We start from the raw sequence: 60948 nt of genomic DNA, 5'->3' as shown, positions 1-60948 counted from the left end.
AAGCCATACAGAGAAAGGCAGATACCATATGTTTTCACTCTTACGTGGATCCTGAGAAATTTAACAGAAACCCATGGGGGAGGGGAAGGAAAAAAAAAGGAGGTTAGAGTGGGAGAGAGCCAAAGTATAAGAGACTCTTAAAAACTGAGAACAAACTGAGGGTTGATGGGGGGTGGGAGGGTGGGTGATGGTTATTGAGGAGGGCATATTTTGGGATAAGCACTAGGTGTTGTATGGAAACCAATTTGACAATAAACTTCATATATTGAAAAAAATAAATTAAAAAAATAAAGGCAAAAAAATAAAATTTTATTTTTACCTGTTTATTACTAGTGGATAGCAAAATAATTGATCTTTCATTTGGAAACTTTATATGTACTAACCTTGCAAAATTTAGTCATTATTTTCAGTGTATCAGCTTGAAGATATTTTTGAATTTTTAATATATACAATTGTGAATCTTACAAACAATAATACTTTTATTTATGCTTTCCTCAGCATGCATATAGTCACAAATCATAATTTCACAGAAATCTACCCATGCAAGCAATAGTCCAAGGCTGAAACAATGTTAGTTGTTTCGTCAGTGGATGAACTCATTGCAGATGTGGTAAACATAGTGAGAGAACTAGAATCAGAAGTGGAGCCTGAAGATGTGAATGAATGGCTGAAATCTCAAGACAAAACTTTAATGGATAAAGAATTGCTTCTTATGCATAAACCAAGAAAGTGATTTCTTCAAGTGGAATCTACTCCTGGTGAAGATGCTGTAAGGTTGTTGAATTGGTAACAGTGGATTTAGAATATGGATTTAGAATATGACATACACATGGTCGATAGAGCAGTAGCAGGGTTTGAGAAGATTGACTCCATTTTGAAAAGAAGTTCTACTGTGGTTAAATGCTATCAAACAGCACCACATGCTACAGGGAAGTTATTCATGAAAGGAAGAGTCAATCAATGCAACACACTTCACTGTTGTCTTATTTTAGGAAATTACCACAGTCGGGGTGCCTGGTGGCTCAGCTGGTTGGGTGTCTGACTCAGCTCAGGTCATGATATCGCCATTCAGAGTTTGAGCCCTGCATCAGGCTCTGTGCCTGTTTTGGATTCTGTGTCTCCTCTCTCTCTCTCTCTCTGTTCCTCCCCCGCTCATGCTCTGTCTCTGTCTCTGTCTCTCTCTTAAAAATAAAGAAACATTAAAAAATTTTTTTAATTAAAAAAAAAAACAGAAAATACTACAGTCACCCTAACCTTTGGCAACCACCACCCTGACCAGTAAGCAGCCATCAAGATGGAGGCAAGACCCTCTAGGCAAAATATTATGACTTTGAAGGCTCAGATGACAGCATTTTCAAGCAATACAGTGTTTTTTTTTAAAGTATACACATTGTATGATTACCTTTAATGCTAAAAAACACTTAACAGACTATAATACAGGGTCAACATAACTTTTATATGTATTAGACAACCAAAAATTCATTTAATTTGGTTTACTGTGAAATTTGCTTCATTGTGGTGCACTGGAACCAAACCTGCAATATCTCTGAAGTATGTCTATATTTGCACACTTTCTCCAAGTTCTTCGTAAGGCATTTTTCACCTCTTTGTTCCTCAAGCTGTAGATCATTGGATTCAGCATGGGTATAACCAACATGTAAAATAAGGCGGCCATATTATCAGTATCAAAGGAATGAGTAGATTTCGGCTGCACATACATAAAGAATAGAGTGCCATAGAATAAGGCAATCACTGCCAGATGGGATCCACAGGTGGAGAAAGCCTTGTGCCTGCCTTCTGCAGAGTTCATCCTGAAGATGGCAACAGAGATTAGAATGTAGGACACAAGGACTGTGAGAAGAGATGACACCAAATTAAAAGCAGAAAAGATCAGAATTATCAATCTAATTTCATCGGTGCCTGAACAGAGCAAAGCTATCAATGGTAGACTGTCACAGTAGAAATGCCTGATGACATTATATTCACTAAATGATGAAAGGAAAATTTTCATGATGGTCAACAAAGACAAAGAGACACTATAGAGACAAGGCATTACCACTAGCACCTGACATAATCTTTGTGACATAACAGCTGTGTAGAGCAGAGGGTTACAGACGGCCACATAGTGGTCATAGGCCATTGCCGACAGAATGAAAATTTCATTAATGATAAAAATATTGAAAAAAGTGAGTTGGGTGGCACACCCATTAAAGGAGATTGTATGTTGATCTACAGCATAATTTACTAGCATTTTGGGTCCCACAGCTGTTGAATAACCAAGATCAGTGAAAGCCAGGTGTCTGAGGAAGAAGTACATGGGTGTTTGTAGCCTAGAGTCTATCTTGGTGAGGATGATCAAACCCAGATTACCCACGACTGAGACCAGATATACAGTGAGGAGTAGTCCAAATAATGGAGCCTGCAGCTCAGGGAGTCCTGTGATTCCCATTAGAATGAATTCTTTCAACAGTGTTAGATTGTGTTTGTCTGTGCAGGCCATTCGGGAAACCTATACTGGGAATAAATACAAAAATAATCATTAACTTTCATGACATGACTGAGAGGACCATTTTAATACTGATTAAAGGCCTAAATCTTTCATTATGGCCTGTGGCCGTAATTGTCTGTTCCAGCACCTGGCAGCTCATTTCTCTCTTTCTCTCCCTTCCTCTCTCTTTCTCTGCCTCTCTCAGCTTAGCTGAGCTCTTTATAGCTTTCTTAGATATGACAGCAAAATAGCAAACAACAAAGTTAAAATCTCCTAAATTGGATTTATCAAAATGTAAAAAACAGACAAGTTGTATGCATTATGGACATTATTACAGAATGAAAAATTAACTCATATAATGAAAAAAATTGTCAATCTTCTATCTGGTAAGTGTCTAGTATATAAAATATACAAAGGACTCTTACAGTCCAATATCTAAATGAAAAATTACCCAAATTAAACAAAAAAAAACAGGCAAAAAAGTTGAAGGACATTTCTTACAGAATATATGCGAATGGACATCGGCATATGAAAAGATATTCAACATCATTAGCCATGAGGGCAATGCAAATCCACACCACAAGGAGATACCACTTCACTTGTCGTAAGGTGGCTTAAAAAAGAAAAGAAAAGAAAAAAAATCACAAAGGTTGACAAGGGTGTAGAGATAAGAATCCTTGTGTATTAATGGGAAGGTAAAACAGTACAGTCACTATGGATGGAGTTTGACGGTGACTCCATACATCAAGCTAAGAATTACCATTCTGATCCAGTAATTCCTTTCCAGATGTGTACCCCCAAAGTACCGACAACCACAAGAGCTCATACAAAAACTTTGCAGGTAAATGTTCATGACAGCATTCGTAAGAGTTACACCAGTTCATGATAGTCAAAACTTGGGGACAACCCAAATGTCCATCAACCAATGCATGGATAGCATCTCTGTTGTCTCCACACAATAAGAAATTAGGAAGCCACACAAGGAAAGAAGTATTGTTATATGCAACAACATGGATGAGCCTTTAAAACGTGCTAAGCAAAAGAAGCCAAGTATAAAAGGGCACATCTGTGCATATTATATTATATAATTCCATTATATGAAATATCCAGAAGAGTTGAATCCATAGAGAGAGAAAGCAGATTACCGGTCAGGAACACTAAATTCATTCTCAGGAGACAATACAGTTAGGGACATATTTCGGGTGGATATTAAAAGCATCATAAATCTCACGGAATAAATGAGAATATCAGAGTGTGTGCTCTCTTTTAAATCCATGCTACTAAATACAAGTCCCCTTATATATGAGAAAAGATATGACGTGTTTCTAATTATCTTTAGAGTTCTATGTAAAACACTAAACTTTATTTTACATGGTTCTATTTACATTACTTTGTACGATTATTGAAGGTAACCTGGTTCTTACCTTTTAGATCTGTTTTTTTTCCCTCCCAACTTTTCTTCAAACATGTAAAAAAAACAATGAGATTAGCGTTGGACCTTCACTATAAAACTACCCTAAGGATAGAGGTGAGAGAATTAAATTATTCCCCAGCCCTGCCCCCTCCTATTGCCAAATACATCTTTTTACACTAAATTAGGTGACAATGAGTATATTCAACATGGAAGGTCAACAAAATATAGATTTAAATATATATACTTACACATCAAAGTAATTTTCAAGGGGGAATAGAGTTTTAGAAAAAAACTATTAAATAAGTGGAAAATACACTGTAATTGTAATCAAAATACATATTACTGCTTTAAAATTTTGCAAGAATTCTTCTTTATTGAAATTTGTATGTGCACATATTTTAATCTTAATTCCAATCTACATGAGATGTGCTTTTCCTTATTTAAGGGATGATCTGATGGCATTTCAGAGACTATTCCAAAGCTTACAGGTAAGGAAGAGGGGCAATCCTGTTATTAATCAGATGTTACGGGGTGATGGAGGCATTACGTACTGATATCAATGCTTTAATAGTTTGCTTTCACCTCACTTCCAACTAAAAGGGATGGTTTGAAAAGGATATTGATAAATTTGGGAAACACATGATGTATTTGAAACAGAGAAATTGCAAGTGTTACAAACACATTGAGGCAATCCTTTTACTTTAGAGGGACTGGAAACCACTATGGAAATGTGTGATTTGAGTTAGAAATTCTGAAAATATCCAATTAACTATGCATAATAGTATCATATTTGACATTTTACGAAGGGTCCAAGTGAAAGAAACTAAACAGGAAAATCTTAAGGTCTTGGGTGTGAATTTCTTAACCAATTCCCTTTTCAGAGATTGCTTTTTTCCCCCCACTATTCAATGATTACAACCTTGCTGCATCTTAGCAAACGTCTAGCTTTCACCAAAAATTATAATAAAGATGTTTACAACCTTGTATTTGCCCAGAAACTTCAGTTAACAAAAGAGAACTGTTAAAGAGATGGTTAAATCATGGAAGCGGGTGGGGGTTTGGGGACAATAATGTAAATGGGAGGTGGGGTCCTGAAGAGTTACTAGACTCAGAGTTAGTCACAGAGACAGGTACAGTGTGCTCACCTGCGAGGTGGAAAATCTTTGGGCTCCCATTTGTTCATGGCACAACCCAGTAAGGATTTATGGATGACTTTACTCCTTTGAGTCTCTCCCTGAGGAGAAAGAATACAAGCTAATTATGCCTCAAGCGTTTGAAAATATCAAACAAAGGCGTGGTATATCTCCTAATTCTACAGGACATCTTTATATTCCCCTGCAAATAAAGTTATGTTAGATACCTTTCCACAATGTCTCCTGGTAAAGTCTTTCTATTGTAACCCAGCGATCTGGAATCAAATCGTTGTATTTGTAGGAAAGATGTTTTCATTGTTCTTGCAACCCTTAATGATCTTCTTCTACTACAATGGCTTTTTATGAGTTTATCTCTGGGGGCAGAATGAAGATGATTGAATGATGCTTACTACATCATTAAAAAAATTTACAAGTAAATGTAAAAATTTACAAGTACTTGTTTTCCCCTTTTTTGTGGTGTTTTAACTTATTTAAACATAATATACTTATTAACAAATGCATGCATCATACATTTTTGCAAATTCAAGACAGCTGTGTAATCAGAATCCAGATCAAACAGCTATGATGATAGTAAAATTGGAACATTACCAGGACCCCAGGAGAATCCTTCAGTCTGCTGTCTGCGATGAACTGTCCCCTTAAACACACACACTCACATGTGCACACACACATGAATAATTCTTTTTCTGCCTGTTAACACTGGATTATTTTTATCTATTTTTGTTACCTTTATTTTTTTTTAATTTTTTAAAACGTTTTATTTATTTTTAAGACAGAGAGAGACAGAGCATGCGTGGGGGAGGGGCAGAGAGAGAGAGAGAGAGAGAGAGAGAGAGAGGAAGACACAGAATCTGAAGCAGGCTCCAGGCTCTGAGCTATCAGCACAGAGCCTGAAGCGGGCTCAAACTCACGGCCTGGGAGATCGTGACCTGAGCCGAAGTCCGACGCTCAATGGACTGAGCCACCCAGGCACCCCTGTCATGTATTTTTTAAGGATAATAATTTATAGTTTATAAAAACATTTTGCCCTGATATAGAGAAGAATTTCTTGAAAATGGTAATTAAAAACGGCTACTCCCACATCTTTGATGTCCACACCAATACCTTTTGTCATCTTCATATTGTATTTCTTGTCTACTCTTTATGGATTTGGAACAGTTACCTTTATATTATGCTTACAAATCCTTTGTCCACGATTTGTCTGATTATGTAGGTCTGATAAAAGTATCCTCTCCCTCAGGCATCTAGGGGTGCCTGGGTGGCTCAGTTGGTTGAGCATATGACTTCAGCTCAGGTCATGATCCCGTCCTCCATGGGTTCAAGCCCCAGGTGGGGCTCTGACAGTTCAGAGCCTGGAGACTGCTTTGGATTTTGTGTCTCCCTCTCTCTCTGCCCCTCCCCCACTCATTCTCTGTCTCTCTCTATTTCTCAAAAGCGAATAAACGTTAAAAAAAATACTCCCTTGGGCATCTGGATGGTTTAGTTGGTTAAGAGTCTGACTCTTGATATTGGCTCAGGTCATGATCTCATGGTTTGTGAGTTTGAGCCTCGTGTTGGGCTCTGTGCTGACAGATAGGGATTTTCTCTTCTCTCTCTCTCTGCCCCTCCACACCCTCTAAAAATTTTTTTTTAAAAAAACATCTTTTCCCACTGTTAGAGTTTCCTTCTCATACTATTGTGATGAGCATAATTTCTTACATCAGTGCAATGAATCATTTTAAATCTTAAATAACCATTGTTTTATGAGGTCTGTTTCAAATGCTTTATATATTTCAATATCTCCAAGATGTTTCACTATTCTTTCCTTTTAGATGTTTGTATTTCACATTGGGATCTTTAATCAAGTAGAATTGAGTCTGTATAGGGACTGGCTACATGCCCAGATCCTTTTTTTCTCTCCAAATAAATATACAAATTGCCTAAGAGTATTTATGGAAAAGATCATTCTTCCTCTTTGAGAAAATAGTGATGCATCCATCATAAGTTAGGTAACAGTGTATTTGTAGATCTGTTTCTGATGTCACTATTGTATTCCATCAATCATTTGGTCCGTTTTCTGGACAATGTTCTCTTTCCTTTTTTTTTTTTTTTTTTTATTGCAGTGTAATTGACACACAATGTATGTTAGTCTCAGATGTAAAACACAGTGAATCAACGTGTTTATCCATTATGCTATGCTAACCACAAGTGTAGCTACCACCTGTCAATACCATTGACTATATTTTCTATGCTGTACCTTTTATTCCTGTAACTTAACTCATTCCATAATTGGAAGCCTGTATCTTCCTCTCCCTCCCCCCACCCCGGCCTTTCTGCCTATCCCCCATCCCCCTCCTCTCTGGCAACCATAAATTTGTTCTCCGTATTGATAGGTCTACATCTAACTTTGCTTGTTTGTTGATTTGATTGTTTGTTTTTAGATTCCATATATTAGTGAATCATATGGTATTTGTATTTCTCGGTCTGGCTTGTTTCGCTTACCATAATACTTTCTGTGTCTACCCATGTTGGCACAAATTGCAAGATCTCATCCTTTTTTTTTTTTACATTTATTTATTTTTGATAGAGAGAGACAGAGCACAAGTGGGGGAGGGGCAGAGAGAAGATGAACCAGAATCCCAAGCAGGCTTTGTGCCATCGAGCACAACGTGATGCTGGAACCCATGAACCATGAGATCATGACCTGAGCCAAAGTCGGATGCTTAACCAACTGAGCCACCCAGGTGCCTCAAGATCTCATCCATTTTAAGGCTGAGTAATATTCCATTGTGTATAAATTCCATATCTTCTTTATTCTATCATCTAACAGTGGCTACTTGGGCTGATTCCATATTTTGGCTACTGTAAATACTACTGAAGTGACTATAGACGTGCATATAACCTTCTGAATTAGTGTTTTTGTATTCTTTTATATTCTTAGGGTAAATACCCAGTAATGACATTCTTGGATCATGTGGCATTTTCATTTCTAAATTTTAGAGGAACCTCTTAAGTTTTTAGAGCCACTATTTCCACAGCGGCTATACCAATTAGGAAAAAAGAAATTTAATTACTATAGCTTTGTAATAGGTCATGAAATCTGGTAGTATAACTCCTGCAACTTTAATCTTTCTTCAAACTATCTTTGTATTTTTGGCATTTTGCCTCTCTTAATTAAGTTTATAATCAGCTTCCATAATTCTAAAATAAAGAAGGAAAAAGAATGAAAGTATGAAGAAAGGAAGATTAAAAAATAGTTTCTATAATAATTTAAAACTATCTAGTTTATTAATGTTTACACATTAAAATAATATTGCTTAATTAAAGAATCTGGTATCTGTTATTGGAATGCCTCTGTATTCTTTCTTCTATAATATTCTAGATATTTGGATTTCCATGTAATCTTTAAAATCTACTTGACTATTAAAAAATGCTGCTGCAGTTTTGATCGTTACTACATTAAATATATAGAATAATTTAGGGAGAACTAACCACCATGCAACATTTATTTCTTCTCAGCAATGGTATGGTATATGCTACATTTATGACTTCTTTAATAATTCAGTAATGTTTTTTATAGTGTGTGGCAGAGATGTGATGCAACTTGCTCATTAAATTTTCCCTAAGTAGTATAGACTTTTCATTTCTAGTGTAATTGATAGTTTAAAACTTTACTTTTACCTTTTTTTGCTATTGTAAAGCAAAAAAAAAAAACAAATCTGATCTTTAAAATGCTGACTTAATGTGCACTAACCTTGCAAAATTCAGTTATTATTTCTAATGTTTCAGCATGAACAGGTTTTGAAATTTTAATGTAAACAATTATGCCGCCTGAAAATAAATACACTTTTATTTCTGCTTTCCCCAAGCATATACAGGTACAAATATCGCTTAATAAAAGCTGAGATGCTTCCCACAACAAGAGGATAGAGTTCAAGTGTCATTAAGGTAGATATAATTGATTATTCATTATTGTGTGTATTTCCCCCAACAGGAACAATAGTTGCCATCTTTTATATGCCATATGCCATTGTGGTGGGGACTAGCATTTATTTAACATTTAGGCAAAGACATTAGAAAGCCTTTTAAATAATAATATCTAAGGGGAGATGTATTACAACAAACCCAAGAAACAATACAAGTTGTCTTCAATTGTAACATAAGTACTTAGGAATGTGAGAACAGTAGTCTGGACTTCAGTCACCTCCACTGAAACCAAAAATGATATCAGAAGGATCATCATTACTGAAACATCTATACATTGAAAATGGGAAAAACAATTCTAGTTTTCCGTGACTTTTATACATTAGTCCTTTCTAAGGCCTATGGCATATAATCAGTAATAGTCTATAAACTAATTTATTATATACGTAGTTCACAGTGAACTCTACATAGGCAGTTTGTGCAGATTTTTCCATATCCGACGCAGGGCACCTTTTACCTCTTTGTTCCTCAAACTGTAGATCATGGGATTCAGCATAGGTATTATCAAAGTATAAAATACAGAGGCAATTTTATCAGTATCAAAGGAATGACTGGATTTGGGTTGCACGTACATGAAGAATAGAGTTGCATATAATACAACGACCACTGTCATATGGGATCCACAGGTGGAGAAAGCCTTGTGCCTGCCCTGTGCAGAGTTCATGCTGAGGATGGCCATCAGGATTAAGATGTAGGAGACAAGCACTATCAGAAGAGAAGACACCAAATTAAATGCTGAAAAGATCAGTATTATCAACTCAATGTCACGTGTGCTGGAGCATAACAAAGTTAATAAGGGAAGATTGTCACAATAAAAATGTCTAATGACATTATGGTCACAAAAGGATGACATAAAAATCTTTATGGTGATTATCAGAGAAAGAAAGGCACTGTAGACATAGGGGACGGCCACCAGCACCCAGCACACCTTTTGTGACATAACAACCATATAAAGCAGAGGATGACAGATGGCCACATAGCGGTCATAGGCCATTGCTGACAGAATGAAAAGCTCGCTGATGATGAACAAGATGAAGAAAGCCAGCTGTGTGGCACACCAGTTATAGGGGATTGTGTTTTGATTAGCTATGAAATTGACTAACATTTTTGGTCCTATAGTTGTTGAATAACCCAGATCAGTGAGAGCCAGGTGTCTGAGGAAGAAGTACATGGGTGTTTGTAGCCTGGAGTCCACCTTGGTGAGGATGATCATGCTCAGGTTGCCCACCACTGAGATCACATAGATGCTGAGGAAGAGTCCAAAGAAGGGAGCCTGCAGCCCTGGCCGGTCTGTGATTCCCATTAGGATGAATTCTGTTAGCACTGTTTGATTTGGTTGGTTCATCCTGGCCATGAAGGAAGAATGCTGTGGGAGAAACATCACAAGAGTCCTTGAGATTCTGGAGACAGCATCTGTTCCCATTTTAGAACCCAAAGTCATTATGGGTAAGACAAATCCAAGTTTTTAGATGAGGTGGCTTAAGGGGCGCCTGAGTGGCTTAGTCACGTAAGCATCTGACTTCGACTTAGGTCATGATCTCACAGTTCGTGGGTTTGAGCCCTATGTCTGGCTCTGTGCTGGCAGCTCAGAGCCCGGAGCCCGCTTTGGATTCTGTGCCTCCCTCTCTGTCTGCCCCTCCCCGACTCACGCTCTGTCTCTGTCTCTTAATTAAACACTAAAAAAAAATTTAGATGAGGTGACTTGAAACAAGACTCACCACCAACATTGAAGCTGGAACCAAATTTAGAAAGTGTTATAACCTAAGATATATAGTAGCCATTTTTTTTGTGCCAAATGCTAGCTACAATTATCAAATATATACAACCCCTTTATGAATCTGTCAACAGTGCATCATTAGAAACGTTTGATCTTGAGTGGAAATCCTGATATCCTTTTTAGAAATGTTTTTTGCTTAAAAACTGGAAGGAATTATAATAAAAGGAATACCCTCTACTTCTTGCCCTTGCAACCTTAGTCTCAACCTCCAGAGAAAAACGTGATTAACTAATTGAATAGACTTTGATTTACTTTCTCACTATAATTCTGCATACTAATGGCATTCCCATTCCACCGTTCATTTCATTTTTGAAACCATATTATCATTTCACTATGGTTTTATGAGCTTTAAATATTGTTGATGATTTTTTGAGGATAGACAAGATAGCTATTTTGCAGAAGTCCCCAACATGTGCACTGTAACATACATAAGTAACTTTTATTTTCTCTAGAACAGTGCATGTGAAATTTCAGCACATGTATGTGTTTTTTTTTTCAGTTTATGATTTTTGCTGTGTTGCATACCAAGTGAGACCTGCATTTAGAAGTTACTCAATATGAGAAAAACACTAAGTGTCATTCTCACATTTTCTTTGACCTAAGAACTAATATCTCTGATGTTGGCTTAATGTTGTATTCACAGTTTTCTAGCACATATTAAAGCAAATAAAAATTATTAAAACGTATTTGCTAATGTACCCCCTAAAATTATCCAGAAAACTGCTATAAAATAGTGATTCAACAAAGAGAAATGTCACTCCAAAGTAGGCAGTGCTATTTCAAGTGCCTTAGAGACTGGAAAATAATATTTCATGAAGGACATGAGTGAAAGACAAAGATGATAGGGAACAAGGAGAAAGAGATGTGGCATGATTTATTCCATGTACATAAATTTTACCTGTTTAAATGTACATGGACCAGCACAAATGATTATTTGATCCAGATAAAGCCAAAGGACCTGGCATGGACAGAAATGGAATATATTTACTATATTGTAATTTGAACACAATTCTTACCCCTTTATTTCATCTTCCATAAAAATACATAAAATGGTTGGTTCTAACACATTGAATTTAAGGATTGAACTTTATCTACCTCTACTTTTCCAACTCTTTTCTCCTTCAGATTGTTTTTAAAGGTAGGTGCTTCCAAAGTTTTGTGGGGAAAAATCATTTCAAACTCTCCAATATATAAGAAATGAGGACTACAGTGTGACTCATTCTAGGAGGCACAAAATCCTGATTTAAAAAATAAAAATATAATTTAAAAAACCACAATATATTCAGGCCTATAATTTCACTTATATAGATATAAAACCCTAAACAATACTAATATATTATTGGTATCACTTTTAAAAACGTATAAGAATTATAAAACACTTGTTGAAGCTGTGTTGATTCCATATTTGGCTGGAAGGTTTAATTTTGGAAAATCTATAATTAGAATTCACCACATTATCAGAATGAATTAGAAAACAAAATGACCATATGAGTAGAGGAGGAATTAATAATATTTAGGATAGATAAAAGCTATAAAACTTAAGAATAAAAAGAAAATTCCATAATTGTAGGATATCTTATAAAAACTAGGTAGAACCTAGTCTTAAAAGGAGAAAAATTAAACTGTTTTATGGAAACATTATAGAAGCCTTAAATAAATTAGTACAAATACTATGTTCCTAGATTGCACAATGCAGTGACAAAATGTCAGTTCTGCTGAAATTAGTCTATTTTATCGATGCCCTTGCAATTGAAATCTAAGGATATTTGTAGAATTTGAAAATGATTTCAAAGGCATTGAGAAAATACAAATTATATGGAATAAGCAAGACATTTTGAAAAGACCAAATGGTAAAATTATAAAGCTGGAATTATTGAAACAATATGGCATACATCAGTGGAACAGAATAAGGACTTCAGGAAAAGATCCATGAATGTATAGAACTATAGTTTATGACTGAAGTAGCATGTTAGGACAAGCATGCAAAATCGAACTATTCAGTGGAGCTAGGGAAAATGTTTATCCCTATATAGGATGAAGAAATCGGATATTTGCTCATCCTTACAAGGTCAAGGACTTAACATTATAAGAAAATGTTAAACTTTTATAACCTTAAAATGTTAACCTTTTATAACCTTAAAAACTAGAACCTCTGGTTGCCCACAAATAAAAAATTCAAGTTTAATTTGGGAGATAAAACTACTTCACAAAATTTTCTCTACCCAAAAATCTATTCAAATTAACAAATATCGACAGCAAAGCAATAACAAACATTCACTAGTGACAACCAAACAAATGACAAAGTCTAATGCCTGAAGCTACAAAAATTATACCCAAAGAAAGGACTAATCCACAGTAGTTCGTACAGTTGGCCAAACCTCTTCATCCCAACATCCATTTTATTGTGATTTTACAAACCCTGGAGTTCTTCTGAAATTCAATGGAGTAAGTATTAAGTGGCCCTCCTCCTACCAGCCCTAACCAAGCACTGCCTGAAAAGAAACAAGGAAATTGAGCATCACACCTGACTCTTATTAGATGAAAGCAGAAACTCGAGAGCTGTACCAGGACCAGGAGGATGGACATGAGTCCCAGGATGTTCTCTTATGCAAATGTAAGCACCCAATCTCAAGTCGATATTCTGTAACCTTTTGCCAATAGCCTCAAATGAAATAAATGGGTTGGTTAAATGGAGAACATTGCTCTCCCACTCAGAGGAGGGAGGGAAAGAGAGAGGGAGGGAAGGAGATAGGGTGACTTTAAGCTGAGCTTGCAAAAAATGCTGACTCCCCCTTCAGGATGTTTATTGTCTAGAATCTCAACATAAATGTAGGAATAATGACAAATAAAAATGATGTTCCTTATCACCTTCAATGAACACAATAATAGTGGTAAACATATACCATTACTCCAAAGAAACCTGGTTATGAACAGACGTTATTAATATACCTGATAGAATCTACTGAGTCTGGAATTGGTGACTATATTCATATCTTTCATTTAAATTGGAGACAGCCATCAAAAATCATTGCTGCAGCTAATCTAGCAATCATTATAATCAGTGACATCTACTTACCCTAAGCGAGGACTGGCTTCTGGTTCCCCCATGCGATTATGAGCCTGACTGTTGTGAGAAGAATTTATGAGTGTCCCCTCCCTTCACGACATTCCCCTGGGAGCTTGAATGCACTTCTTGGTTATTCCCAAAGCCTCCGAGAACAGGAAATGATGCCACTGGTGTTTGCTAATTATCCAGAGTAACTTGGATTTCTCTATTGAGGAAATGTTTTTTGTTTGTTTGTTTTGTGTGTGTGTGTGTGTGTGTGTGTGTGTGTGTGTGTGTTTACATCTACAATTCACCTGCTTTTATTAGTTGTTATTTTTATTGCATTTATTCAGGTATCTGGATTTAATAGATTATTTCTTATATGTCTTAATCACCTACAAAGTACATATTTTCGGCATTTCCTGCAAAGACTTCTTCCATATTTTATATCTGAGGATAAAGACAAAATTATCTAAATATGGCCTATAGCGTTTTAAAAGATTCAGAAGGAATAAAAGTTATGAATATGTGTGTAACTCCTATATTTATTTCTTTTTCTAACCTCAAGGAGTAAATTGAGTTCATGACACCCTAATTCTACATCCATGTATATCTTGAGTACTAATTTTCCCTTTCCACTTGTATTTCTCTTCTCCACATAGGTACCTCCTTTACAAAAACTAATAAATGTCTTTACAATGGAATATAGTTTTATAAAATAAATATGACATATGCTTTAAATTGAACAACATATTACATAGGTCATTGATATCTAAGGTTCTCACTCAATTATATGTTTTTGAATTATATTCATTTAATACCTGAATTCCAATATTTTGTTGATTTCTATTTAAATAAAATTGCTATAACCTGATTCTGTCCTCATTTACAGTAGGTTTGCTCCCATAGTAATAGGCATATAGTTAGTTACCAACTTTTGATGTTTACATGTCTCACCACAATTAAAAATTTTGTGTGTGTGGTCCCCACTGACCTATGAATGAACATATCTGTGATATATCTTCTGTGTCTCTGACTTGGGAAAAATAGGTACATTTAATTTATTTAAATAAAGATGGTTCTACTTAAAGGTTTCTTTCATTAATATATATTCCACTATCAGTATCCAAGCACATCATAGTCTGGACATCTAATTTATGAATATGTAGGACTTGTACAAATGGTAAAAGTTGCAACAAATAACTAAAATCAGATGTAACTTTTTAGAGATAAAATTGTTTTTCTTGGTGTAATACATTATTTTTATTATTATTTTTCAATATTTATTCAGTTTTGAGAGACAGAGTGTAAGTGGGGGAGGGGCAGAGAGAGAGAGAGGGAAACACAGAATCTGAAGCAGGCTTCAGGCTCCAAGCTGTCAGCACAGAGCCTGATGCAGGGCTCAAACTCACGAACCAAGAGATCATGACCTGAGCTGAAGTCAGCCGCTCAACCAACTGAGCCACCCAGGCGCCCCAACACATTATTTTCCTTAAGGAATCCAAATATTGGTCTAGATTTGAAATAGAAACATGCACTAAGTATAATCCATGCCAACAAAGAAGTTCAGAAATTATAACAAAGACAGATACATGTTAATTTTAATTTATTAAATTAAATTTTAATTTAATTTAATATTAATCTTACTACTTGAATGTCTACAACAGTGATAATGCCGATAAAATAGTTATCGAGGTGACAAAACCCTGACACATATCTTGAGGCAGAGGTTGGGGGATGACCTCCAAATCTTGCTTTTCCTCCTGGGCACCCAGCTGGCGGGATCTCAGCCTCCTGGCAGTTAAGAGTGGAGAAGTGGCCGAGTTGTAGCCTGACTCACCTGTGGTAACAGAGCACCTCCCCATCTGCAGCCAATCTCTCCAGCACTGTGCACTTGCCCTGAATGCTTCCTACAGTGCCTTTCTGTTTCAGAGATTGTAGTTCCCTCTAGTGGACCATGCAATGCTGATAAAATGCCGAAAAATCATGAGAGAGGAAGCCAACAGAGAGAAAATTTATTACAAAAGAGATCAAGAAACTATTAGTTTTCCCCCAATGTCATATATTCTGTGATCAATATGCAATGTTTTAGGCATCCATATCTTAACATGAAAATATCTTACCCACCTATTTCATAAAGGTTTTAAATTAATGTAATATAATCTCATGAGTTCATGTCTTGATCACTTTTTGTGATTGTGCAAACATTCATAACCTTTATCATTCACAAAAACTATTAGATCTTTGAAATAGCCATTTTAAATTACTTTTTTGGCACTTTATATTTAAAAAATCATTAGTAACCTCTTCTGACAATTATAGCTAAAATTGCTTTTGTAGTCAGATGCTTCTTAAATTGAAATAGAATTAGTGTGCAATTTTATATCAGTTTCAGGTGTCTAACATATTGATTCTATAATTCTATACATTACACAGTGCTCACCATGATAAGTATAGTCACCATTATCACCATTGATTACTATTACAAAATTATTGAATATATTCTCTATATAGTACCTTCCATATCTGTGACTTATTTTATAACAGGAAGTTTGTATCTCTTAATCCTCTCTCTGTATTTTGTTCATGTCCTCACATACCTTCTTTCTGTCAACCACCAATTTGTTCTCTGTACTTAAGAAACTGTTGGTCTGTTTGTTTTGTTTGGATAGTCCACAAGTAAGTGAAATCATATAGAATTTGCCTTTCTCTGTCAAACTTATTACACTATTTACCTATTACTATCTATTACATAGGTCTGTCTATGTTGGCACAAATTGAACAATCTCATCCGTTTTTATGGCCGAGTAATATTCCATTGCATTTGCTTTTTAAGAACTAGATATACTCATATTTACACTTTAGGTAACTCAAAGTCTTGTATTTTGTGTACTGAGGTAAAAGTTTACCAAAGCTATTCTGTCAATAAAATTTCTCCAACCCAAATAATGATTGTTCGTAAAAATGGCTGTTTACCTATTGAAAGAGTCAAAACCAATCCTGGACAGAAGCTTAGACAGTGCCACAGGGCATAATTTGTGGAAGAATATCAAGCTTCATAAGTAGTACTTCTGCCTTGCACAGAAGGAAAGAAGAAAAAAAAATATCTGTAGCTTTTATTGAGACACAGAGAGAAAAAAAAGGCGGAACAAAGAGGGAGTAAGACAAGGAACTAGTATAAGGTTTAAGTCTGATGATATAAGAAAAGCAGTGGAGAATTATTTTGTTTGGGCTTTAGCTAAGTTTCTCTAAGCAAAAGAAACCTGATGCTATCATAGAAATCTCTATTTTGCCTCCCTCCATCCATATTTACAGTGAAGTCACTTCTTTTTTGAATGATTTCCTTGACAATATTTTTTCATTGCCATGGAGGTGGCTTGTGGAAATAGCCATCTGAAAAGGAGAGTTGATAGATGTGACCTATGTCATGTTTACATCTGGTGAATGCTTCTGGACTTCCAGGCAGATGACATTAATAGATCAAACCAAACTTATATAAACCATAAGCGATTAAAAAAAATCTCCATTGGAAGACTTACAATTCCTCAATATAATTTTTGCATTGAAAAAAAATTCAGAATCATACCAATCTCTGTTATGTATTAGATTATTGATATAGTTGGCAATATTTAATACTAGATATATGTCTTGGGACATAAGTAAAATATTAAGGTGTATGACCATGGTGATTCAAAGCATAATGAGCTGCTGTGACAATAGTCCTTCAGTAAGTTTTTGGGTTTGAATTTATGAAATGGCATTTGCTCTGCAGAATTTGGGAAAGTTTGATGGTTTTTCTTATTTTCATGGTCTTGAGAAGATTCAGGGTGGGCCACCCAAGATTTATGCACTTGAGATGCTCTCTGCCCTGAGCATCCCTACCTACGGAGTCAGGTCAGTCTACTGCCTCTGTGGCAGCTGCAGAATGAGGGGCCTTGTGGTGTCATTTGAAGTTTGTCCTAGCTTTATAGGTGGTCAGACTTTGTCTTATGACTGTCTTGCATCTTCTTTCCCCCCTCACCACTAGGGGGATCTTATTGTCTCTGAACACCCATGCCATGGAAACTGCAGAGCAGTTAGGTAGGGAGAAGCTGGAAGCACAGGTGACTTAACATCTCACAGGATGAGGTTTGATCAATTGGAGATCAAAGCTGACATATAAATTATTTTCCCTATCTTATTCCATGGACGCTTGGTGCTGGGCTGATGTGCCTGCCTGGTTGGTTGATTATGTTGATTCATCATTTCTGATAAATGTGTACAAGAGATATGTGAGTGCATGTGTATGTGCGCATACACTTTGGAACCTTTGAGCCAAATGCTTTGTCGTTTCCTTATTTCAAAGAAGGCTTTGTGTGTAGTTTGTTTAGGACACATTTTGTAGGTAATGCATGCAGAAAGGGTACATAGTATGTAAGCTTTTGTGAGTAATAGTGAATGAGACAGACATAATGTTTTAGAATATGCTCCCACCTACCCACCAAAAATGCCCATGTGCAACCCCCAGAAGTGTGAAGATGTTCCCTGCTATGTAAATGAGACCAGAAGTATCCATCATACAGGGTGACTTTATGTTTTCAGCTTTGCTCTTTATTCATGACTAAAGTTAGAAATTAGCTCATGGACCTGAGTGTCATGGTTCCTGTATTTGGCTTGTTTCTGACTTCCCTGAATATTTCCTGAATTTACTTTAATCATAGACATTGCCTGACCTTGCATTCCCTTGCGTGCCCTGACCAGTCTCCCTTAGTCCATTGTAAGTTAGCAGCATTTTAAATGTACAGAGATATGACACATCATGACTGTTAACTGTGTGTGTGTGTGTGTGTGTGTGTGTACACGTGTGTGTGGTCATGGTGCCCTTGAGAACTGGTGCCCTTGAGAACTTCTTTGAGAACACTGGCTTTATTTTTGTTCTAATAACACTTTACTTCAAAGCACACTAAATAAACATGCTAAAAGATGTGGTGTTTGTTGTTATGGTTCAATAATACAGACAATGAACTCTACATGAGTGTTTGTTATGAGATTATGACATGGAAATATTGATTTTATGTCACACTGGTATGAATGTCAACATTTTCCTTTGTGTACATGCACCACGTGAGAAGAATGAAAAAGTGGAATCCTCTTTTGTGTTTTCTTTTTCTGTTTTCCCACGTGTCCTATTTCCATGTTTATCTAAGCATTCTTGTTTGGTTTTTATTTTCCCTGAAAGGTGATTTAAATTTATGCTAAGTGCAAGATAAAAATGGATTCTAAAAGGTTAAGAAATTGAACAATAAAATACTGCAACAAGTAAAAATAAAACTTTTAACAGCTGAAGAAAACATATATTAGGCGAAGAAGATAACGTGACTCTTAACCAACTTCCAAGCTCTCAGACTTTCCCTTCCTTGATTAGAAATTCTAAAACCCCAGTAACAGGTTGTGTTGAGCTCTAAAATATGCTTATTTTGAAATTATTGTTTACTATTTAAATAAATGTGCTTTCTTTGGTCAGCTAATACATTTTGTATTAGGGAGAGTTGCGTATTTGAGGTTGGAATCGAAAGGGTTAAGATTTTACCATTGAAATTGATAGAATTTTTAACTATTTATTGTCTCTGCACTTAGCAGAGATTAGCTTTTCAGGAGCAAATAGAAACCCTTAAAAGAAGACACCTGTAATTTTAAATTTACATGAATTTGAAAGACTGACACGCCTTATTTAGGAAACTCTTCAATGCATCCTTCACATCCTTGTTCCTTAGGCTGTAAATGAGGGGATTCAGCATGGGTATCACCAGGGTGTAGAAGACAGAGGCCATTTTATCAGTATCCAATGAGTGGTTGCTCCTTGGTTGCAAATACATGAAGAGAAGGGTCCCGTAGAACACAGTGACAGCCATCATGTGGGAGGCACAGGTGGAAAAGGCTTTTTGTCGACCCTCTGAGGAACGTATCCTCAAAATGGCAAGGACGATGTTGAAATAGGAAATTAGAACAATAATCATAGAGAAAAGCAAATTGGTCCCTGAAAAGGTAAACACTGCTGTTTCTGGAATGTAAGTATCAGAACAGGACAATGCCAACAAAGGGACATTATCACAGTAAAAATGATTGATTACATTGGAAGAGCAGTATGATACAGAGAACACACAGGAGGTGACGGTCAGTGCTGTGGTCAGACTGTAGAGGTATGTGAGGGATACCAGCAGCAGACAGATCTGTGGAGATACCACCACCCCGTAGAGCAGGGGGTTGCAAATAGCCACGTAGCGGTCGTAGGCCATTACAGCTAGCATGAAAATCTCAGCCACAATAAAGACTAAGAACCCACCCAGTTGGGCTGCACATCCATAGTAGGATATGGTCTTTTTTGAAGCCAAGAAGTTAACCAGCATTTTTGGGGCAATGACAGTAGAATCACCAAGATTGATGATAGCCAAGTGCCTGAGGAAGAAGTACATGGGGGTTTGAAGTTGAGAGTCAACACTGGTGAGGGTGATGATGCCCAGGTTCCCTGCCACAGTGAACCCATAGATCACCAGGAAAACAAAGAAGAGTGGAATCTGGAGCTCTGGGAGGTCTGAGACTCCTGTGAGAATGAACTCAGTCACTGGGGTGAGATTCCCTTGGGCCATTTATTTGGTGGTTTTCATCTTCTAAAGGAGAAAATGGAAGGAGATTAAAAGATGATGAGATAGGGGTGCCTGGGTGGCGCAGTCGGTTAAGCGTCCGACTTCAGCCAGGTCACGATCTCGCGGTCCGTGAGTTCGAGCCCCGCTTCAGGCTATGGGCTGATGGCTCGGAGCCTGGAGCCTGTTTCCGATTCTGTGTCTCCCTCTCTCTCTGCTCCTCCCCCGTTCATGCTCTGTCTCTCTCTGTCCCAAAAATAAATAAACGTTGAAAAAAAATTTTAAAAAGATGATGAGATAGATTTTTCTGGTAGATGCTAGAAAGTAAGATGTTTTATTTAAATCGGATTCTTTTGTTCACAAACACTTAAAAGTGTCAGATCTTAATTTTTTTGTTCCAATTCTTTCACAAAATTGAAAAATATGAACACTCTGAAAACCAATTTCAGTTTCTTAACACTGTTTTACCAAGCTTTCATTTTTTTTATTCAGTGTTAGATATAGCTTATTGGATGAATATATGTAATTATATTATTACATGTATTAATGTTTTATGACTGTATTAAATATATTGATTATAATATTAGAAGAATATATGTGTGTGTGTGTGTGTTGTGTGTGTGTGTTTATATATATATATATATATATATATATATATATATATATATATTCATGCCTGTATATATTTCCATATACACACAGGCTCTGTGTATATTTCCTATGATAAAAGATAGGTACCTATAAGAAGCTGATGAGCCAGAGTGACTTTCACTAGCATTCAGTTAGCTTTTCATTAGCTGCCACTGGTTTTTCTCTTTAGCTCATTCCGTGTCATCACCCTTGGGAATTTCAATATTTCCATAGGAAATATTTTGCCTATGCTGTTTTTTCTCTTATCAGTTTCTACCACACCTCACTGCTTCATCTGTCCACCGACAGACTACCTCTCAGTAGTCTTCGTTCTTAGTGCCATTCTGAAACTTAATTTAAAAAAAAAATCACATTTCTTTGGCCAAATAAACTAGTCCTTTCTCTCATTCTGACGTACCTGCTCTGATGGTTCTCTATCATTGTGCTCTGGCAGCACTTTCTTTTCCCAGCTTACACCTCTATCCTTTAAATTGTTAAAGGCCTTGGGGTGCCAGGGTGGCTCAGTTGGTAAAGCATCCAGCTCTCGGTTTCGGCTCAAGTCAGGATCTTATGGTTTGTGAATTCGAGCCCCTCATCAGGCTCTGCACTGACAACGTGGAACCTGCTTGGAGTTCTCAGTCTCCCTCTCTCTCTGTCCTTCCTCTGTTCATGCTCTTATTTCTCAAAATAAATAAAATTTAAGTCAAATCAATGATTTAAGACCTGTTTTGATGTTTTAAAAAATATTACTTTTGTTTTGCTCAAATTAGATCATTTTGTGTTACTTGTACAGAGAAATATATGGAGAAGATTGCTAACATTATTCAGTACGTAGTGTGTGTGCTCTGGACCCAGAACTATGCTAGCCATTTCAAAATAATGCTCTCATTATTTTCAAGAGTGTCCTAGAAGATGGATGTAATTATTTCTTTGTCTGAAGAGACAGTTGAAGCTCAATGAAATTAAGACTCAAGGAGTCGATATAGGATATTGGCAAATTGTATAGCTTTACGGTTTTGCTTTATGTGTTTTGTTTGCTTGTTTGTTGGTTATTTGGTTGGTTGGATGTTAGTCCACCAATTACTAGTTTGTGATTTTTATCAAGTATTTATATGCTTTCATTGTGTAAATGTAATGAGATAATACACAAACACAGGTTAGTACAGAGACTGATAATAATAAATGCAAAATAATTGGTGCCAGCAATTATTGTTATTAGCGTGTTTTGAACAATTTTCTATTGTGGTTTCCCGTTTGTGTCCTAGTAACCCATTCTACCCGACTGAGGAATTCATAGTTGAAATAGGAATAGGAAGTGAATTGTTATGGTGCATATCCAAGCAACTGGGACATGTGATTTCTAGCTATCTATTTAACAAACAAATCAGTATGTGTTCTCCCACAACCTTATTCTTTCTTAAATCTGTGATGTTCGTTTGTCTAATGAAAGTTACTGTATTCCAGGTGCACCTGACTGTCTCAGTCATTTAAGCATCTGACTCTTGATTTCTGCTAAGGTCATGATCCCAGAGTCCTGGTATGGAGTCTGCTTAAGATTTCTCTCTCTCCCTCTGTCCCTCTCTCTCTCTCTCTCTTTCGTTATGACCCTCTCCCCCACTCACACACACTCTCTCTCTAACTAAACAAAAGAATTAAAAAAAATAAAATTAAAAAAATGTATTGTATTCCATAAATCAAATATATGTCTGATGAGCATATAGGAACAATTGGGTTGCACTAGATACCCCATATCATTTTTCCCCTACCATTGCATACGAAAACAAATGCACAGGCAAGTTTACGGTTGAAAGCCGAGTGGTGACATTCACTTTATACAAAACATTTCTTATTTGTTTGCAGCTCAGTGCATGTTTCACTTTGAGAAATAATATATTAAAAAACGTATACTTAATTTCACAAAGGCAAAAGAAAAAGCACTAACAACAGTAATTATACATTGTCTACTATGAAGTCATGCAATTAACTTTTAAAATATATATATTTGCATGTATCACTAACTATTATTTTCCTTTTCTAGTGAAATATTACTAATGGCAAAGCTAGGTTTTTGTTTGTTTGTTTGTTTGTTTGTTTCTAGAGATATAAGTCACTGAAATAAAGTATCTTTCTCCTGTTTCTTCAGAAGCCTTCTGACAAAATTGTTTCTGATTAGTTACATTAGTTTTTTACACATATTTTTTCAAATTTGTTTTTGAAAAGAAATACAGTAAAACCTTGGTTTGAGAGCATAATTCGTTCTGAAAACATGCTTGTAATCCAAAGCACTTGTATATCAAAGCGAATTTCTCCATAAGAAGTAATGGAAACTCAGGTGGTTTGTTCCACAACCCAAAAACATTCATATGAAAATGATCACAATACTGTAATATAATACAAAAAAATAAATAAAAGACAAATTATAAAGACAAATAAACAAATTCACCTGCACTTACCTTTGTAAACCTTCGTGGTTGGTGTGAGGGAGACAAGAGAGAGGAGGGTTGTTGTGTAGAACCACTTTCACTATCACTAATGGAATCACTTCTATCTCTTAACTCAATGGAATCTTTTTCTTTTCATGCAGTTTCAACAAAGAACTTATCCAATGGCCTAGAATGAAGCAAAGGATTCCTAAGCTTACTCTTGAATGGAAAAGCATAAGACTTTCCATAGATACGTTAAAGTGACAAAAAAATGCACCAGTGCCAGTTGTAGGCACCTTCCAACATTCTGAAAATTCCTTGATTTCTGCCAAACACTGTGGCCTGAGACCAAGCTTCCGAGCTTGAGAGATGATCACCCACAATCCCGCAGCAAGAGAGAGAGAGACAGAGAAAGAGAGAGAGAGGGAGAAGAGAGAAGAACCCTTGGCTCAGTTGTGATCATGTGATGTTTGGCATTACATACTACTCATATTGCAAGACATTGATTGTTTATCAAGGTAAATTTATTAGAAATGTTTGTTTGACTTGCAGAACACTCGCAGGACAAGCTACGCACCATCAAAGGTTTTACTGTATTTTATAGGCCTAACAAATAATAACACGTCAGTGAAGGAACTTTAAATATGTACCTAATACTAGTCATTTATATTACAGTTTGGCCAAGAAATAATACTGCGACAGTTGTTTAACTGCTTCTGAAATGATTTCAGTATTGGTCTCTAGCTATACAATTTGTCTTAAACTTATTTAAACTTGAGTTGTGTTGGGAACAAACTGCATCGCGATATGAGCTATCAGGGCCCACCAGCAACATAAACCTGCCTGTTGACATCAGGGAATCTTTCCAACAAATGGTTTGTCACCCTGGGCAAAATGAAAATCAGAAAGGAGAGTAACTTATTTTTGTTGATGTTAAACAAGTTAGTAGGTATTTCCTAGGGAAGAAATCTTACCTTTCAAAGACACTTCACATGCTGCCTGTGTGGTGTGGAGTGCCTTCGATTCTGCCAGCTCTAAGGCAGAAAGCATTACTCTTTACCCTAAGGTGAAAGACTCCTCGTAATGACTATTGGTTATTCTGTAGAAATGCTCACACGGTCCAATTTATCAATAGAGATTCTGGAGACCATTGTTTGAGTCGTTTCCCTGTCCCTTCCACCTGGCCATCCGGGGGCAGAGATTTGAGTCCTCAGGAGAAGAGAATAGAGCAGATATTTCAGTCCTGAGTCTGATTTGAATTGGCAAACCTCCCCGAGTACTTCGGTCGTCACACCCAGAATGAGCGCTTCGTAAATCGTTGGGTTGGACCTACCTGTGCACAGAGGTCTGCTGAGACCCACTTCTAAGGTTCCGCAGGAGGTCTTTTGAAGAGTGTTACAAGTGTCTGAAGTCCTTGTAGAGCCGCACACTGAACTAAGCTGGTTTATGGCTCCAGTCCCCACACATGCACCCAGGAATTCCCAGGGAAAGTTCTGATTCCCCAGGGAAAGAAAGACCAAACACTCATTTCCACACAACAGTTGCACCCAGAGTGAAGATGTGGGGTTAGCCTAGGGACACAGGTAGGTGATCATACTGAGTAACCATCACGTGCAATGATTCCACCCTTTGTGTGTGTGTTTGTTTTGACTCTTCCCCTGTATTGGTTGGGCAGTGTGGCTGCTGGTCCTGGGGTGGAGTAAATCCAACAGTTAGAAAGCACAGGATTCTGGCCCAATGTTCCATTTTACTGTGCATATTGGGAAAAGAACTGACTGCAAAGCCTCCATTCTGGTGTTGGGAACAAGCCTTGATGTATTTGCCGTGAAAATCAGATGTAATACATCATGCATTCAAAATGTGCATCATCCTAAGAAGACTAATTATCAATTGTTTTATTGAAATTTATAACGCACCCATAATATGCCTGGTCCTATTGTTGGTTTTTAATTAAAATTATATGATGAAAATTGCATTTTTCTTATAATCTTGCAATCTTTCCTTACACATGTATAAATATTGTAATTAAATAGCGATGACATTTTATTTTACTGTGTGTGGGATTTTCTAGTCTGTAAGCTTTATAAGTGAAAAGGGTCTGTCTAAATAGTTTGCCTTTGTATTAATTGCTTCTAAAATCACACCCAGGAAAGAGTAGGTGTTGAAAAGTTATTCACTGATTTACTGACTGATGGAATGAGTGAAGATTCAGTACATGAGTGAATATAATATTCATCTTAGAATTCTGAAACCAAATATAAGGGTTTGCTTTTAGCTCTGTCAAGTGTCTTTAATGTGATTTGACTTTGATAAAGAAACGGTGACAACGGGCATCGCATTCTCTAGAATATTCACTACGTTAGGGTAGGACACACTGTTTCTTCTTCATCTTGGTGCTCCTAACATCTAACAAAGGGGTGGCACATTCTAGACTCTACAATTATTTAAATAAATTGTGGACCATAAGAGGAAATTAGATGATAGATAGATAGATAGATAGATAGATATAGTTTATTTACTTATTTTGAGACAGACAGAGAGAGAGCACAAGCTGGGGAGGAACAGAGAGAGAGGGGGAGAGAGAATCCCAAGTAGTTTCCATGCCCAAGCAAAGCCCAACACAGGGCTCAATCTCAGGACCATGAGATCATGACCTGAGCTGAAATCAAGAGTTGGACATTTAGTCAACTCTCATACCCACGAACCCTTTTTTGTCACTCTTGAATATAAGTATGATCTTGACAAATGCTAATGCCTAGACCTTGTTTTCTATGAGAAATTAAAGCTGGTTGAATACCCATGCTCTGGACAAAGTAACAAGAAGGGGAGAAATGCATCCTCACAAACAGAGTGTTAGCAACTCCAGGGAGTTGAACATATTATCTGTGTTCCCTGATCCATAAACTGGGATTAGATTGCTGTCAATGCATAAATGTAAGAACGGAGCAGAGTGCTTTGAACTAGAGTCTGAACCAATGAGTCTGTGGAAAGTCGATTAGGATTATGTGAGATGTGGTTTGCTACCAATTAGGTGGAAGCTGACCAAGCTAGTCAGATACGATTGTGATGTTATTTATAATTGCAAAAATTGTAGTCTATACATTCAAGTAATATGGAGATGAAAGAAAACAATATACCGCATTCTAAGGTAAAGGTTACATACATATATGCCTATGTGTGCATTAGTGTTGTATCTGTCAGTATAGCTTCTACATATAAATATGTGTGGGTATATATGTGTGTGTGCATACATATAAGAGCAGGAACATATTGAAAAGCAAATAGGGGCACCTGGGTGGCTCAGTTTGGGGGGCGCCTGGGTGGTTGAGCGGCCTACTTCGGCTCAGGTCATGAGGTCACAGTTCGTGAGTTCGAGCCCCGTGTCGGGCCCTGTGCTGACAGCTCAGAGCCTGGAACCTGCTTCAGATTCTGTGTCTCCCTCTCTCTCTGCCCTCCCCTCGCTCATGCTCTGTCTCTCCCTTTGTCTCTTTCTGTCTCATAACTAAATAAACATTAAAAAAATTTTTTAAAGGAAATGGCTGACACATATATTCTCCATATGAAAACAGTGTGAGTAGTTTTTACTATGATCTTTATTTGAAAATATCCAGAGAAACAAAACACATTAATAAACTGAAAACATTTTCATCATATCTCCTCCATATTTAAATGCAGAACATCACTCTCACTTTTAATTTAATTTTACTGTAAAAATATAAATTAATATACATCACTGATAAATCAATTTTTCTTAAACACTTTCTGCATTGCGTCTTTTACATCTTTGTTCCTCCAGCTATAGATCATGGGATTCACCATGGGAATCACAATGCTGTAAAATACTGACACTATCATGTCATGATCCAAATCATAGCTGGAATTAGGTTTCACGTACATGAAGAGAACTGTACCGTGAAAAACTGACACTCCAGTTAGGTGAGAACCACATGTAGAAAAGATTTTTCGTCTTCCTTCAGCAGAATGCATCCTTAGAATTATGAACATAATAAAACCATAGGAGGTCAGGACTATCAATAGAGTAAATATCTCAATAGACCCTGCAAAGTAGAAGAGTAGAAGCTGGTTTGTGTGAGTGTCAGAACAAGAAATGGCGAGGAGAGGAGGGATGTCACAAAAGACATGTCTAATTTCGTTGGATGCGCAGAAGGACAGGCTGAATGTGGCCATGGTGTGTACACAAGCATGCAAAATGCCACCAACAAAGGAAGCAGCGATGAGTGGTACATAGACTCTGGGTGACATGCTCACTGAGTACAGGAGGGGGTTGTAGATGGCGACATAGCGGTCATATGCCATTGCAGCCAAGAGAAAGCATTCTGTGGTCCCAAAGGTAACAGCCAGAAACATCTGTGTTGCACATCCAAGGAATGAAATGACTTTATTCTTTGACATGAAATCTACTAACATATTTGGGGTAATTACTGAGGAATAGCAGGCATCCACAGATGATAACACACTTAGAAAATAGTACATGGGGTTGTGGAGCCGGGAATCCCCAAAGACCAATACAACCAGTCCTAAGTTGCCCATCAGAGTAAAGAGGTAGATTGTTAGAAACAGGAAGAATAAGATGATCTGTAGTTCAAGGTTGTTTGTGAAGCCCTTCAGTACAAATGTGGTGACTTCAGTGACATTCTTCATGTCGATACTTCATGGAACAAACTTGAAGATATCCATAAAATAATAATTTATTCACTAGAAAAAGAACACATATTATTGTGACTCACTATTTTAACTCAAAGGCACATGAGGCATACCCTCATATTTATGTTTTGGCCCTGTAAATGTTCTCAGCTGCAGATCAGAAGACAATGATAAGACGGTGGATCAAGTGTTACAAAATTGGGAGTCAAACCCGTACCTGAATCCAGAGTTTCAATTATTAGCCAATTATATAGCACAAGTTTGAAGACAAGTTTTACTGAAGTAATTTTTTAGTTCTTTTTTTTTCTTTGTTTTCTTCCTTCCTTCCTTCTTTCCTCCCTTCCTTCCATTGCCTTTCTTTCTTTCTTGTTTTTTAATACCCACTCATATGAAATTGAAGTCAGTCTTCAGAGCACATTATCTGCTGCTAATAAAAATGTGTGCTCTACGTAAATTCATAATGTTAATGTATTGGAACAAGTCAAGCCCTTGTTTCAATACATTAACATGGATCCCATCAGTAAGAGAAAGAGCTGTTTGGATTAGAAATAATGTTGGAAGCAGAAGGAGGTACATCCCAAAAACTTTCTGAAAAAACAAAATCAAGATTGCCTAGAAATTGTCAATATCAGCAGAAAACATTTCCATAGATTTATTGGAGGGATTGAAGGCAATGAAAACCAAAAAAATATTCATATAAAATATCAAGAAGGCAGATTTTAGGTTGCAATTTATGTATTAGAAATAAAAACTATAACAAAACAAATTAGAACCCACAAGCTTTATAGTCTAATTAACTGACTATTTTTGAGTGGTTCTAATATTATAAAATGCTGTTAAATGTATAATTTAATTAAAATGGCTTAATAACTTGATTGAGGAAAAACTTTGTATATTGTTTTCCTATTTGAAAAAGCCATAGGGAACTGTGTGACATGAATATTAACTGATATAGAGGCTGAGACAAGTGTTTATTTAGACAAGGGGTAAAAAAGTTTATGTACATGAGGTAGACACACAACAAAAGAAATGCAGTGCAAACTTTGACGGGTATGATGAAATCTATGACTGGGAGTCACAAGAAAAATATCAGCTCCAATACCATTTCACCATCGGTTCAATGATATACCCTGTTCAACGCAACACAGCATTTAGAATCTGAAAGCATGTGTTCATCAGCCAGGTTCACGATTTTTTTTTTACTGTTTATTTTATTCTTGAGAGAGAGAGAGCACAAGCAGGGTAGGGGCAGAGAGAGACAGAATCTATCTGAGGCAGTCTCCATGCTGACAGCAGGGAGCCTGGTGCAGGGCTAGAACTCAGGAAAAGTGAGATACGACCTGAGCCAAATTTGGATACTTAACTGTCTGAGCCACCCAGGCATCTTCAGCCAGGTTCATGATTAAAAGCCATGTATGATGTTAGGCTTTCTATCCACAGTTTACTGTTCTTAAAAATAGAAATGTGTTTGGGGCGCCTGGGTGGCTCAGTCGGTTGAGTGTCTGACTTTAGCTCAGGTCATGATCTCACTGTCCATGAGTTCAAGCCCCGTGGCAGGTTCTGTGCTGGCAGCTTGGAGCCTGCAGCCTGTTTCAGATGCTGTCTCCCTCTCTGCCCCTCCCCCACTCGTGCGCGCGCGCGCTCTCTCTCTCTCTCTCTCTCTTTGTCAAAGATAAACAAACATTAAAAAATTAAAAAAAGAGTAATTAATGTATTTGAATAGTGCAGTAGACAAGATAATATAAAAAATACAGCCAGGCTGACGAATTAAATGTGTAAAGTAATAAATACGTAAAGCAAATTTAGGATGGCCATATGACTGAATGTTTGTAATCAGATATAGTTACTTCTTAAAACAGTAGCAAATATTGAGGCACAAAATTAACATTTTAAGTAATCATTGAAAAGTATACATTTCCAGAGCCCTGAGCCAGATGGTTCATTCTTTAGCTACATGTGATATATTGTTTAGCGATGTTTTTTAAATGTTTATATTTTGAGAAAAAGAGACAGTGTGTGAGTGGGGGAGAGGCGGAGAGTGATGGAAACAGAATTTGAAGCAAGCTTCAGGCTCTGAGCTGTCAGCACAGAGCGCACCTGGGGGTGGTTTTCACCAGCCCTGAGATCATGACCTGAGCAGAAGTCAGATGCGTAATAGACTGAGCCACTCAGGCGCCCCTGTTTTAGTGATTGTTAATACACGTTAAAACATTATCCTGTCGTTGGGATGAGCACTGGGTGTTGTATGGAAACCAATTTGACAGTAAATTTCATATTTAAAAAAACACATTATCTTCTCGGGATTAAATCCAATGACTTCTATTTTAATTATGTTATTTTCTTCTTATTCTTTAAGTCTCTGGATTATTCTTTAGAGAGTAAAGAAGCTTTGTGAATGTTATAATCTGCTGATACCAAAAATACACACAGATCCCCATAATTCCATTGGCTACTATTCAGTGGGCAACTTTACAGTGGGCTTAAATTTACTGGGGTAAATAAGGCAAGGAAAGACTATCAGGTTAAGAATTTTAGGCAAATTTCTCTTGAAACAGGAATTTCTGCTAGATGTCCAGATAAAACTCATATTGGATGTAAGTATGTCAGTATTAAAATACTGAAAGGACTCCGAGTTATAGAGAGAAAATGTGATTCTGGAAGAATTGAATACAGTGACAAGTGCTAAAATTAAGCTAAAGCCACCTTTAAAAAGACAACTTGAATAGAAGGCAGACACTTCCAAATATGTTGGGCTCGACATTGAGACAGTTTGCAAAAGAGGAGAAAAGTAATATCCGTGTACTGAGCACACGTAGAAGGAACAGACTTTTATGTGTGTTACTTTATTTCGGTCTTGTAGCAACTCTCACAGATAATAAGTCTCAGGGCCCAGATTCACTCCAGTGTCTCACCCAGAGTGCATGTGTTTTGCACCATTTCATACTACCTCCTGGAATATCATGGCTTAGTTCTCTAACCGACTTCCTCCCGTGCCGCCTCTGGTAGAATGAAACGCGATTCTTGGTAAATATTGAGATAATTTTTAAACATCAAGACTGGAGAAACAATATGAAATAGCAATAATCTGAAGTGGCTTTGACCGCACAAAGCTAACAAAATAAAAAGACACTTGATTGTTTTCCTCATCATAGCAAAATATAAGCTCCCAGAGTGGTGAATAGGTCAAGTGTTTTCTTGCCCTCCAGTGACACATTTTCCTGTTTTTGCTTGAAACTTCTCTGTCTTCCATCAGGAAAATGAAAGAGTACTCAATTTGGGGCACTTTTATTTAACTCTACAAACATAAATTCATTAGTTTCTATTTTCTTTGTTGTATTTATTCACCTGTGCAATAGGCAAAAACTGAAGGGCTTAGTATTGGGGATCTCATAACAGGTTTGACCCTGATATTTTAGATTTCACCTCCTAAAATATTCTACAAGTGATCTGGAATGTTCTCTTACCTGTAGAACAGCCAAGGCAGCGGTAGATACATCACGAATATGATTAATTTATATTGCTTATATCCCCTTAATTGTTGATGAAACCACAGGATATGCCCCAAGAGGAATATACTCCAATTATCTTCTCGTGTAAAATTCTCATGGTGATTTACTCACTATAAAAGGAAAGTGGTTCTGGAATAATTTACTACATGTTAATACTTACTGAATTTATAGAATTTTTCCAGGGTTTATTTATTTATTTATTTATTTAAAATGTGTATTTATTTTTGAGAGAGAGAGAGAGAGAGAGAGAGAGAGCAAGCAGGGCAGGGCCAGAGAGAGAGGGAGACACAGAATCTGAAGCAGGCTCCAGGCTCTCAGCCGTCAGCACAGAGCCTGATGTTCGGCTCGAACTCACAGACCGTGAGAACATGACCTGAGCTGAAGTTGGACACTTAAGAGACTGAGCCACCCAGGTGCCCCTAATTTTTTTTTAAGTTTATTTACTTATTTATTTTGAAGAGAGGGGGTGAGAGAGCACGAGCAGAAGAGGGGCAGAGAGAGAGAAGAAGACAGAGACTCCCAAGCAGGCTCCACGCAGTCAGCATAGAGCCCTACACGGGCTCATCTCGCAAACTGCTAGTTCATGACTTGAGCCGAAACCAAGAGTCAGACCCTTACCGATGGCAGCACCCAGGTGCCCTAGCTTCTAATTCATAACAACGCTTTAGTTTTGTATTTATCTCATGATTAGTGATGTTCGGTATTTTTCCGTGTTGGCCAGTTGGCCATTTGTATGCCTTTCTTGGGGAATGACTGTTCAAGTGATGTACAAGTATTTTCTCCCATTCTGTAAACTGCCTTTTCTTTCTGTTGATTGTTTTCTTTATGGTGCAGAAGATTTTTAATTTGATGTATTCCCACTTACCTAATTTGGCTTTTGTTGTCTGTGTTTGTGGTGTCATATCCATGAAATCATTACCAAGTCCAATATCATAAAGTTTCACCGTTATGTCTTCTTTTAAGAGTTTTACTCTTGTGCCTCGTGTAAGATAAGGGTTGGATTTTATTATCTTGGATGTGGATATCCAGTTTTCCCAACATAGGTTCTTGAAGTAACTATTTGTTTCCCATTGTATAGTATTGACACTCTTGTTGAAGAGCAATCAACTATATGTGTGTGGGTTTATTTCTGGGTTGTTTAATCTGCTACATTGCCTTATATGTCTGTTTTTATACCAATACCATATAGTTCGGTTACTTTAGCTTTGTAATATATTTTGAAATAAGTAAGGGTGGTACTCCATCTTTGTTACTCTTACTTAGAATTTCTTTGCATATTCGAGGTCTTTTCTGCTACCTCATGAATTTTAGAATTTTTTTCTATAAAAACCACCATTTTTGTTTCTATAAAAACCGCCATTGATATTTGGTAAGTATTGCATTGAATCTTTGGATTGCTTTGGGTGGTGTGGATATTAAAAATACCTTTCTATGGATAGATGGATAAAGAAAATGTGGTTTATACGTACAACAGAACATTATTCAACCTTAGTAATGAAGGGAACCCTGAGATTTGCAACAACACAAATGGACCCTAAGGATGTTTGCTAATCCAGTAAGTGTTAAGGATGTTTGCTAACTCAATAAGTTTCAATAAGTCAGACACAGAAAGACAAATAGTGTATGATCTCACTTTTGTGAGTCACCTAAAATAGTGACACTCAGGGGCGCCTGGGTGGTTCAGTCAGTTAAGTGGCCGACTTCACTTCTACTCAGGTCATGATCTCACAGTTCATGGGTTCGGGCCCCTCATGGGACTGTGTGCTGACGGCTCAGAACCAGGACCCTGCTTCAGATTCTGTGTCTCCCTCTCTCTCTCTGCCCCTCCCCTGCTTGTATTCTCTCTCATTCAAAACCAAATAAACACTTAAAATTTTTAAAAAATAAATAAATAAAATAGTGAAACACATAGACACGGAGAATCTAATGGTGGTTTCCAGGGGTTAAAAGATGGGGGAAATGGAGGGGTAATACTCAAAATATACGGTGTTTCAATTACTCAAGTGAGATAAGTTCTGGCATAGTGCCTATAATTAGCAGGATTGCATTGTATACTTAAAATTTGCCAAGAGGGGAAATCTTATACTAATGTTTTCCCTACAAGGTGACAGTAACAAAGAGGGCAGAGGAAACCTGGAGATGTGAGGATATGTGTATGGCTTTGATAGTGGAGATGTTTTCACAGGTATGTATACTTATCCCCAAACTCTTTGAGTAGTGTCCACTAAATAGGTACAGTATTTTACATGTCCCTTATACCTTAATAAAGGAGTAAGTATATCTATGTAAAAATCACACACATAAATACGTGTTTTAATACTAGATGAGAACTCTTAAGGCACTAGACATGCTCTTATATAATATCTCTGATACTGGGTTAGTACTTAGCCTCTCTGAGGTTCAGTCTCCTCATCTCGGCAGCGTCACTTGTTTATATCATGACAAATTAGTTTATATGGGAAACTATAAAATGTAAAATTACACTATATTTCTTGCAAGATACAGTGCATGGACTTACAGTCATTCAGAGTTCTTGCATTCATGATGGTTCTACTCTGTTCACATCATCAAGTGCTATGTGTAAAGCGAAAAGGAAAAGATTTGAACTCATTGAAATGGTTATTATTCAAGAGATGAGAAAAATACAAAATGCCGGGGTGCCTGGGTGGCGCAGTCGGTTAAGCGTCCGACTTCAGCCAGGTCACGATCTCACGGTCCGTGAGTTCGAGCCCCGCGTCAGGCTCTGGGCTGATGGCTCTGGAGCCTGTTTCCAATTCTGTGTCTCCCTCTCTCTCTGCCCCTCCCCCGTTCATGCTCTGTCTCTCTCTGTCCCAAAAATAAATAAACGTTGAAAAAAAAATTTAAAAAAAAAATACAAAATGCCATAAGCATGTGGAACTCAAGACGTAGACACTTACAGCTCAGTAAGACTCCAGAAATCATGTGATATTGTGATTCCTGAATACTAATCTATAGCATATTTGGATGACATGGTAATATCTATATATCTATATCTATACACACACACACATACACACACACACACACATGCCTAGAATCTAAATACAGACATTTAACATTGATAGGCAAAGAAGGCTTATCAAGAATCTTATTTTTCATCAATTCTCCAGATATTCCCAATGAGCAGCTGGACTGGAAACAATAGATCTAGTGAACAATTTCTTCCTTTAAAGATGAACAAATGAACTCTGTGGTGGTAAAATGACCTGACGATCATTCATATATTTACCTGTTCAAAAATAGTTTTGAGGGCTTACTAAGTTGGGAAGAAATAGAAAAACAATGCCGAGGACTATAAACACCAAGGATAGAAACAAAGAAGGTAAAGTGGGACGTTGCAGGGGAGATTGGGAGTATTTTAGAGGTGGTGTAGTGTATTTCTATGATGATGTCAGAAACAAATTTGAATGAAGTGATGTAACATGATATTAAGAATTACTTTCAGGGCATCTGGGTTAAGCATCTGACTCTTGATCTCGGCTCAGGTCATGATCTCACAGTTTGTGAGTTTAAACCCTGCATGGGGCTCTGGGCTGACAGTGTGGAGCCAGCTTGGGATTCTCTTTCTTGCTCTCTCTTTCTCTGCCCCCCCCCCACTCTGTCTCTCAAAATAAATAAAAAACTTAAAAAAAAGAATTCCTTTTAGTTACCTACATGTAATGATGGACAGACAACATATGCTACCAGACATTTGATTAAATCCTTTACTATGGGAAAGAGAAAAAAAGAAACAAGTAATAAAACAAAATTGGTAACTTCGGTTTCTAGCTCCAGAGGTAAAGAGCTTGGAGGGCACAACTCTGTCCTATCAATGAGTTAAAAAAAAAAAAAACTGAACACACTATATGCTTCTCAGATCCTTAAAGAGAAGAGGACAGAAAGCAATTAGCAGCCTCCAAGATTGCAGAAACAGGCAAATACAGGGAGTCAAATCTTCCTTGAGCAGAAACTCAGAAGCAGAAAACACCATGGAACCAGCACCTAGATAAGAAAACCTGAACTAAAACTGACAAATTGTTGAAGGTGGAGTGTGAACAACTCTGAGTCTTAAAGATTTCAGGGGTATCTAGAGGGTGCCCCCACCCCTGCTTTAATTTACTTTCAGAAGCTTGACCTGATTCCCACCAGTAAATACTGAAGAAAACATCCTGTGCTTCCTGTAAAAGGATACAGAAGGAACTATTTTGAAGTATATATATATAAATATATATAAATATACATAAATATACATATATATAAATATATATAAATATACATATATAAATATATATAAATATACATATATATATATATATATATATATATATACACATATATATACCCTTCAAAATAGTTCCTTCTGTCTCCCTTTACAGGAAGCATACACACACGCAAACACACACACACACACACACACACACACACACACACACACACATAGTAAAAGAAAGCCTGCCCTCAGGAGAAATTAGCTAACCAGTGCCTAGGCTGGTGGGGTATTATCAGAGCCTAAGTAATGAGGGAGGAGGGAAATACCCAACTCCAGATACTCTAGCTATCCAGACACACCTAAGGGAAAGAAGAAGATTAAGAAACAATTGTAAAGTTCACAATCGGGTGGCACAGGCCCGCTAAAAGACTGAGATCCAATCTTAAGACTAAAGAACACTTCTCTAGCTCCCACACCTGACTACATTGTTACTAAAGGTCTATTTAAAGCAGTTCCTTTTACTCAGTGCATTATGTCGGGCTACCCAAAAAAAAAAAAAAATTACAGTTAAACTAAAAGGCAAAAGAGAGCACTTTGAAAGCACAAAACGAGTACCAGAGCCAGACTTGGCAGAGATTTTGGAATTAAATGTCAGATTGGGCATTTAAAACAGCAATGAGTAATATGCTAAGGGTTCTAATGGATCACAAGTAGACAGCATGGAAGCACAGAGGAGCAATGTTAGTAGAGAAATGGAAATCCTAAGAAAAAAAAAACAAAAAGAAACTTTGGAAGGACAATGACGAAACCTTCTGAAGTGAAGAATGCCTTTAATGGGCTGACTGGTGGATTAGACATGGCAGAGAGAATCTCTGAACTTGAGCATACCTGAATAGAAACTGTGGAAACTGAAAAGTAAAGAGAACGAACAATTAAAAAGAACCCAAACAAAACAAAACAAACAAACAAACAAACAAAAAAACCCAGAAAACTAGAATAGAATATCTGAAGATTGTGGAAAAGGAAAGAAGAAGTATTTGAAGCAAAATGACTGACAATGTCCTCAAATTAATTCCAGACACTAGACCGCAGATCCAGGTCCAGAAAGTTCAGATGACGCTATGCAAGATAAATGCCATAGAAATTATACCTTGGCATATCATTTTCAAACCGCAGAGAATCACAAATAAAACAAAATTAAAAACTAAAACAAATTTTAAAAACCCAAAAGCTTCTGAAAGAAGGTAGAGAAAAAAAAAAACACCTCACCTACAAAGGAACGCAATTAAGAATCACATCCAACTTCGTAGTAAACATTCAAACAAGAAGTGAGTGTAGTGAGGGGCGCCTGGGTGGCGCAGTCGGTTAAGCGTCCGACTTCAGCCAGGTCACGATCTCGCGGTCCGTGAGTTCGAGCCCCGCGTCGGGCTCTGGGCTGATGGCTCAGAGCCTGGAGCCTGTTTCCAATTCTGTGTCTCCCTCTATCTCTGCCCCTCCCCCATTCATGCTCTGTCTCTCTCTGTCCCAAAAGTAAATAAACGTTGAAAAAAAAATTAAAAAAAAAAAGAAGTGAGTGTAGTGAAATGATAGAACAGGAACAATGTACTCAATTATATATGCATATGTATGTATCTTACCTACATATATGATTATGTGTACTTACGTATAAGGGAAATAAATGACCAGCAATAACAGATAAAGGAGGAAGGAATTACAAAGCCATACATACTCTTACTCTCTGATCCAGCAATCACATTCTTTGGTATTTATCCAAAGGAGTTGAGAACTTAACATTCACTCAGAAGCTTGCACACAGATGTTCGTAGCAACTTTATTTGTAATTGCCAGAATTACATCTAGAAGCAACCACGTCTTTCAATATATGAATGGATACATAAAGTGTGTTATACGCAGACAATAAATTATTATGCAGTGCTGAAAGAAAAGAGCTATCAAGTCATGAAAAGATAAGAAGGCAACAAATATATTTTAATAAGTGAGCAAAGCTAATCTGAAATGCTACATAACCAGTATGATTCCAACAATATGATGTTGTAGAAAAAGCAAAACTCCAGAGAAAGTAAAATGATGAGTGGTTGCCAGCTGTTTGGAGAGAGAAGATGAAAAGACAGAGCAAAGAGAAATTTTAGGGCACTAAAAATACACACACACACACACACACACACACACACACATACACACACACACGTACCTCTTTATGATAGTCAAAATGCCCATCATATATAAACATGGGGGAAAGGGCAATAAAAGAATTAATGAAATATTATAGAGTAGACCCTTGCACAACAGGACTAGGGGTGCCACCCCTCCCAGTCAAAAGTCTGTAATTTTGACTGCTTGAAAACTTAACTATTAAGAGCCTACTGTTGACCAGAAGTCTTATCAATAACATGAAGTCATGAACACATATTTTGTATGTTATATGTGTTATATGTTGTATCCATACAATAAAATGAACTAGAGAAAGAAAAAATGTTACTAATAAAATCATAAGGAAGAGAAAATACCTCTATAGCACTGTACTGTATTTATTAAAAGAAATCCAACTATAAGTGGACCCACACAGTCCAAACCTGTGTTGTTCAAGGGTCAACTGTCGCACATAACTTGTAAAGGAATAAAAGTAAACAATATTCCAAAGTTACCAAAATCCACTAATAAAACAAGGCTTTAGAGCAAGCAAGCTAATATGATAATTCAGTATCTTAGAATAAGGTTAAAGAAAATTTAAAATAGTAAAGTTTTATTGAAATAATAAAGTATATGAATATGTTACAACTGAGAAGGCAAAACATTGAAAGGATTTGAAAACATGAGTAAGAGAAGAAGGAATTAACTAGAAGTAAAAAAATCATAAATCAAGAATAATTTAGTAACATACAAGGTAAGTGCATTCTATTAGCTGTTTTCATACTTTTAAAATTATTATTATCAGAGAGAGTGCCCACAAGTAGGGAAGTGGGGCATGGGGAGAGAAGATAGAGATAGAGAGAGAGAGAGAGAGAGAGAGAGAGAGAGAGAGAGAGAGAGAGACACCCAAGTAGACTCCAAGCTCAGCGTAGATCCTGACATGGGGCTCGATCCCACAACCCTGGGATCTTGAGCTGAGCCAAAATCAAGAGTATGGCTCTTGAATTTGAGCCAAAAATTTTAACACACAAATGGTGTTAACCTTTTTCATGGTCTTAGTTACCATCTGTGTATCTTCTGTGGTGAAACGTTTGCTCAAATTTGTGCCCACTTTTTTGTTGTTTATCTTTTTTGTTTTGTTTTGATTTTAGAGTTTGTTCATATATTCTTTATTGGGTTCAGCAAATATTTTATGCAAGTCTACGGTTTGTTTATTTATTCCCTCAACAATATCTTCTTCATAGCAGAAGATTTTAAATGTGATGAAATACAATTTGTCACTTTTTTTTTCTCTCATGTCTCGTGTTTTGAGATTTATCTAAAAATCAGTGACTAAACCATGATCACACAGATGCCCAAGTTTTCTCTAGGTATGTATAGTAATAGGACTTATATTAAAGGTGTAAGATTCATTTTGAGAAGTTTTACATATGGTGCAAACAATGAGTCAACGTTTCTTTTTTTGTGGCATAAAGCTATTTTACAAATTAAGCACCATTAAAAAATTACTCTCCTTCATAGATATTTCTTAGCAATTATGGACGAATCTATTTCTTAACACTACTCTGTTCCATTTATCTAGTTGTCTATCTTTTCAATGGTTCATTAAGATTATTTAACTTTACATGTGTGAATATCCCAATTATTTTTATTTTTATTTTCATAATTCTTTCTTTTTTTATAAATATTATAGAATTGGCATGTCAATTCCTGCCAAAATACTTGTTTAGCTTAAATTGGAGTTGTATTAAATTTATAGATAAGTTTAGGATTGCATTTAATGAAGCGATCAATTTTTCACAGTTGAGCTGCCTGCCAATATCATCCGTTTTTTAAATTCCATTTCAATAAACAATATTGCCTATCTAATAACTTATAATCCCTGAGTGTGGTACCTAGGCATCCATATAGTTTCCATAATTTTTCTTTTTTCTCTTTTTAATTTATTCGAGAGAGAGGGGTGGTGGGGAGAAAGAGAATCCCAAGTAGGCTCGGGTACTGTTAGCACAGAACCTGATGCGGGGCTCAAACCCACGAACCATGAAATCATGACCTGAGCCAAAATCAAGAGCCAGACACTTAACTGATTGAGCCACGCAGGTGCCCCTTTCCATAATTTTTTAAGAGTACTTTATGTACATAGTAAGTACTCTATATTAGTATATAATATCTCAAATACAAGACAAAATCCTATAACTCTAATTTTTTTACCTTTATCTCTGCCATTTTCCTATTACATATTTCTATTTTTCTATTACATAGAATATTACCATTTTCTGTACTCTGTGCCATCTCTCCTGTCAATAATTTCTATTCATGTAGTCACATCTTAGCTTTCTTATTTAACTCTCAAGGAGCTTGAATGAATATATTTCTCAGACCACTTGGAAGTGTAGTATTTTAAAATTTATTGAAAATAAAATAATCTTTATTAAATTATTATGAAGTTTGCCATAGATTATGGTTTCATATCACTTCATTATGTCCATGTTTATAGGATTTTGAGGGAAGCAAATGGGTTTTATTTCCAGGAGGATGATATTGGACTTTAGAGAATTTAAGTCATCAACCCAGTGACATACAGCTACTTAGTATCAGAACCGGGACTATCTCCCATTTCATTAGCTTTCTTTTTCCTTTGAGGGATCATTTCAAACCAGAGGCCAAAGTGCATGTATGTAATCATTTTCACCATGTAGTTCATCATCCAGAACTATTCACTTGTCTACAATGAAAAAAAAAATCATCTTTGTACTTCTCTGTCCCAGAAAAGAAATTAGTGCATTTTCCTCTTGGGGCATCATGGCAAACTTAAAACCTTGAGATGGAACCTAAACACGTTATATTCACAGCGAACCCTAATGGCAATTCATTTCTACAGGTAAGAGGAAAGGTTTTTCATAACTTACAAAATATTTTAGTAATTAGACCTTTGAGTTGGAAACTAGAGTATATGCTTCAATGTTCGTGTTTAAGAGAGAAGATGCTAGTCAATTAGTTAACTCAAAGTTATATTGACAATTGATCACATGCCTTTCAGGGAATATAACAGGAAAAATAGACAGGTCTTCCCACATATTTTGGTCAATAGAGCTGTAAATTTGTTTTAATGTTCTTGATGAAGGATTATGGTCAATACAGGGACAATAGAATTAAGGGGCTATATTTAAAGTTTAAGAAAAGTATTAAATGGAGGTAACATTAACTATTAACCAGCTAATGTATATATACAATTTTGAAATCACAATGTATTTTTTTTTTCTGATGGACGGGTGCAAACAAATTTTAAGTTTTATTTTACTACTGAGCCCACTGATCCAGCAAATTTAGTGGGTTTTTTTTTTTCATGGTCTATTCATGTTTAATTGCTTAAAAAAAAAAAAAGAATTCCAATGTGCAAGGACGCTCTCTCATTGATTCTACATAACATTTCCAGAATTATGGCATCTCATAAAGTAGTTTTAATATGGCCAAGTAGAAATAGTGTAGAGTCTGAAGTTGTAGAAATTGAGGCTTGAATCCTGTATCTTTTAGAAATTATGAACTTGGTCGAGTTATATGTTTAGTTAGGCTTCAGTCTTTTCATCTATAAAATGACACTGAATTATTCAGTTTCTGGGTTGCTATGTAGATTGTATTAAATACTGTGCACAAAATGCCTAACTCTTGGTAGCCAGGTCATGATATACAGTAGCTAGCATCGTAATTTTCCTTGTTGTTGAACTGGGTGTTTGTTCCCGTGCATGGACTTTTTATGTTTGACCATGAGTGCGGAGAAACTGATTTTATTTTAGTCTTCCAGATGGATCGTGCTTTGTTTAAAATTCAGGATCTCTATTTTTGTCTCTCTGGCCCCTAGCAAAGTGACATAGCAAGACATCAACACAGTCAGTTCTAGTTTTCCTAAATTTCAGTTAATAGAAGTACCTGCTGTAAAAGCAGTTTGGTATTTTAACATATTATTACCATGTAACACATATATGCATAACTTGAAGTGCTTTGCTTCTGTTTGGGATCCATTAACTGCAAATGCTTTTATTTATTAATTAATTAATTTATTTATTTATTTAAAGTTTATTCATTTTTTTTTATTAAACTTTTTTTTCCAACGTTTTTTATTTATTTTTGGGACAGAGAGAGACAGAGCATGAACGGGGGAGGGGCAGAGAGAGAGGGAGACACAGAATCGGAAACAGGCTCCAGGCTCTGAGCCATCAGCCCAGAGCCCCATGCGGGGCTCGAACCCACGGACCGCGAGATCGTGACCTGGCTGAAGTCGGACGCTTAACCGACTGCGCCACCCAGGCGCCCCAAAAGTTTATTCATTTTTAAGAGAGAGAGAGATGGAGTGTGAGAGAGGAAGGGGGAGAGAAAGGAGACCCAGAATCTGAAGCAAACTCCAGGCTCTGAGCTCGCAGCACAGAGCACGACTTGGAGCTGGAACTCAGGAACCGGGGGATCATGACCTGAGCTGAAGTCGGACGCCCAACTGACTGAGTCACCCAGGTGCCCCAAAATGCTTTTATTTAAAAAAAATGATTGTATAATCCTTATTTATTTTGTTGGAGTTAAATAAACTCGGAGGTCACATTTCATTTGTATGCATCTTTTGCGTATGATTAACACCTTAAGGTGATTCAAGATATTTTAATGCATCAGGTCAATTAACTCTCTGCAGTCATCATACAGAGGTAGTTGAACAAGATATGCCTGAATATTTGGGTCAATGTTAGTTATTCTTTGGTTAACGAGGAGAAGTAACTTTTCCAAGTTCACATCGTCACCAGGTGGTTTTAGAGTCCATATGTGATGTTCTTAATCTCCCACAATTATCTTATCTCAGGCACATTAGTTAACTAAAGGCTAGAATTGTCACGTTGTTGACATTTCTTCTGTGTATATGAGTCAACATGTATTTTGTGATGGGTACTTTTAGTATACTACCCATTGGTACATTTTTCAAATTTGCTTGTGTGTTTTGTTTTTACTATACTTATTCTTATCTGCTTAACTCCTATTTTGTATCTGACTCTTTTTAGTAAACATTTTTGTTTGTATTCCACGGATTTGAGAGAGAAGAGAGAGAAGAGGAGAACAGTTTGGGAGAGAAAGAGAGAGAATAGGAATGTTTTAAATTTTTTTTCAACGTTTTTTATTTATTTTTGGGACAGAGAGAGACAGAGCATGAATGGGGGAGGGGCAGAGAGAGAGGGAGACACAGAATGGGAAACAGGCTCCAGGCTCTGAGCCATCAGCCCAGAGCCCGACGCGGGGCTCGAACTCACGGACCGCAAGATCGTGACCTGGCTGAAGTCGGATGCTTAACCGACTGCGCCACCCAGGTGCCCCAAGAATAGGAATGTTATAAATAGAAATGTATTTTTTGTGCTACTCCAAACACATATGAGAATTATGTAAGTTATCTGAATTTATTAAAAAAATCAGATTTTAACTTAATTATATATTTTTTACTCTCAATTTTTCTAAGAATCAAATGAGCATTTTGGGGTTTCAGAGACTCACCGTAATGAATCTACTCTATATGTCAGAAATATATCTGAAATATATATGTCAGAAATATATCTTGCGGAAGCACAAGAATGTCTGAGAACGTTTCTGGGAAAATAAAGACATGTGCTTTTCTTTTCTTTCTAACAGTAGCCTTAACTTATTTATTCGTTACAGATGTGTGGATATCTCAACATAACAAAACTGTGGCATATTTCACTTCATGCCTATAAATCATTTGTAAGTGAGTAAATCCAGCATGGCCTTATGTACTGTGCATTTTTTTTTTACTCTTTTTAAACACTTTTTGGTTATAACATGCCAAAAGAAAAGCAAAAGTCACCATGCTGAAATCTGTCCCTTAAATATGATGAATCCAATAATTAATTGTGTTTCAATAACCGACATTTCAGTCCAGATTACAGGTGTCTCTTTAACTTCTTTTTAAGTTTCATTTATTCGTTCTCCACTTAATGAGAAAGAGTATGATGCCATCAAGAAAACAAAAAAAATTATTTTGTGACAAATATAGTGATTTGATTCTCTTAGCAAAAAGTTCAGAAACAATTTTATTTTCTACTGCCTGGTGACATTAATTTCACAGTTATTTTAGGAACTCCATAAGCAGCTATAACATTAAAAAATGGACAGAATTTCTTTTTGATAGAAATATATCTTAAAAATACATCCAAGGGTGGGGCACCTGCGTGACTCAGCTGGTTAAGTGTCTGGCTTCAGCTCAGGTCATGATTTCATGGTTCATGAGTTCAAGCCTTGCTTCGAGCTCTGTGCTGACTCCAGCTGAGAGCCTGAGCCTACTCCGGATTCTGTGTTTCCCTCTCTTTCTACCCCTCCTCTGCTCTCCCTCTGTCCTATCTCAAAATATAAATAAACATTAAAAATTTTAAAAAATATATATCAAAGGATTTTGTACTAATAATCACATAAATTGAAAGATAAAATTTGAAAAAAAATAGCAGTATCATAAGCCACAAAGGTCAAAATGAACAAATTAATGATGTATAATTTGAGAAGAAAAAAACTGAAAGAAAAAAAAAGACATTGCACTGTTTATGTTTGAAAATAAGGTCCATCTATCTCCAGAATATTCTGCTATTCTATTCACCCATGCTCTGGAATTGAAACCAATGGAACAGGATAATTGTAAGAAAAAATAACGTAAACAGTTTTGTTGGGAAAGACAGCCTTGTACAAGTTCAGATGTGTAACTTGTCTCATTTGCTAGTCATCTGGAAACATGTTAAAAATAAATAATTTCCATAGTATTTCTCACTTAAATTCATCCCAAACTTGTGATAGAATATGCTTACTCAAATTTTAACAGTTGGGAATATTAGAGCAAGGAGTTTGATGTGCAGGGTAGCCAATCCAGAACCAGTATTCAGATGTGTACTTTCCATCATGATGTTTTAAGACTCAAATATGCCTGTTTATTAATCATTGTGAATTTTAAGATTACGTGATATGAATAGAAGGCCGCAAAGAATTTAACTGAAATTGAATTAGACAATAAACCATTTCAATCAACAGAATATTTTCCACTTGATAAATGCACTCAATGACTGAATATAATCATTTCGTCCTTTTATTTAACAGCGAAATGCAACCACTTGGGTACAATATCATTATCACTGCCTATTTTATCACTGCCAAGGAAATCTTTATACCCTGCTAAGAAAAAAATATGAGAATATGATTGGATGGACTCTATTTTCACAAGATATTGTCTTTAGTACCTACAAATAGAAAGTGAGATGTCAGGGTTCACATCAGATTTAAATTTACACAGCATTCAGATGGAAAATGTGACCAAAGTCACCATGTTTATATTGACGGGTTTCACAGATGATTTTGAGGTGCAAATCTTCCTCTTTTTACTATTTCTAGCAATCTACCTTTTTACTCTGGTAGGAAATTTGGGGCTAGTTCTATTAGTCATTGGGGATTCTCGGCTACACAACCCCATGTACTACTTTCTGAGCGTATTGTCTTTCCTGGATGCCTGTTATTCTTCAGTTGTCACCCCAAAAATGTTGGTCAATTTCCTCGCAGAGAATAAAGCCATTTCCTATGTTGGATGTGCAGCGCAGATGCTTCTCTTTGTTACCTTTGGGACCACAGAATGCTTTCTCTTGGCTGCAATGGCATATGACCGCTATGTCGCCATCTACAACCCTCTCCTGTACTCAGTGAGCATGTCACCCAGAGTCTATGTGCCACTCATCGTTGCTTCCTACGTGGGTGGCATTTTGCATGCTTCCATACACACCGTGGCCACATTCAGCCTGTCCTTCTGCGCATCCAATGAAATTAGACATGTCTTTTGTGACATCCCTCCTCTCCTCGCCATTTCTTGTTCTGACACTCACACAAACCAGCTCCTGCTCTTCTACCTTGTGGGCTCCATTGAGATCGTCACTATCCTGACAGTTCTGATCTCCTATGGTTTCATTTTGTTGGCCATTCGGAAGATTCATTCTGCTGCAGGGAGGCAGAAAGTCTTTTCTACATGTGGCTCTCACCTAACCGGAGTGTCAATATATCATGGAACCATCCTCTTCACGTACGTGAGACCGAGTTCCAGCTATGCTCTGGACCATGACATGATAGTCTCAACATTTTACACGATTGTGATTCCCATGCTGAATCCCATCATCTACAGTTTAAGGAACAAAGATGTAAAAGAAGCAATGAAAAAATTGGTAAAAATTGGTTCCTAAGTAAAATACATTTTCAACACTGAGTTTCATACCAGTCCAAGTCTCTTTGCTCAGAAACTAAAGAAAATGTCTTGGTTGCAGTAACAGTGCTTGTATATCCTAGAATATTTTCCAACAAAGCATTTATCAGCCTTTGAACACAGCATTTTACAAATATAGATAATTTTTATCATCTGTTTACTTTTATTGTGTTCAAATGGATTCATATTAAATATTAATTGATGTAAGTGTATTGTTGTTGTCCATCATTGCGGAATGCGATTTGCACTGACTACTACTATGGTTTATGTTCTCGGGATCCTATGGATTAGAACATGTTCACACAGCTGATAGTCTTTAGCACTCATTATGAGGTTACTTCTCCATTCTGGAGTCCTGTGAAGACCTTAATGTTACTTCATTTGCCTTATGTTTTTTTTTTAATTTTTATTAATTTTTTTTAATGTTTATTTATTTTTGAGACAGAGAGAGACAGAGCATGAATGGGGGATGGTCAGAAAGAGAGGGAGACACAGAATCTGAAACAGGCTCCAGGCTCTGAGCCGTCAGCACAGGGCCCGAATTCGGGGCTCGAACTCAGGGACCGCGAGATCATGACCTGAGTCGAAGTCTGACGCTTAACCGACTGAGCCACCCAGGCGCCCCCATTTGCCTTATTTTGGAGTAAGATCCATCCAGGCTTATTGCCATGGCATTTCCACTGTTTGGCTCAACATTATATATCTTTATTCCATTATCAGAATCTTTTCTTATTACTGTCCAGTCATAGAACAGTAACATTTATTGATAGTGTATTTATTTAAAAAAAAAAATTTTAATGTTTATTTATTTTTGAGAGGGAGACAAAGTGCGAGTGGGGGAGGGGCAGAGAGAGAGGCAGACACAGAATCTGAAGCAGGCCCCAGGGTCTGAGCTGTCAGCCCAGAGCCCGATGCGGGGCTCGAATCCACGAGCTGTGAGATCATGACCTGGGCAGAAGTCAGACGCTTAACCAACTAAGCCACCCAGGCACCCCCTATTGATGGTGTATTTAAGTGTCGTGAAAGACAAATAGAAATAGAGCTGAGAGAAAAGCAACAACGGTTCAAATATATAAATATATGTATATATAATATGTCTGTGTGTACCTTATATCTACATTATATACATACATGATATATAAACATATTATACATACATACATCATATATGCATTTATGTATGTATATATGGTTTGTGTGAGTGTCAGAACAAAAAATGGCAAGTAGTGGGGTGCCTGGGTGGCTCAGTCGGTTAAGTATCTGAGTTTTGATTTCAGCTCAGGTCGTAATCTCACAGTTCGTGAGTTCGAGCCCTGCATCAAGCTCTGCGCTGACAGCTCAGAGCCTGGAGCCTGTTTCAGAATCTATGTCTCCCTCTCTTCTTCCCCTCTCCCACTCATTCTCTCTCTCTCTCTCTCTCTCTCTCTCTCTCTCTCTCTCTCTCTCAAAAATAAACATTAAAAACATCTAAAATATAATTTAAAAAAGGCAAGTAGTGGAGGGATGCCACAAAAGACATGTATAATTTCATTGGATGCATGGAAGGACAGGCTGAATGTCATCACTGTGTGTACAAAAGCATGCAAAATGCCACCCACATAGGAAGAAACACTGAGTGTGTTACATAGACTCTGGGTGACATGCTCACTGAGTACAAGAGAGGGTTGTAGATTGCTATATAGCAATCGTATGGTTTCTTGGTTGAGACAGTTAGAGTTGCTCCCACTAGGCTTTTTCCATCATGATAACCCGAACTCACATGTCAGGGAACCAATGTGGGGATTCTTCCAGGGTCTCAGTTGTTTTATTCCAATTACACATTCTGGAACTGGAGAAATAACCAGAGGATGGGCCAGGGACACACTGGCCTCACTGCGACATCGGCCAGAAGTAAAACTCCATTGATCACCTGACCTCCACAAGCCCCTCCCCTGACTCTTGGATCACAAAAACACAAACACACAGTGATGTTTTGGGTTTTCTAGAATTATCATCATCAGTTCAGAACTAGTATCCAGTAGTTCCCAAAGACCTGGTTATTTCTTTTTCACTAATGCACCGTTACCCTGGTAAATGTCCAAAGTCCCTTTGGCAAAGGCTTGGAGAAAGATTGATAGTTTAAATTTTTTGGTAATATGCAAGGTTCATCCCTCAAGGGTACCTGACCTCCCTTCGCTGAAGAGGTTCTAGGGCTAAAATCTTCCTCAGTTCACAAACTGATTGCTGAGCTCCCACAATGACAGTTTTTATGATTCAAGTTCGACTTTTGTTCACTTAACCTGCTTATATAGATCAAGTCAGAATTCAGTGTTTTTTCATCTCTTTCACTTCTAGAAATACCATGATCAACTTGCCATTGCCTTGCTTATAAATGGGCAAGACAATTCTGATTGCTGCTTTGAGTCCACCGTCCTAGGGGGTAACCACATCCCTCTGTCCTTGCAGGTGGATGCCTCCACTTGGACTCTACCTCTCCAGAGTGAATGTTGTCTATGCAAATGGTTATGTAGCAATATCTATCCCAAACAGGAAACTTCTCATACAGGAGATGCAACGAGAGAAATGGAACAAAGCCTGCTAACTTTAGGAAAACTTTATACGCCTGTATTGTTTTCAAGTAAGAAAACTTTAATTAAGACATAAAGACTTAGGGGCACCTGGGTGGCTCAGTCTGCTAAGCATCAGACTTTGGCTCAGGTCATGATCTCACATTTTGCAAGTTTGAACCCCAGGTCAGGCTCTGTGATGACAGCTCAGAGCCTGGAGCCTGCTTCAGATTCTGTGTCTCCCTCTCTCTCTGCCCCTCCCCACTCATGCTCGGTCTCTTTCTCTCTCTCGAAAATAAACATTCAAATTTTTTTTAAAACGTACATAAAGACTTTAAACCTTCAATAAGGTTATTTTTGTAGGTAAGTATGTAGAAAAGCTTTGTGATAATTGTCTTTACAAGTGTAGTGCAGCATTTATGAAACCTTCCATACATTAGTGATGACTAAGACCTGAATAAAAAAGTTTCTCAAAATCTCATTCTATTTAGAAATGAAGGACAAATGTAAAAAAAAAAAAAAAAAAAACCTCTCAATGTGTTCATTTAAGCATTTTTGTATGTTACTAAACTATCCTTAAGTCAAAAGAAATGGGAAAAAATCAGAAATACTGATTATGAAAACATGAAGTGCTGAAATATGCGTGATTCCACTGACATAATATTCACTGGAAAATTTGTACCCAAATGAGAAAGATAGAAAAAAATAGCAAAGTGATCAAGAGAGAGAGAGGATAGATTTTAAAGGAAAAATGTAAATTAGAAAATCTAAGGCAGTACCTAATAACATTCTTTTTCACATGCATCCCTTCATTGAGTTAAATAAAATCTTTTTGACAATTTCTTATATACACAATTTGTTCATTTAGGGAATGTTGATTGAGCCACAATATGTGTGAGATAAAATTCCAGACACATATGTCTGGAAAATAGATCAGACAATAAATCAAATATAAATTAAATGCATGTTATATGAAATTGTGATAAGTGAAAGGAGTGTATTTAAGAAGGAAAGAATATGAGGATATTCAAAGGAAGTAAATTCTAATTATCATAATGTAGTCAATGAACTCCTCACTAAGAATAGGCATTTAAAAACAGGAGTTATGTGAATGACAGCCCAGAAAACCTTGCAAACAGAAGGAAAAAAAATGCAGAAAAATTGTTGGGGCATATATATTGTGGTAAAAGATTATCTATGTTTATACAGTTAAGGTGTTATTTGTACGTAATGATCCCTCTTTAGGGAAATAGCCTTCAGTAGTACTCTGTGTTCTAAGGAGATCATCTTGTTGGAACCAAAGGGATTCAACACATAATAATAATAATAATAACAATAATAATAATAATAATAATAATAGGGGCTCTGGGTTGGCTCAGTTAAGTGTCTGACTCTTGATTTTGGCTCAGGTAACTATCTCATGTTTTGTGAGTTCAAGCCCTGCTTGTGGCTCTGCACTGACATTGTGGAGCCTGCTTTGGGATTCTCTGTCTCCCTCTCTGCCCCTCCCCAGTCTCTCTCTCTCCCTCTCTCAAAATAAATAAAAAAATAATAGTGATGATGATGATGATGATGATAATGAAATGTAAGAGGGAAGGATGGAGGGGCACCAGGGGGGCTCAGTCAGTTAAGCATCTGACTCTTGGTCTCAGCTCCGGTTGTGATCTCGCAGTTTGTAGGTTAGGGCCCTGTGTGGAACTCAGCACTGATGCGTGGGCCCTGCTTGGGATTCTGTCTCCCTCTCTCTCTGCCCTCCCTTGCTTGCTCACTCTCTCTCTCTTTCAATATAAGTAAAAATAAAACTTTAAAAAAAAAAAGGAAGGAAGGATTGAAAAACACAACCACTTACAATGAATTAACTTTGAAGGACACATGTCCTTGCAATTAAAATGAGGTCTGTTGGAAACAGGGCTAAACATGAGTATAGTTGGGATGGTTCTTTAAAAAAAAAATAATGCTTCTTAGTTTTGATAGAAAGAGAGAGAGAGATCGATCACTAGCTGGGGAGGGACAGAGAGCGAGAGGGAGACACAGAATCTGAAGCAGCTCTAAGCTGTCAGCACAGAGTCCGATGGGGTGCTCGAACTCACAGACCATGAGATCGTGACCTGAGCTGAAATCGGTCGCTTAACCAGCTGAGCCACCAGGCACCCCTATGCCTTGGTTCTTGGGTCTGGGCACCGAGGAGTAGTGGCGTCTGTAAGACCATAATAAGGTGGTAGTGGTCAGAAGAAAAGAGAGCCGAAGCTGAGTCTATACCAGGTTAGTAGGAAAGCCCATAAAGTTGGGCTGCAGCTTAACTCAGCTTCTGCCAGCCAGCTGTAACTCACTCTCTGAATTGTGCTTGTTTTTTGTTGCTCTTGAGTTTAAGTATAATCTTGATCAGTGCTAACGTCTGAATTCTGTATTCTGTATTCTGTATTCTGTGAGGAAGAAAAATGGATTTAATGTCCATGCTTTGAATGAAATAACAAAAAGAGGAGAGACGTACTCTCACAAGCAGCGTGGTAATGACACCAGGGATTTAAATATATTATCTATGGTCCCTGCTGTCAGTGCATGGATTTTAAGGATGGAGCGGAGTTATTTTATCAGGAGTCAGATACCAGTGACTCAATGAAAGTGGACTGGGATTATGTGAGCTTGGTTTTTTTTCCCAGTGACGTAGTATTTGCTCAAGCTATTCAGATATGATCTTCAAGTTATGTATAATTGCAACTATGGGAGAGTATCCAGTTTGACTCATATGAGGATGAAAGGTAATACTATACATTTTAAAGTAAAGATCACATACATATGTGACTCTGTATTTATAAATATACTTACAAATAATAAATATATGTATGTGTCTATATGCAAATATATCTATATGTAATGAATATATGCATTTGTGCACATGTACATGCACAGACACACATATATACGTGTATATATATGTATATATAATGTGTATATGTATTGGTATATATACCAATATTCATATGTGAAAACCTAACTCCCCATACTTCAGAATATGACTATATTTGACAATAAAGCCTTTGAGGAGATAATTAACTTAAAATGAGGTCGTTAGAGTGGACCCTAATCCAAGATCACTGGTATCATAAAAAGAGATCAGAACGCAGAAACACAGAGAGGAATGACCATGTGGAGACAGAAAGAGAAGACTGCCATCTACAAGTGAAGGAGAGAGGACGAGGAAGAAATTCACTCCGTTTCACCTTCAGACTTACAGATTCTGTAACGGTTAGCAATAGGTTGCTGCTGTGAAAGCCACCAGTCTGTGGCACTTTGTTATGACAGCCTGAGCAAGTTAATACAATCAGCCTCATCACAGATGCATGTGTATTTACACATGTGTGTATAAATGTATGTGTGCGCCTGTGTGTATTTCCAGATGAATTAAGGAAGAAGCAAAGGAATGACAGAGATTTTCTACATATGTGAAAAATGTACAGGTGAGATGTGACCACAATCTTTAAATAAAAATAAATAGCAAGAAGACAAAGACACAAATAAACTAAAGCAAAACATTTCTATTTTAATATGGAGATGCTCAATAGCATTCATAATTTTCTCAATTTAATGGTCAATGTGAAAAGTAGACTTTATTGATATACCAATTTTTACCAAACAGTTTTTTCATTGCTTCTTTTACATCTTTGTTCCTTAAACTGTAGATGATGGGATTCAGCATGGGAATCACAATCGTGTAAAATGTTGAGACTATCATGTCATGGTCCAGAGCATAGCTGGAACTCGGTCTCACGTACGTGAAGAGGATGGTTCCATGATATATTGACACTCCGGTTAGGTGAGAGCCACATGTAGAAAAGACTTTCTGCCTCCCTGCAGCAGAATGAATCTTCCGAATGGCCAACAAAATGAAACCATAGGAGATCAGAACTGTCAGGATAGTGACGATCTCAATGGAGCCCACAAGGTAGAAGAGCAGGAGCTGGTTTGTGTGAGTGTCAGAACAAGAAATGGCGAGGAGAGGAGGGATGTCACAAAAGACATGTCTAATTTCATTGGATGCGCAGAAGGACAGGCTGAATGTGGCCACGGTGTGTACGGAAGCATGCAAAATGCCACCCACGTAGGAAGCAACGATGAGTGGCACATAGACTCTGGGTGACATGCTCACTGAGTACAGGAGAGGGTTGTAGATGGCGACATAGCGGTCATATGCCATCGCAGCCAAGAGAAAGCATTCTGTGGTCCCAAAGGTAACAAAGAGAAGCATCTGCGCTGCACATCCAACATAGGAAATGGCTTTATTCTCTGCGAGGAAATTGACCAACATTTTTGGGGTGACAACTGAAGAATAACAGGCATCCAGGAAAGACAATACGCTCAGAAAGTAGTACATGGGGTTGTGTAGCCGAGAATCCCCAATGACTAATAGAACTAGCCCCAAATTTCCTACCAGAGTAAAAAGGTAGATTGCTAGAAATAGTAAAAAGAGGAAGATTTGCACCTCAAAATTATCTGTGAAACCCGTCAATATAAATGTAGTGAACTCAGTTACATTTTTCAACTTAATTGTGTACAAATCTAAATCCAATGTCAACCCTGGCATTTTAGTGTTTATTTGCAGGTTTTAAAGGCGATATTTTTGAAAATAGAATCCACTTTATGTATTCTCATGTTTGTTTCTTAGAAGGACACGTTGAAATCTTTGTCAGTGAAAGAAAAGGCAGTGATGAAGAAGTTGTGTCCCAGAGGATACATTATCCTGCATAAATAAAGAACTTATTTTATTAAGTTGTTGGTTAAATTTTTCATGTTAAACAAATTATGCCAATTATTGGGTTAATTTCCAGTTGTTTTCTGTTAAATTTTCTCCCACCTTGCTTCCAATTGCATCGTCTGAAAATCTTCAAATATGAATGAATATAGAAATTTAAAAATTTGAAAATATTATAATAAAAATTACATACCTGTTACTAGTCCTAGATTTTGTAAAATGTGTGTGAAATTCCTTGTGTGTGTGTGTGTGTGTGTGTGTGTGTGCGCGTGTGTGTGTGCGTCCAGTTGTTAAAGTGGGACCAACTAAATGTGTATCCCTGGGATGCATTTAAATGAGAAATACAGGGGCGCCTGGGTGGCACAGTCGGTTAAGCGTCCGACTTCAGCCAGGTCACGATCTCGCGGTCCGGGAGTTCGAGCCCCGCATCAGGCTCTGGGCTGATGGCTCAGAGCCTGGAGCCTGTTTCCGATTCTGTGTCTCCCTCTCTCTCTGCCCCTCCCCCGTTCATGCTCTGTCTCTCTCTGTCCCAAAAATAAATAAACGTTGAAAAAAAATTTAAAAAAAAATAAATAAATGAGAAATACAGTGTGAAAATTATTTGAATTCAAAATATTCACAAATGAGTACAATATAGGATGTTAGATTTAGATATTAGCCCTTGTCATACATGGCAGCCCTCTCTGACCATCACAATACTCTATGGTGTCAGGCATCTTAGAAATTCATTGCTATCATTGCATTGTACTTTGGTCATGTCAGAAAAATGATAGTATGTCTACTTACATCCCCCTGATGATTTTGTCCATAATAATTTTTTTCCTTATCTAGCTCATTTCATCTTAGGAGATAGAGATTAGATAGACAAAAATACAAACTCTCAATTTTAACAAAATAGACCAATCTGGAAGACTAATTGTTTCAATTCTTCACCTGTAATACAGTTGGAAAACATACACAGGGCACATCTATGAGAACAATGTCATAAATGCTAAGCTTGAGAAGGACAGCAATAATAGCTGCAACCACATGATATTAAGTGGCTACTGAGGGTTAAAAATTGCGTGTACATTATCTTATGTCATTTGCATAGCAACCTGCAAAATTAATAATTTAGCATCCTTTTATAGATGAGAAAACTGAGAAACAGCCTGACCTATAACCGGGCCGTGGTCATACCGATAATTAGAAGCAAAGACAGGATTGAAGACCAGGTTTCTCTGTCCCACACTTGCAGCTGTGTCTAGCGGGAGCATGAAGAACACCGTGCATTCCATTTGGAGGCATCTTTGAGGTGGTCGAGTAGACACCATGAACAAAGCTCACCCTCCCGAGTTGAAAAAAAAAATTATGGACAAGAAACTATCATTGAAATCAAATGGCAGACATGTCCAAGGACCATTGCAGGGGTTCAATCCCTTTATGATAGATGGAAGTGTGCAAATGGCAACTAGTGGGCAAAAGAGCAGCATTGGAATGGTGGTATACGAGGAAATAGCATCATCATGTTAGAAGCTTTGGAACGAATATAAACAACGTGTGTGTTCATCAGAAGAAATCAAAATGGCTTCCACATGTCCCCTCCCCATAGCACCTGTTTACTACAATATAAAAATCAGGTTATGTGCATTTTCATATTGAACCTTTTGTTAAATAAATGATACAAAATCATTTTTGTAATGATTAAAAAATAAGCTATGGGCAGTTGACTACGTTGCAATTCATTTTGATATGCCATAATTCTGGAAAGGTTGTCTTCTGGAAACAATACAAAATAACATCCTCGTGTGTTTGAATTCTTTTATAAAGCCATCAAGTTTAAGCAGACCATGACTTAAAAAAAAAGAAAATAAAACTAAAGTGGCTTCTTCAGCAAGCAGCTAACCAGTAAAACAAATTTAAAATTCATTTATGTGTTTGCATTAGAAAAACAAATTATGATCCTCAACTGGCATGTATCTGATGATTGGTTGATAGTTAATTTGCTCTCTATTTAATAATTTTCCTAAATTTGTAATACATCCCTTTATTTCAACTACCTTTATTCCAGCTGTTACATTCCATCAAGAAAGTGAAATAAAATGTCTAATTTCCAAATCTGTTGACCTAAACATGCAAGGAGTCTTTCCTATTATCCTTGTAATGTTCCCTGGAATTTCCTTGTTCAATTTTAATTTAATTCTCAGTTAACTAGAAATTTCCATCTCAGATTTAAATATTATAATGTGGAATCTAGTTTGAGATTCAAGGTTATGACTTCTGAAGAATTCTGTAAGTAATAAGAAACACTTTCCTCTTACCTGTGGAAATGAACTGCTCATTCAGCTAACATACCCTATGATCACTGATCATTTGGAGTTTTATAGCAGACTTTCAAGCTCTTCTTGATGTCCACAGGGATGCTCCAAGGAGAAAATAAGGTAATTATCTTCTGGGACGGAAAAGACAGATAATTTAATGTGTTTCTTTCATAGTAAATGAGTGGCTCTGGAACCATGAGCTACATGATAAAAATGATCACATGAATACACTTTGGCCTCTGGTATAAAATAGCCCTCAGGGCAGAGCAATACATAGGGCTGGAAAACAATCTAATGCTACAGGACACAATCCTGGCTCAGATACTAAATAAATATATGCCATTGGGTTTATGACTTAAATTCTCTAAAACCCAGTTCTTTCTTCCTGAGAACATAACCTGTTTACTTGTCTCAAAATAAGGTATGACAAACTTCATAATCATTTAATAAAGATTACTATATTTACTTAACTTTTAAAGTGGCATGAAAAATACTTGAAACTCACTGAGAGTTTAATAGGGAGAAAATATATGAATACATAAACAGGAAGTATTGAAAGCAGAGATGGGACACTATATAGATAAATTTAATATTCTATGTAATAAACAAAATATGAGAGATCTGGCAGAGATAAAGGTCAAACTTTTTGTGTCGGTCAGGGTCTTGTCTTGGAAATCTTGTATACTCATCTATAAACTAGTTCATGGCTATGTACTTAAATAAATTATTCAAAAATGTGTTTAAAATACATAGGTGCCTGAGCTCAACACCTGGGGAGACTAAATTAATAGATACGGAATGTTGGTCATGGGATTTGAATTTAAGAACAAAAGAATGAAAGAAAGAAAGGGATAAAGAAGATACTGATCTATTAATTAAATGTAATTGCAAATTATCTATATATTCAATGCAACCCGAGTTAAAACCAAGAAAAGCATTTTTGTAGAAATTAACAAAGGAATTCCACAATTCTACAATATAGAATATTTCTATTGCCCATAATGTGGTTATTGTTACACAGTTGTGTGTGTCTATTCAAATTTATGTAACTGGCACATATAAATGGTAGATTTTTTTTGTATTTTATTAAAATGCGATAACTCTGTCCTTGAAAAAAACTAGCTATTACATAAATTAGTCTCTGTTTCATACTATAGCTATCTTTACATGGGAGAGAGTGACTGGAAGAATACAGGAGGTTCCCTGGGTTCTGGAAATGTTCTTTCTCTTGGGCTTGTTTATAAGGGTATGTTCAATTTAAAAATTCATCAAGCTGTACTCTTGAGATGTATGTACTTTTCTATGTGTACATTTTTTCAATAAAATTAAAAAGGAAACTAAATATTTTATTGTAACTTTTCCAAATAAATGTCATAAACCCTTATTTCTTAAAAATTCTATATCTCTCATTTTATTGATATACTCATTCAGATAGTTATAAATTTTTGTATGTCAATTTTATATTTGTATGAGTCACATTTCTACTGTTTTTTAAATTATATCTTAGTACTTTTAGATCTGTCATTTTCTATCAAATTCTTAATTCTCTTATTTACTTGAAACTGATTTTTCTTCATCTCTCTTTCTCTTCTCTTTCTTAATTATGCTTTCAGTAGTGACCATCCACTCTTGTATTAAATTTCTATGTATTAAATTACTCTTGATTACTGTTTTTGCCTTATTTCCATTTTCTGGTTTATTATTCTGAGTTCTTTGTAGCATATGTCCTCATCCTTCTGATATCTTGTATTCTCATTTCTGATACCTTTGATATTCTTGAGTCATCAGTCATTTAATTTTTTTTTTTGTTTGTTTTATATTAAGATGTATTTGATGTGGTTCATTTGATTCCTTATGGCCTGGGTCGATGCTCTGATTTTGGTAACTTTTGAACATTATTTGGTTATTTTTACCCTTTTGCAATTTAAATGTAATTATAAAGAGTTCAATAATAATCCTTTGATTCATTCAATGTGTCAATAGGATGGGCATTTTGACTATCAGGAGGCGCATGTGAAGTTGGAGATATATCAAGTAGCTTTTCCAGCTTTGTGTTCAAAGATGACTCATGTTTTTATGAAGGTCTTAAAATATTATTGTACAGCTACTTTAAGTGCCACAGCAGATGTTGCCTTGTAAAGGATTACCCTACACTTTAGACTTGTGTATTGCTCTAGCAATCCTTTATAAGTCCTGCATTTTCCAGAAGACCCCTCCCTTGTTGAAACTTACTTTCCTAGCGTATTTACCTTACTCAATTGACATGATTCTCAGCTTTTCTTCTAAGTGAAGCCCTGTCTTTTCCAAAGCAAGTATGTACGGCATACTTCTGAGATCTATTCCAGTTTTTTATGGACCCTTTGTAACATGATTAAGCCTGTGTAAGAGTGGGGGACACCTAAAAAAATTAAAGAAAAATAAAAAAAAAATAAAAATGTTAAATGTCTCTATTTTGGTCCCAGCGGTATGTGTGTGTATGAGTGAACTGCACGTGTATACGTGATAAACATCTGTTTGTCAACCAATCGATAGATATTTTTATTTAATTTGAATAAACACTACATTAACATTTAGTAGTCACAAAATTACATGATTTATGAAGTCCCACAGAGCTTCAAACTTTTAATGTCTCCTCCACATTCCTATGGGAGTTTTTGGATTTTTCTTATTACCTTGAATAATGATCAATCTTCCAGCAAGCTTAGACGGCACACTTCTAAATGTATTCATCAAACCCATGTACTCTATGATTTGTACAGAGTAAACGTGTAATACCTTTCATTGACTATAAATCCATCTGCTAGATTCTGCAGGAGATATATTGTAGTTTTACATCATTTTAGTTTACCATGTTTACTGACCTGTCACAATTAAAAAAAATGGCTTATATTGCCCAGATGAGGGAATTGATTCTCAGAGAAGTTAGCTCTAACCCAGTGTCAGAGCTATTATATTAAGAGCATGTCTCAGTTCTAAAGACTTTTTATCTAGTGTCTGTATACATCTTTAGGGCATTATTTTAAACCAGGGATCAAACAACTATTTATTTTCTGTAATATTAACATACAGTACATTATTCCAGACTACTTACTTCTTTATTATTGAGTAAATCCTTGTATTGCTATTTTGAACCAGGAGATAATTGGACCATATTCCCATTAGGGCATCTCCTCTGAGTTTTATCAACAGCTGAGTAAGTGGATATAAGCAATCTAAATGAACTACATTCATAAGGTACCTAAACCTGCCTTTGCTGTTCTGTAGGTAAGAGAAGTTTTCAGATAATTTGCAGAATATTTAGGAAATGAAACCTAAAACATCAAGGTCAAATATGTGATGAAATCCCTCATATTAAAGCTTTTACTTGTTGCCTATTGTACAGGTGAATAGAATACATTCTTCACAAACTGGACTTATGCAGATCTGTCTAAAAATTGGATAACAACACTTCCTGGAATAAAACAAAAGAAATGGAAAATAATGAATTTGAATTTGTAAAAGCAATTAGAAGTCTCCAAATACATCTATATTTTCATTTTCTTGATGTCAGAAGGCAGACCAGTTCAAAGTGAAACAAGATAAAATGTTTCAATCGAGGGCAAGGAAACATTTAACTCTTTCAACTCTCTGGGCACTTATATTTTAATATAATAAGGCAAATAATATTTTATATTATATTTTATATTATATTTTAATATAATAAGGCAAATAATAATTCCTTTCATTTTATTTTGCTGGCCACTTCAGATGACGACTTATTTCATAGTGTTTCTCTTGTCTTGATGACTTAAAAATATTTAAATACATTAAAAAAAAACACATTTTGTTTTATTCCAATGGAGGTCCTGGGGAGGGAAGTCAATTGCAGAATGAAGCTATGGCATAATAAGAAGCAATGAAAAAAGGTGAAAAGTGGGTGCTCTCTGAAGGACACTTGAGACTGAATCTTGGCTGTGGCACTTGTTATCTGTGAGAGTTATTACAAAAGGGAAATAAAGTAATGTGTGCAAAAGTCCATTCCTACAGCTCAATAAATGTTAGTTCTCTGTTCTCTACTCCTTTGTGAATTTAGAGCTTCAGTAGTGAGCCCAAAATATTTGGAGTATTCTGCCTTCTATGAAAGTTATATTTTTGGAAGTGACTTTGAATTAATTATAAATGTTGATCATACATTATTAAATTCTTTAAGAATACAGTCTCTCTTCGTAAGTCTGGGTCTGATATATGTACTAATATTGATTTAGTTATACTCACCTAACAGAAAGATAGTTTCATATAATATTTAAATGAAGTGTTAAATATTGTAATTTTTTTATTATCTTATTTACCCCCCCCCCCAAAAAAAAAAGAAAATTAAGCCCACTGTAATGTGACACATAGGATTATGGGGATCTGTGTGTGCATTTTTATTTTTTGTTTTTGTTGTTATTATTAATGGATCATGCAATTCACAAAACTAGTCTCTAATCTAGACATAAATTGTGTGCAGAGGGAAAAACAGAATCATAATATAAATCACTGGATTTAATCTACTGGAAAAATGTTTAAGTACATATTAGCAATCAGAAAAAAATGTGTTACATGTAGCTAAAGAATAAAATATCTAGTTCAAGGCTCTGGTCCGTTGGTTTTCAATGATGTAGCTGTAACATTGGTGTTGTGCTCATATATTTACTATTTAAAAAAAATAATATATTGATGGCAAATTTAATTATATGAATCTTAAAATTATTAAAAATGGGCGTATTTAAAGAAAATGGCTTGAAATATTTATTGTTTTACATGCTTAGTCTGCCTGGTTGTACATTTTTGTATCCACTTTGTCACTTAGATTTACAGCTCTTTGAAAGAGGAGTTGAATCACTGTATCCTACACCTGAAACTAACATAACACAATATAACTATACTGAAAATGAAATAAAATACCTTAAAGAAAAAAAAAAGAAGAAGGGTTGCTTTGGAGAGAAAGTCTGGTATCACACATGGCTTTTACTAATGGAGCTGAATGAAGAAAACATACTTCCAAATTCCAA

At 36.5% G+C, this 60948-nt stretch overlaps 6 protein-coding genes and 1 pseudogene across 7 annotated transcripts; 2 read left to right on the top strand and 5 right to left on the bottom strand.

Annotated features, from left to right (window-relative positions):
* Positions 1–1510: 1510 nt before the first annotated feature.
* LOC101082436 (olfactory receptor 8K3-like) lies at positions 1511–2500 on the bottom strand. The gene has a single exon (XM_003993341.1). The coding sequence runs from the start codon at positions 2498–2500 to the stop codon at positions 1511–1513; it is 990 nt and encodes a 329-aa protein (XP_003993390.1).
* A 6922-nt stretch (positions 2501–9422) lies between these two features.
* Positions 9423–10364, bottom strand: LOC101082183 (olfactory receptor 8K3-like). The gene has a single exon (XM_003993340.1). It carries the CDS (start codon positions 10362–10364, stop codon positions 9423–9425), a length of 942 nt encoding a protein of 313 aa, XP_003993389.1.
* A 5984-nt stretch (positions 10365–16348) lies between these two features.
* LOC101081925 (olfactory receptor 8J2) lies at positions 16349–20468 on the bottom strand. Of its 2 annotated transcripts, XM_003993339.2 has the most exons (2): positions 19562–20468; positions 16349–16359 (listed from the first exon to the last, which is right to left on the bottom strand). In XM_003993339.2, exons 1-2 carry the CDS (start codon positions 20466–20468, stop codon positions 16349–16351), a joined length of 918 nt encoding a protein of 305 aa, XP_003993388.2. The 2 variants fall into 2 exon arrangements, with proteins under 2 accessions (XP_003993388.2, XP_023094788.1); XM_023239020.1 differs by lacking the exon at positions 16349–16359 and having other exon boundaries at positions 19521–20468.
* Positions 20469–27235: 6767 nt separating this feature from the next.
* On the bottom strand, positions 27236–28177 carry LOC101082261 (olfactory receptor 5T2-like). Its single transcript, XM_006937307.2, is given in 1 exon segment — positions 27236–28177. A coding segment is annotated over 1 exon segment (942 nt).
* A 17102-nt stretch (positions 28178–45279) lies between these two features.
* LOC101081670 (olfactory receptor 5T3-like) lies at positions 45280–46299 on the top strand. The gene is given in 1 exon segment (XM_011286832.2): positions 45280–46299. A coding segment is annotated over 1 exon segment (1020 nt).
* A 6155-nt stretch (positions 46300–52454) lies between these two features.
* Positions 52455–53462, bottom strand: LOC105260995 (olfactory receptor 5T1-like). Its single transcript, XM_011286879.2, has one exon. It carries the CDS (start codon positions 53445–53447, stop codon positions 52455–52457), a length of 993 nt encoding a protein of 330 aa, XP_011285181.1. The 5' UTR covers positions 53448–53462.
* Positions 53463–54926: 1464 nt separating this feature from the next.
* LOC109492368 lies at positions 54927–55147 on the top strand (annotated as a pseudogene).
* Positions 55148–60948: the final 5801 nt, after the last annotated feature.

Source organism: Felis catus, chromosome D1, assembly GCF_018350175.1.
Source record: "Felis catus isolate Fca126 chromosome D1, F.catus_Fca126_mat1.0, whole genome shotgun sequence".
NCBI classification, from domain to species: Eukaryota; Metazoa; Chordata; class Mammalia; order Carnivora; family Felidae; genus Felis; species Felis catus.
The sequence above is the reverse complement of the archived record's forward strand: the minus strand, read 5'-3'. Positions and strand labels throughout refer to the sequence as shown.

Coding starts and splice junctions, on each gene's coding strand:
- LOC101081925 (XM_023239020.1), bottom strand. CDS start 20,468: ATGGCCCAAGGGAATCTCACCCCAGTGACTGAGTTCATTCTCACAGGA.
- LOC101082436 (XM_003993341.1), bottom strand. CDS start 2,500: ATGGCCTGCACAGACAAACACAATCTAACACTGTTGAAAGAATTCATT.
- LOC105260995 (XM_011286879.2), bottom strand. CDS start 53,447: ATGCCAGGGTTGACATTGGATTTAGATTTGTACACAATTAAGTTGAAA.
- LOC101082183 (XM_003993340.1), bottom strand. CDS start 10,364: ATGAACCAACCAAATCAAACAGTGCTAACAGAATTCATCCTAATGGGA.